Source organism: Chenopodium quinoa, unplaced genomic scaffold (genome assembly GCF_001683475.1).
Source record: "Chenopodium quinoa cultivar QQ74 unplaced genomic scaffold, ASM168347v1, whole genome shotgun sequence".
Classification (NCBI taxonomy): Eukaryota; Viridiplantae; Streptophyta; class Magnoliopsida; order Caryophyllales; family Amaranthaceae; genus Chenopodium; species Chenopodium quinoa.
This window is the reverse complement of record NW_018744111.1, coordinates 1727518-1799606: the sequence shown is the minus strand read 5'-3', so window position 1 is coordinate 1799606 and position 72089 is coordinate 1727518. Positions and strand designations below refer to the sequence as shown.

The 72089-nt window shown below is 41.0% G+C and overlaps 2 protein-coding genes across 2 annotated transcripts; both read right to left on the bottom strand.

The window, feature by feature from the left end:
• Positions 1-23533: 23533 nt before the first annotated feature.
• LOC110692399 lies at positions 23534-29667 on the bottom strand. Its single transcript, XM_021869397.1, has 3 exons — positions 25675-29667; positions 25310-25470; positions 23534-24952 (listed from the first exon to the last, which is right to left on the bottom strand). Exons 1-3 carry the CDS (start codon positions 29195-29197, stop codon positions 23534-23536), a joined length of 5103 nt encoding a protein of 1700 aa, XP_021725089.1. The 5' UTR covers positions 29198-29667.
• A 16205-nt stretch (positions 29668-45872) lies between these two features.
• On the bottom strand, positions 45873-46832 carry LOC110692398. The gene has a single exon (XM_021869396.1). The coding sequence runs from the start codon at positions 46830-46832 to the stop codon at positions 45873-45875; it is 960 nt and encodes a 319-aa protein (XP_021725088.1).
• Positions 46833-72089: the final 25257 nt, after the last annotated feature.

Genomic DNA, 72089 nt, shown 5'->3' with positions numbered 1-72089 from the left:
AACCGTCGGTTCTCTTACTCTTAATTTTCTCTTTACTTTATTCTTTTTTGAAATGGCACCACGGAAGCACACGACACGACCTAGGTTAGTGATCAGCCGGTCACCGGGGACGGCTGAATCTAGGACTAGGAGTGTCGCCTGCCCTTTTCTGGACCCATCTTTGCCCTTTATACAAAGTCCGAATATATCTGTGTCTATGTAGAGCATGATGGCAAGGACAAAAAAGACTGCCAGGATCTCAAACTCAGACGGCTCCTCCCATAGGGTGCCGATTAGTGAAACATCTGACCAGGCGCCAGATGTGGAGGTGAAACAAAGCGGCTTGAAAGCCGGCAGTTTTGAGGGAGGAGTCAAAGTGACCCCTTCCCATTCTACAGTTGACAATTCTTCATTCTCTCCTGCTCCTTTTAAAGGAGAGGAGGCGGGCCCCTCCGGGAGAGGGGAAGAGTCGTCCTCTACGGACTCGTCAGAGGACGATTCCGAGTCTAGCTCTTCTGGCCATGCTTCTCTGGACACAGAAGAGAAAAACAGTCGCCTGCAAGAGGCGAGGCTTTCTCACGCAGTTGAGAAGGGGGACGATTGGGCGGAGCCATCCGCCTCTCACCGAGAGCAAAATACCCCCTACTACTGCACGGTACCTCGGGGCCGGATCACAGCCATGCAAGAGAAATTGGAGAGCTTTATCGCAAACCACACAATGGGCCCTGGCTTTTTAGTGTTTGTGCCGGATCCAGAAGACACAGTCGTCTGGCCGGCTGGTACCAGTTATGATAGCGCCTGCTTTGGCTGCTACGAGGCGGCCATCAAGGCTGGGCTGCGCTTCCCACTACATCCAGCTGTTCAGCGGATCTTGGATGGGTATGAGTTGGGGTTATGACAGTTAGCCCCGAACTCCTGGGTCAATGTACTCGGCTATGAGGCCGGGTGCGAACTGCACGGGGTGGAGCCGAGCTTCGAGGCTTTCGCCCACATGAACTACCTCAGCCGGACCCCTAAGGCAGGCGGTACCAGCTGGTATCAATTGACGAGCCACAGGGGCTACCTCATGACGAGAGGTAAAGCGAACAAATGGAAGGACTGGCGGAGCACCTTCCTCATCATTGAGAGTTCAGACACAGAGCTGAACAAGCGCTTCAACAGGTGGAACAGGAATCCGCCCCTTCTTGCAGGCGGCCGCAGCATGCCGCCTGTTCCCCCCAAGGCTAAGAAAGAGATCCTAGATAAAGGACTCTTTAAAGTAGAGTCGAAGGTGAACTCTACTTCAGGGGTACGAGAGCAAGTACCCCTGCACTGCGTCCCGAGCTTCAAATGGCTCTACGACGAGTACTTTTTGGCCGCCTGTGGCCTCAGCAGTCGGTGCTCAAGAGGTAGCCGGCCTGTCGAATACTCTGTTGTTCCATGCATTTCTTGTTATGACTTTTATTAACTTTGCTATTTGTTTTTGCAATGGACGCCATGAGCAAAATTACCGCCTCCAAGACAGCGGCGGCCATGTTGCGGGCCTCCATCATGCAACAGTCTTCAACCGACTCCCCCAACAAGGGGGCACCCTTGGTGGGCTTCGAACCTTTCACCCTCTTTTTGGAGTTGTGTTTATGCATATACTGACTTTTTTCTTTTTATTTTTTTTTTTTAGACGGGCGCTCCAAGAGCTTCTTCTTCCCAACACCCGGACCCCAAGGCCCGGAGGACGACTGTTGCGAGCTCTCCTGGTTCTGCCAGGAAACATGCGGCGGCTGAGAAACAGCCGGTCACTTCTTCTAAAACTCCAGCTGGGCCAGCTAGAAGTATAAAATTGTCCTTGTAAATTTTTGACTTGCTCCCTTCTTTACTAGGTCTAATCCGTTTGTTTATGCTTGATGCAGCCGGCCCTCAGGAGCCTGACTTGGTCGAGGTGGCCAAGTCTATGATCAAGGCCGTTCCTCCAGCTGCAAGGGAGGCGGTCAGGGGTGTCGGCACCCTTGACCTAGACGGGATTGCAGGGGTCCTTGCTGAGGTATACTTAGCATATTTTTGAGTATTTGATTTCCAGGACGCCTGTTTTCTTTTTGTTTGGAAACTGACGCTTGTTCCCCTTTTTACTTAGGCCCTGCTCCGAGTGAACGGCCTTCGCAAGCCGCTTGACCGGAAGAACAAAGAGGTAAAGGCTGCAAAAGCTATGGCCGCCTCTGACTGTGATAAGGCAATGTTTTAAATTGCCCAAAATGAAGTTCTGACCATTGATATTCTTTATTATCAGGCGCAGGCTACCGCCGCTATCCGGGCTCAGTTAAGAGGCGGCCCAGAAGAGGAATAGCGAGCTGGAGGCGACCATCAACAACCTCAAGGCCGAGCTGAAACCTCTTCGCCAAAGATGTCCTCATACGAAACCTTGGAGAAATCCTTGGCGAGCGTAAAGGTACGCCTGGTGACCCAGGAGAAGAGTCTTACTCAGGAGCTCTCGGAAAAGGCCGAGCAAGAAAAGAAAGAGCTGGTCCGGGAGATGATGGAAGACTCTGCTCAAATCCAGCGCATGACTTGGGGCCGCCTCTTCCCCAATGCCGACTTTGCCTCATGGGAAAAACGTACCGCCAGTGTTCTGATATATATAATCAAGAGATCCTGGCAACTGCTGAGGAAGAGGCGTTGGAGGAGGCGTTGGAGGAGGAGCAGGCGGTAGTGGCGCTTGTGCCGCTTGGGGGTAATGCATCAAAGAAGGATGCAGCGGAAGCCGAGTCCAACAAGAAGAGTGCTGACCAGGCGGCAGCTGCTGATATTGAAGATCTGCCCCCTTCTTAAGCTTTATGTCTTCTTTCCACGGCCTGCGTGCCGTTTGTTTTGTATTTACCCGGCCAGGGGGCCGGGGCTCTGAATATTTTGCCGGTCTTTAATGACCGGCTTCTTTTTAATGAATATTTTTGTTTTGCCTCAAATTTGTTCAAGTATTGAATATTCTGATATCCAATTGTACACTATACCGACTGTTTTACATGGCCAATAGTTGTAGACAGGTACGGATAGTTAGTCACGCAGCCTATGCCCCTAGACGACTGGTTGTCAGTTTCCAGGCTAGACGATCAGTCGGCCATTTATCCAATCGGTATTCGAACCATTTTAAAGACTGGATCCCCTTTAGGCAGGCGGTCCTGTCATTTGTAAAATTAACCAAGTAGGAAAGTGGTTTGACCAAGTAAACATGATTGTTACCTAGTCTCTAAGTAACTGAGTAGTAGAGGTATCAAGCGCTGGGTACCGGTTGTTCCCCTTTATTCGCCAATGTTTGTTGGCTTTTAACTCATAGGTTGTTAACTTAGCAGGAGTAGTGGTTGAGAGCCCCTGTTTGCTAAAAACGGGCGGACGACTCATACCTTTTAGGCTCCATACTAAATTTGAGAGAGTGACTATGAGTTAACTTTGGTGTTACTCAGTCGCCGTCATTCCTGCTTGAGTAGTAAAGGTACCAGGCGGCGGAGGCCGGCTGAACCTTTTTATTCGCCAATGTTTGTTGGCTATTAACTCAAGAGGTACCCCCTGCATTTATCCCAAGTAATACAGGCGGTCATCTGACTCAGATGTCAACTGCTACCACTGGTTTGGTTAGTGATAGAGTTATCCTTGTCTTAAAAACGGTTACGTGGTTGCCCTTGGGGACAGTCGTATAGGTGCCGTGTAATTAGTTTATAGAGCAATGTTCCACCCAAAAGGGAGCTGCTCTCTGCGACGAATTTCATCCGGAGGGATGCCGCCGGACGCCTGCTATGATGTTGGGACAGGTCGTATTAGTTTTGAAGATTTGATCAGTTGGCTTGGCGCCTAGTCTGATCATTCGACCTGTGGCCTTGGTTAGTTCTTGGTGAACGTAGGTGCTAAGTAAAAGGAGGGTAGCCGCCTGTTAGGCACAGGGTCGGCCAGTCCCTGATCATTTTTAGTTAAGTATAAGGGAGGTGGCCCCTATGGTGAGAGTAAAATATTCAATGGAGAGTAGCCGACTGTAAAGGTACAGACGGCATGCCCATATGAAGATAGAGTAAAATACTCAATGGAGAGTATCCGACTGTAAAGGTACAGACGGCATGCCCCTCTGAAGATAGAGTAAAATACTCAATGGAGAGTAGCCGACTGTAAAGGTACAGACGGCATGCCCCTCTGAAGATAGAGTAAAATACTCAATGGAGAGTAGCCGACTGTAAAGGTACAGACGTCATGCCCCTCTGAAGATAGAGTAAAATACTCAATGGAGAGTAGCCGACTGTAAAGGTTCAGACGGCATGCCCCTCTGAAGATAGAGTAAAATACTCAATGGAGAGTAGCCGACTGTAAATGTATAGGCGGCCTTCCCCTCTTAAGTAAGAATAAAAATTAAACATGGAGAGTAGCCGACTGTTTATCAGCAGGCATGCCCCTCAGTACAAAATTGAATATTAAGTATGCAAACTTTTATTAAGTAGCCCTTGACTATTTACATCATTCAAAAGAAATATTTCTTAAGATTATCTACATTCCAAGTTCGAGGCAACGGTTGTCCGCCTAGTGTTCCCAGACGGTAGGTACCGTCCCTGACCTCTTCACAGATTCGGTAGGGTCCTTCCCAGTTGGGAGTTAGTTTTCCAGACTCATTAGCCCTACCAACTGCTTCCATTTTTCTAAGTACAAAGTCCCCCACTTTGAGTGGACGCCTGTGTACTTTTTTGTTGTATGATCTAGTCATTCTCAGGCGGTAAATTTCATGGCGCAAGACAACATTGCCCCTCCTTTCAGGAAGTGAGTCTAATGCCAGGCGCATGGCTTCCCAGTTTGCTTCTTCGTCATATAGCATTACTCGAAGAGTCGGCTCGTAGTGTTCTATTGGAAGAACAGCTTCCGCACCATAAGTTAGGAGGAATGGAGTTTCTCCAGTCGCCCCTTTTTCAGTCGTCCTAATGGCCCAGAGAACATGTGGTAATTCATCCGCCCATAGGCCGCCTGCACGTTCAATCTTTTTCTTGAGACCGTCTGAGATGATTTTTTTAAAGGCTTCTACCTGGCCGTTTGCTTGTGGACGGCCGACAGATGCAAAGTAGTGTGCAATTCCTTGGTCACCCAACCAGCTTTTGAGAACAGGCGTCTCAAATTGGGGACCATTATCAAAAACCATAGACATGGGAACCCCGAACCGAGTGATGACATTTTTCCAAATGAATGAAATTACATCCTTCGTCTTGATTCCCTTTACAGCCTCCGCCTCTACCCATTTAGTGAAGTAGTCGACGACAACAAGTATGTACCTCCTTCCGCCTGTAGCAGGCGTATATGGACCCAGAATATCCATGCCCCACTTAGAAAAACGGTAGTGGGCTATGAATGGTAGTGAGGTCAGTAGCCAGACGGTGAATTAGTTTGCCAAACCTTTGGCACTTGTCACATTTTTTCACCATCACCATCGCATCTGCTTCTAAAGTAGGCCAAAAGTAGCCCTGCCGCCTTGCCCGTTGAGCAAACGTCCTACCGCCTATATGGGAAGCACAGTAACCAGAGTGAAGATCGTCTAGTATCTCTCGTCCCTTTTCTGGAGTAACACACTTTAAGAAGGGTTGAAGGTACCCCCTTTTGTGAAGTTCTCCCTTTATTATTTCAAAACTGGTTGCTCGTTTTTTCAGTGCTGCCGCCTGTTGATGATCATCCGGCAGGGTACCGTTTGTCAGATATGCCCTGATTGGATCCATCCAGGTTGAGCTTCTGTCTAGGATTCCAATAGGGTCTTCCTCGATGCTTCTCTTCTCCATTACTTCCCAAAAAACAGTTCGAGGAGTATCACAGGAGGCGGATGATGCTAATTTTGACAGTGCATCCGCCTGGTTGTTTTCTGATCTCGGCACTTGGGTCAGATGGAAATCCTCAAGGGAGCCGACTGCTTGTCGGACCGCCTGTAAATACTTGATCATGGCCGGATGGGTTGCTTCGTATTCGCCATTGTACTGACTCACTATCAATTGTGAATCGGAACAGGCGTCTATTTTTCTTGCCCTTGCCGCCTTGCACATGCGGATTCCGGCTAGTAAAGCTTCATATTCTGCCTCATTGTTTGAGGCCTGAAAACTGAAGCGTAGAGCATACTCGTACCTGTCGCCCTCTGGCGACTGACATATGACGCCTGCTCCACAACCATTTGAAGTAGAGCTTCCGTCCACATATACCTTCCAGACTTGGTCTGTAACATGAGAGTCCGGAGGACGAGTCATCTCAACAATAAAGTCAGCAAGGGCTTGCCCCTTCACTGCTTTTCTAGCCTCGAAAGTAACTTCGAGGCTCTGAATTTCTATGGCCCATTTGATCATTCGGCCTGACGACTCCATGATGGTCAGTGGCCGCTTGATAGGTTGGTCTGTTTACACGACGACTGCATGTGCCAAAAATTAGGGCTTCAATTTTTTAACAGCCGTGAAGAGTGCAAGACCAAATTTCTCCACTAAGGGATACCTCAACTCGACATTTTTCAGTACGTGACTGACAAAGTAGACCGGGAGCTGACAGCCGTCTCTTTCAGCAAGGAGAACAGCGCTTAACGCATGATCAGAGACGTCCAGGTACATGTAGAGTACTTCTTTGGGCAAAGGGCTGACCAGCCTCGGCAAGGAATGCAAGTGAACTTTCAATTTCTGGAAGGCGGCCTCAGCATCCGGCCCCCATTCAAACCTTGCCTTTTTCTTAATTGCCTGAAAAAAGTATAGGCATTTGTCGCCTGATCGGCTTAGAAATCTTCCCAAGGCCGCCAGACAACCTGTTAACTTCTGAACCTCTCGGATGGTACGAGGCGACTGCATGTCAATGACCGTCTGCACCTTCTCAGGGTTCACCTCTATTCCTCTCTGATTGATAAGGAATCCGAGAAATTTCCCAGACTCAACTCCAAAGACACATTTCTTGGGATTGAGCATGACATGGTGCCGCCTGAGTGTGGCGAAAGTTTCTCGGAGGTCCGACAGATGATCTTTCTGAAGTTTAGACTTGACAATCATATCATCAATATATGCCTCGACATTTCTCCCAATTTGATCAAAGAACACAGTGTTTATCATTCGCTGGAAAGTGGCCGGGGCATTCTTAAGACCAAACGACATGACCGTGTAACAGTATAACCCCTGATCAGTGACGAAGGCCGTCTTCTCCTGATCTTTCTTCCATAAAGGAATTTGATAGAAACTAGAGTAGGCGTCCATAAAGCTCATCAAAGCATGGCCGGCTGTTGAGTCGACCAGGTTATCAATTTTAGGCAGAGGGTAACTGTCTTTGGGGCACGCCTTGTTTAAGTCTGTGTAGTCTACACACATTCGCCAGGTGCCATTCGGCTTTTTAACAAGCACCACATTTGCAACCTAGTCTGGGAAGTAACATTGCCGAATGAACCCTGCATCAAGTAATTTTTTAACTTCGGCGGCTGCCGCCTGACTTCTTTCTTCGCCATGGTTCCGCTTCTTCTGCCGTACCGGCTTCTTTTTCGGATCCACGGCCAGTTTATGTACCGCCAGATCAGGACTAATGCCTGGCATTTCATGGACTTCGAATGCAAAGATGTCCTTGTATTCTTTCAATAGTGTGTGAAAGTCGTCACCCAGGACTCTCAGAGCAGTCGTCCCAACTTTTACTGTTCGGTCAGGACGCGAGTCGTCTAAGATCAGGTCCGTATGCTCACCAGCCGGCTGAGGGCGGAATTCATCCGACCGCTCCTCTGCCAATGATTGCTATTTTTTGTCTTTTCTTGCGGCCCCTGTCTGGGATGCCTTTCTCTTCTTGCCGCCTGCTTCTTGAACAGGCGCACTCTCCTTGACATTGTCAAGGTCTAGTTTTCAACCACTCGACCCAGTTGCCATAACAGTGGGCTTGACATCCGAGAGATAGCACTCACGGGCCATCCTCTGATCTCCCCTTAGGGACCCGACTGTTCCATTATCCCTCTCAAACTTGAGCAACATAAGAGATGGGATTATAACAGCCTTGGAATTATTCAGGGTTGGTCGTCCCAGAATCATGTTGTAGGCCGAGAGTTCTTTTACTACCAGGAACCGGACTACCATGTGTCGTCCTTCCCCTTTTTCGCCCAGGCGGATGGGTAAATCCACTCGTCCCAATGGGTGGACGACTCCTCCTCCAAACCCTACTAAAGGGTGGGATGCCGGATGTATGCAATCAGTCTGATATTTTAGTTTCGACAGACATTTGCTACTGATGAGATCTGAGGAGCTTCCGGTATCTATGAGGATTCGGACAACTCTCTGGTTGGCCACTTTACATTCAATAACGATAGGGTCGTCATGCGGCCCTCTTACCCCTCCTAGATCTTCTTCAGTGATGACAATCTCAGGAAATGAATATTTGGAGGGCCGTTCTTGGTGAACGGAATTTACATCTAACCGCCTGATATTGTCTTTGTTGCCCCTAATAGTGGGGCCGCCTCCTGAGAAGCCGCCTGCAATGGTGTAGACGACTGCATCATCTGTATCGGAGCTGTCGGCCTGTTGATTCTTTTTGGTCGACTGCTTTTTTGAGGAAGTGTTCCTCGTAGATTTCTTGACATAAGTGTCAAGATCACCTTGCTCAGCCAGGCGGTCCAGATACCGCATGAGACTGATGCATTCATTGGTGTGATGACCAACATCTTCATGATAAGCACATAATTTTTCTTGGTTCCGGTTGTTTGCAGAACCCTTCATGGGGACCGGCTTCTCAATTGAGATCCGTCCCTTGATTTCCTTTAGGATAAATTGGCTATCCTTGTTAAACGCATCCGTCTTCTTCTCGGACACTCTTCTTCTGCTTTAGCAGTAGCCGAGCGTCTGTGTATGTTTTCCTCGACCCGTCCACCTGAATATGACGAACAGGTTTCCTATTTCCTGGAGTAGGAAAACGGTATTTTGTGAAATCAAGGGCAGGTGGCTCCCACTTCCTAGATTTAGGATGAGGGGTCGCCTCTCGCCCTTGAACTGGTTTCCTCTTCAGTGAAGTGGAGGGTTTCTTAGCCGACTGCTCCTTGTCCAGAGCAGGCGGCTTCTTGTTGATCAACTCTTGAATTTCTCCCTTGAAGTCCCTCATGAAGGTCATGAGTTCGTTCCTTGTGATGGGAGCAGACCCATCAGTCGGCTGCTGCCGAACAGGCGGTGCGCCTGCTGGCTCACTTCCTGTTTGAAGATGTTCCCGTTCCCTCCTTTCGGTATGACGGGTACGTCGGGCCCTTAGGGTCCCGTATGAAGCTGTGTGAGCTTCAACTTCAAATTCATCCTCAGTATCATGGTCCGACTGAACTTGAGGGTCGTCTAGGGGACGCCTCTCTTCAGGAGTCGGTACAGACGTGGATGCCATCTCAGAAGTACCCTCCCCACAGACGGCGCCAAATGTTTCGGGGTTTTCTGATGTCCTGCGGGAGAGTTACAATTCCGAGACTGGAACCGGACGCCTGTACCTGCAAAACAACGGAGACTCCTGGTGGTGGGAGCTCCGCCCCCAACGGTCAAGTTAGTACTTGATTAAGGAGTAATTAATGCGGAAATTATAGTGATTGGGTCTCTCTAGGTGAGAGTGTTTAATGTGTGTAATCTGCGTAGTTCGCGTGATCTTCATGTAATCCCCCTTAATGAGGATTAAGGGAGGTATTTATAACCTCGGGAAACGTGCCAATCTAGGTTTAGGTTGACCTTGGGCTGATTGGGCTTCGCTCGGAAGTTGGGCCTAGGTGACCGGTTATCCCAGGTGTCATGGGAAGGACACGTGTCGTGTCGTAATTGGTCCAAGGTGGACGGATCATTGCTTGACACGTGGCAGGCTCCTATTGGCCCATGTGGCGGACACATGGCGGAACCTGATTGGTCCACTTGTCAGATGGTGATTGGTGGGAGCAAAATCCCCTAATCACTAGGTACAAGATTACTCTTTTGAATAGTGTGCTGCCAATTATATCCTTTAAAATGTACATTTATATGTTTACCCTCATTAATATGTACAAGTTTTTATCTTTCAATCATTAAAGTTAGTTGTCCTTTTTTTTTTTTTCCTTTAGTAGTGTTAATTGATTTTTTTAACTATTTTAAATAGTATGAGGACATTTATACCCCGAAATATATATGTTTACATATTTCCCCTTAATTACTAAAGGTCTTTCGTTATATTATGTTTAACTAATAAACTTATAATTTTAACTAGTTATTTCAATCATTAACTTATTAAATAAATGCAGTGGTTTTAGGCTCTGTTATGCTTTGTATAAATTTGACAAGTAGCTTTAAAACTTTAACTAATAGAATAGAATCTTAAATAAATTGCCTTAATACCTTTAGCTAGCTGAATATAGTAGTTTTAGTTGCTTTTATAGAGTGGTTTTTGATTCTGTTATACTTGAAATTTACCTATAACTTTACTAATACTTTGAATCTTTTAACTAGTTCAGCATAATTTTTAACTTATTAGACTGATACCTTTAACTTATCGAATGCGTGTTTGATCTGTTATTGGCGTTTGATATTGCATATTCTCATGCTAGTATCATGGTATATTACTAATTTATGAATTATGATGATACTCATAAATATGGAGTGGTCGTTATTGTTGTTATGTATTGGTCTTTGTTTCTATTATATTTAACTAGTTAACTTATAATTTTAACTAATAATTTTAAAAATCGTGCGTGGCAAGGGACTTAATTTAGCATTCTCTTTCTTGTCAAAAAAAAAATAGTCTGCTCCATTAACTTAAAAAAAGTACCGAGTATATTATTATAAACACCTAAAAATGTCCCCCAAAACCAAACCCGATGATGAACAACCTTTCACCGCCTTTATTGGTAGGGTTGAGTATTAGATATTTGGATTGCTTATATCCATATTCAATCTAATACATTTCATAAATCAACTCAATTCTGAGCCCATTTCCTCAAACCATAACTTATTTTCCTCTTTTCGTGTCCACATCACGAAATCGAGCTAAATTGATTTTGTGGCCCTATAATTTTGATCCAAATATTACTTAATTGGATAGGAATTGAAATAATCTTTCCAATGGTTTATCATAAGCCCAATTTTGATTTAGAACGAAGAAGATATGGGCAAAACACTAAAACTCGGCCTAAAACTGACACCCTTTCACAAAACGACTTTATCGTAAAATATACACAAGGTTTTTACCTAATTATAATTAGGTTGGAAAGGGTAAACTTGGAAGATCTTTCCAGTGATATATTATATTATTCTATGTTACGGATCAAACGTTATCAAAGTTTTAAAAACGCGTAAAAACTGAAAAGTACCGTGCCATGGTAAAAATACTGTGAACGGCATACATTGTCGTGCCACGAAAATTTGTTTAATAAGGTTTTATCTCTTCACGAGTTTTGACCTTCACAAATGATAAAATTAGAAGATATACCATACCACGTCAAAAATGATGTGGCACGGTAATGTATTCTTTTGCGGCGCCTCATGTCTAGGGTTCCAGACCTTACCCCTCACATTTCCTCTATAAATACGAAGCTTATTTCACAGTTTTGGGGAACCAACACATTCTCATCTCTTTTTCTCACATTCTAAGCCTTAAACTATTCTCCTTATTACACCATTCCTCCGTTAAGCACTCCAAAGAGTCCATACAACACCCAAAGTTTTGTTCTTAAACGAAGGCGTGAAAGGTAGAACTGATTGAAGGTTTGCACTAAATCAACTCTAATTTTTTTTAATTTAATTTCAATTTGATTTAGTATTCCTTGAACTTACTAACGCTTTATTCATGATGTTGGAATTCAAAGAAGCGCGGAATGTGAGTAATTTATTTACTTAATCACTCTTGTTTTTATTTTATTGCTAGTATCATAATTAGGGTTATTATGTTTTGATTTACTAACGATATTATGGTTAAATTGTTTCCAATCGTAATGCTTATTCTATTATTTTGTTGATCACCATATTACATGTTTAAAGGGTATATGTAATTGAAAATAATGACTAATAAGATAATTTTGACGACCAGTTTAGGATCCTTTTTAATCTTTTTGTTTAATAAAGTGAGCACAAATATTTTAGAATTATGTGTGCATATATTCAACCAATATAACCTAATATTAGTTTGAAGAAAATTGAATATTTGTTTGTATGCCTTTGAGATTATTAGAGATACTTTTCGCAATAAGAATCGAATAGAGGCCAATACGGGCGAATGTGACTCCATGACTCACTTCGTACCATCAACCCCGATCCTCCTTTCGTGTTTCCGAACCAATAGGAGTTAGTAATCTCATGAATGGAATGTAACCTTCACGGGTCAATATAATCGTTGTTGCCTACCGTTGTCCCTTTATCGTGGTTGCCTCAAATGATCCGTGAACGGTTTACAAGTTCCTTAAAAACTTGTTGTCGGCTCCCTACCTTATTTGTCCCTAATAGTTGTTCCTAATTGTATACATCAATTCCCACATCCTATGAGTTCCAAGCATATTCACAACATGCTTAAGTAGGCGTGCTTTGAACGATGCCTACAATTTGGCGACTCCACTGGGGGAGGATTCTTTGTTATTTATCAATTTGAGTGATCGATATTCAATTGAGATGAGTGGATGAGGCTTGAAAGATTCTTGAATTGTATTCCTGCGATTTAAATGGCATTGTCACATATGATATGCATTTTAGCTTACCTATTTTGCAACAATAGTACGTGTTCTATGTATGTGGCTAGTCCGGGGCATTTAAGCTCTATCGACCCAAAAACGCTCATGTCAATAAGGTTCATCCGAGTTTTTAAATCCACCCAAACCATGGAGTCGAGTTCAATTTCATCATGAACATGCGGAGCCACCCGTTAGCATACACCCTCAAGGGAGGCAGCCTTGCTAAGGCATCCAAACTCTTAACCTTGGTACCTTTTTGACACCCAAATAAGCTTGACCATAGTCGAACATAGAAACAAGGCTTAAGGGTGTAAACTCCATTGCATCATGTGTGACAATGTGTTTATATATGCATTTTATTTGATATTTTTAATTTTTTTTTATTTAACCCTCTTTTCTTTATTAGAGTCGAATCATAGTTCTTTTTTATTTTTTATTTTTATTTTGAGTCAACCTGGATTTTTATTCCCGTATCCTACACAAGCGTCAACTTGTTTTGTTCATAGCCGGAGTTATAGAAAGAGTTATGTGTTGTGCCACCTATGGATCTGTAGCCTATAGTTTTATATTTCATGTGGCGTTGGTTTTGTCCCAATCAGAGTCACGGATCAAAAGTTATAATTGAAATACTACAACCTGTCCATTTTAGGAGTTCTTTTTTACATCCAACCTTTTTTGTTTATTTCTTTTCATGTCAAGCTAGTCTTAGGCAATATTCTACTTCTCTTAGTCCTCTAATTTGTGTCAACTCGTATAACATAGGATTGTAGATTTTATTTTTTGTTTATTTATTCCCATGAGTCCTAACTCTTCTAGAATTCCAGTCCTCTTCCTAGTTTCGAATTTGATTGTTGTAGATCTTATTTATGATTAACGATTGCGAATTGACCGTTTTCACCTAATAAATAGCATAAACAGTAATATTGGACAATGTCTTTTGGACAATAACAGTAACATTGATAGTAATTTGGTTGTGTTCATAATTACCCTTTTTTTATTCGGCTAAATGTTAAATGTGGATTTTTTTAGATTAATAGTATTTGCATATGGAGTACAATAGATGTTATTAGGTTTATTATGTTTTTTATTGGTCTCAATGTCTACTTTAATAATAATTTTTTTGTAAATATTTAGTAATCAAAGATATTGATGGTGAAAGTTGTATATCGACAAATGTACGAACTCAAGTAATAAATAAAAAAGTTAAAAAAAAATAGTGGAGTGTTATAAAATGACAAAATAAACAAAATATGCTACAAATTCCCTACAGACTATTAACAAATTGGATCAAGGATATGGCATTCTCATATTGAGGCGTGTAATCATTATTGATATTGAGAATTGCTAACAATTATATAAACAATTGTCCAATTGTTATCTCTTGCTGATGTAGTTTACATACTTCATTATATTGTGTTTTATGATTGAAAGTGTTTGGAGTTTCCTCTTATTTGATTTTTTTTTATTAGACATTTTAAAATGAAAAGACCAGATAACAAGCGTTCAAGCAAGCATTTCAAAATGAAAAGATTGAATAACAAGAGAAGAAGGAAGAAAGATAAAGTTGAGAATATAAATGATAATGGAGCTAAAAGAAAAATGTAAATATTTTCATTCAATATACATTAAAGAATAAAAGGGAGAAAAGTTGTGAAAAAAGAATTGAAGAAGCAAGGGGAAATGGAGATATTAAAAGGTAAATATATCAACGAATTAGTTTACCATATCAATGAATTAACTATATTCTAGTTAGTTTTACCTATCGATACATTATTAAACATAATAGTACATGAGTTAGTTTGATATATCAATACATTAGTTAAACATATCAGATAATTTTGTTATGTATGTCTATATAAGTTTTTTTATTTTGTTTTGTAGTAGTTTAACATTAAATTTTAGACCCTAAGCTCTACTTAAAGTTATGGAAAAGATTAAAGAAGATGAAAACAAGGTTGAAGCTATTAAAGAAATTGGACTTGATGGATTGCTATCTATAAAGCTGAATGAATTGAAGTTGATAAGGATTTGGCTTTATAGCTTATACATAGATTTAATGGATTTAGTTACATGTTAGATATTCGTGGAGGAATTCAGCATGAAGATTATTATTTACATGATGTATTTGGACTTCCTTTGGTTTTCAATCATAAAGTGGAATTTATTACATACAAAAAATCTAAAGAGGATTCTCTGATTATGGACAAGTGGAAACTTGAACTTATTGCATACAAAAAATAAAAAAGGGATTCTCTGATTGTGGACAAGGGGAACGTTGAACATCCACCAAATATTACTCAACAAGATCTGTTTGTTTCGAGTTTACAGAAATTTTTTGTATAAGAACCTAATTGTGGCGATAAGTTCATGCATGTATGTAAATCATCAGGTTTTGGGAATTCACTGTTGGATTAAAGGACTTATCCATTAAGTAAGTCTTCTTTTGTGTCTTTTAGTGAACAACAAGTTAGCTTTGCTTTAAAACGTGACAGTTAAACTGAAGGAAATTTTGGTGAGAAGAGTGAAACACAATTTATCCAATTTCATCTTCAAGGTGATATGTAAATTGGTGCACAGATTCATGCATCTTTCTCTGATGTAAGTTAGACTTTTATGCATGTTATTAATAATGATTTAATTAAATATTATTAATATTTTGTATGCTTAACTTTTGAAGGATTTGCAACGGGCTATAAGGATTTGTGGTAGGGACTTGTTTATTGTTTTATGTTATCACAAAGATAAAAATAAGAAAATTAAAATGATTTAATGAGTACTACTGATAGACCTATCTAAAATGATCCAATATTCATCGAAAATATTGATTCAATTATTACATTTGTTAATGAGTTGAAGAAAGATAATGATAGTGGTGTTGGTTGTTGCAATATATCTCTTGAGAATAAAACAGATTCAGGTTGGAAAAAAATGCGGATTGAGTACTTTTAAAAAAAATAATAAGTTTTTTTTTATATAATAATAAAAAATTCAATCCCACGTCCTTGTCAATAACTACTCACAAAGATAGAGGAATATGTTTGTCTTCTTTGTTAATGCAATGGCGGAAGATCCTTTCTTGAAAAGACAATTTTCTCCTATTTACCTTATTCCCCATTTTCTTTCTTCTATAAAATAGAGTAGTTCTTATCCCTTACTAACTAGAAGTTCTTACTCCCTATTTTGACTTTTGAATGCTTATTAAATTAAAAAAAAAAAACAAAAATTGGTGAAACGTTTATTTTCTTTTCCCATATAGGGTACAATTAAAAACTTACACTAAGGGGTTTTCCCGTTATGGTTTCAGGTGCAATAATGATTGGGTAATGGGTAGTTTTCTTTCCGTAACATGATGTTCACAAAATATGTGTAATCAGGGGGTTCTCTTTAGTGGTATCCAATTCTATTATGTTTCCCTACCTTATAACATTTACTTGGTACAACATTACTCTTATGAATAGTGCGTTGTCAATTATACACTTCAAAATGTGCATTTACATGTTTACCCTCATTAATATGGACAAGTTTTTATTTCTTATTCAATAAAGTAAATTGTGTTTTTTTTGTGCCTTTATTACTGTTCATTGGATTTTGTTTAAATATTCAAAATAGTGTGTGAACATTTATATCCCGAAATATATTTGTTTACATATTTTCCCAAAATTTAAATAAACAATTTAAAGGACATAATTGCCAATCCAAAATGCTATTCATAAGAGTTATCTAAAATTTTAATTAAGTTAAGGATTATTTGAAAAACTTCTAGTTAGTAAACAAAAAATAACAATTAGTTATGAAGTAATTTACTTTTCCCCCAAAGTGTACACACTTTCTAAACAAAACGAATTACATTTCACTATGTCTACTTTCAAACCTTAGAAACCTAGTAGCCGTCATCCCCTCCAAGACAACGACCACCATTGTTGTAGTAAACGATATCCGACTGCCGGCAATCCAAGTTAATTCTACTATCTTTTCTCTCACTCAATATATCTAGTTAGTTATTATTTGAAGTCAATTAGTTACGAAGTAAATTACTTTCACCCAAATTATACCATCTTTCTAAACAAAAAGAACTACCCTTCACTTTCTTAATTTTAAACCATAGAAACCTAATAATTGTTATCCCTTCTGAGACAACGGCCACCATTGTTGCCGGAACGATATCTGAATTCCGATTATCCAAGTTAAGTCTACTCTCTTTTTTCGTACTCAATAATTTATTCGTTTTACTTATAAATATTTTCAACTTCCTCCCACCACCACCATCGTCTATTTAACGACATAACACGTCTGTAGCACCAATGAGCCACAAATCACATGTCATTAGTATTGGCGAATCACCACCCACACAATACCACCATATTAACTATGCTTTTTTTTAAAAAAAAAATTATTAATGTTGAAAATATGTTGTTAAATTAATTGAAGAATAATGTTAAAAGTATGCTGGTATATACTTATATTAATTACTGATGTTGAAAGTATGCTGATAGTAATTTTGTTTGTGTTCATAATTATCCTTTTTAGATTCATCTCAATGTTAAATGTGAATTTTTTAGATTAATGGTATTTACATACGGTATACATTAGATGTTATTATATAATATATTTTTTGATTTGTCTCAATGCCTACTTGTGTAAATTTTTTTATTTTTAATTTTACTAATAGTTAATTAAGTACTTTGATAATCAGAATTGTATATCGTCAAATGAACAAGCTCAAGTATTAATATTGAAAGTATTTTGTTAAATTAATTAAGGAATATTGTTAGAAGTATGTTGTTATATAATTATATTACTTAATGACGTTGAAATTTTTTATTACAATTCAAAAAGGCAATCATTTTATTTTTAGTTATTAAAAAATACACAAAGTAAAGGCGAAATATTACTAGTTACTACTCTGCATTCATTGAATGTAGCTACTCCGATTTTTGTTTTTAAATACAAAGTGACATATACAAAGATTACGAAATGTTCTAGTAATTTTAACTTTATTATGCTTATTAAATTAAAATACTAGAAAGTTGGTGCAAAGTACATTTTAATAAATAATACAAAAAAAAAAGAAAAAAAAACCCAAAAAAAAAAAGGGTGCATCATTCATTTTGTTTTCCAATAGAGGATACCCTTACAAACTTACACTAGGGGATTTTTCCCTGTATGATTTCAAGTGCAAAAATGATTGAGTAATGGGTAACTACTTTTGTAATATGATGTTCTCAAAATATGTATGATCAGGGGTTTTCTTTAGTGGTCTTTAATTCTATTATGTTTCCCTACCTAATAAAAAGTGCTGAGTTCTAGATTAATTTTATGAATAATGTGATGTCATTTATACACTTCAAAATGTGCATTTACATGTTTTTCTTCATTAATATGTACAATTTTTTATTTTTCATTTAATAAAGTTAATTGTCTTTTTTTTCCCTTTATTAGTGTTAATTTGCTTTTTTTAACAATTTAAAATAGTGTGCGAACATTTATAACCCGAAATATATTTGTTTACATTTTTTTCCTGAATTTAATATACAATTTAGAAGACTTAACCGCCCAAAACACTATTTATAAGAGTTATCTCAAATATTAAATAAGTTAAGGATTATTTGAAAAACTTCTAGTTAGTAAGGATCAGAAACAATTAGTTATGAGGTTAATTACTTTTTCCCCTAAGTGTACCAACTTTCTAAGCAAAAAGAATTACACTTCACTGTCTCTACTTTCAAACCTTACAAACCTAGTAATTGTCACCCCCTTCGAGACAAGAACCACCATTGTTGTCGGAAACGATATCCGACCGCCAGCAATCCAAGTTAAGTATATTCTCTTTTCTCTAAATCAATACATATCTAGTTAGTTAATATTTAAATTTAATTAGTTACGAAATAATTCACTCTCCCTTAAAGTATACCATCTTTCTAAAGAAAAAGAATTACCCTTCGCTTTCTCTACTTTTAAACCGTAGAAACCATTGTTGCCGAAGCCGTTGTTAAATTATGTGGAATAATATGAATATGTAAACTGAGGTTGAGGTTTAAGGATCAAACATCATGGGACTTGTATATCTCTTGCTGATGTAGTTTAGGTACTTCATTATATTTTTTTTTTATGATTGAAGTGTTTGGAGTTTCATCTTGTATGATTTTTTAAAAAAAAAAAATAAACGTTTTAAAAGGAAAAGACCGGATAACAAGCATTCAAGAAATCAAGCAAGCAAACATTTCAAAATGAAAAAACCGAATAACAAGAGAATAAGGAAGAAAGATAAAGTTGAGAATATAAATGATGATGGAGCTAGGACTATAGTTAAAAGAAAAAATGCAAATATTTTCATTGACTACGCATTAAAGAAAAAAGGGATAAAAGTTGTGAAAGAAGAATTTAAGAAGCAAGGGGAAATAGAGATGTTAAAAGGTAAACATTTTAATGAATTAGTTTACCATATCAATGAACTAACTATATTCTAGTTAATATTACCAATTGATACATTTTTAAACATATTAGTACATGAGTTAGTTTTATATATCAAAACATTAGTTAAGCATATCAGTTAATTTAGTTATGTATGTCTATAAAACTTTATTTTTTTTTGTTTTGTAGTAGTTTAGCTTTAAATTGTAGACCCGATGCTCTAATTAAAGTAATGGAGAAGATTAAAGAAGATGAAAATAAGGTTGAAACTATTAAAGAAATTGAGTTTGATGGATTGCTATCTATAAAGCTGAATGAAGTTGATAAGTATTTGGCATTATGTCTTATACATAGATTTACTGGATTTAGTTACCTGTTGGGTATTCGTGTAGGAATTCAGCATGAAGATTACGATGTATATTATGTATTTGGACTTCCTTCAGGTTTTAATCATAAAGTGGAACTTATTGCAAATAAAAAAATCTAAAGAGGATTCTTTGATTGTGGACAAGTGTAAAGTGGAATTTATTGCATAAAAACACTCAATAGAGGATTATCTGATTCTGGATAGGTAGAAAGTTAAACATCCACCAAAAATTAGTCAACAAGCTCCGTTTGTTTCGAGTTTACAAAATTTTTTGGTATAAAACTTAATTGAGGTGATAAGTTCATGCGTGTATTTGTAGTTCAATTTTTAGTTGTGTTCTTAGCACCTATTTCAAATAGAATTGTGGATATGAAAGTATTGAAGGTAGTTGAGGAAGTTTCAAACATAAATTATTTGAATTGGTGTGCATGTGTTTTAACTCAATTAGGAGATGCTGCAGGGAGGTAGAAAGACTCATAAAACACAAATTGTGAAGGTTGTTTTTGTGTCTTCCTTTGTGTCTTTTAGTGAACAACAAGTTAGCTTTGTTTAAAAACATGATAGTAAAACTGAACGAAATGTTGTTGAGTAGAATGAAACACAATAAATTTTGTCTAGAACTACCCTAAAGATGGGGTAATTTGTGAACAACTACTCGTTTTTTTTTTGTTTAGAACTACCCGCAAGTTATGAAACATTTGGGTAGCGCTACCCAATAACATTTTCCGTCCAATTAAGACGTTATTGGGGCGCACTTTTTCACTTTTCCCACCTAATTAACTCCCCAATTACCTTATATCCTCCTTTTTCCTCTCTAATTAATTTTCCCTCCATTCTCACTCAAAAATTCCGAGATCAAGAAAATAATCAAGCAATTGAACGCAAATTATCAGTAATTCAGGTAATGTTTCACACTTTTCTTTTCATTCATTGTTTGTTGTATCTGTTTACAAGTTTTAATTTAATGCAATTAACATAATTATGGTTTAAATTAGTGCTTCAGATTAGGGTTTATAGGTTCAAATAAATTTGGGGGTTTTAATTTCTAGGGTTTGGGGTTTAATTGAGTTCTGGGTTTTGGTTATTTTGGCTTTGAAATCGATTAAATTCAATCAAATTAGTGATTCAGATTAGTATTTATGGTTTCAAATTAATTTGGGGTTTTTGAGTTCAAGGTGAAATGAGGAAGGTGAAAGAAGAGAGTGAGAATGGAGGAAAATTAATTACGGAGGAGAGAAGATAGTTAGGGGAGTTAATTAAGTGGAAAAAGTGAAAAGTGGGCCCTATGTACGTCTTAATTGGACGGAAAACATTATTGGGTAGTGCTACCAAAACGTTTCATAAGTTGTGGGTAGTTCTAAAAAAAAAAAATAGGGTTCACAAATGACCTTATCTTTAGGGTACTTCTAGACAAAATTACCTGAAACACATTTATCCAATTTCATCTTCATGATGATATGGAAACTGATGATAGATTCATACATCTTTCTCTGATGTATGTCACACTTTTATAAATGTCATTAATAATGATTTAGTTAGATATTACCAATATTTTTTATGCGTATTTTTTAAAGGATTTGCAATGGGCCATGAGGATTTGTGGTAAGGACTTTTTTTTTTTTGTTTTATGTTATCACAAAGAAAATATTAAGAAAATCAAGTATGATTTAATGAGTACTACTGATACTCCTATGTACAATGATCCTATTGTTGGGTTTCGTAGCGTCCAATGCTATGCGGAAGAGAAATGGTGTGCCTCAGTCGTATGCAACCAAAAATATCACAACTAAGCTAACTGCAAATAAACGTAGTTAGGGAAGTCGAGTTCGAATCCACAGGGAAAAAGGGACTAATAACTGGAAACCTAAGTGGAAATACTCTAGGACGGTAGTAACCTAAGTAACGAGGGGGGTTTTCACGAGCAATGATGATAAATGAACTAAGTAAGAACAACGAACGTAATGAATAGGTAATCAATGAGAAGAACGGTCTTGGTTATGCGAAATCCACTAATGAACATACAAATTGATCATAGAAGTCTCCTCAATCAAGCTCTATTGAACACCTTGTTGTAGAATTCCTAGATTCTAAATTCTCATAAATAGTTAGAAATAGCAAAGCGCTCCTTTCTAACCCTTTCCAATGCACAATTCAAGACAAGCGCTCTAAATTATCCACAAGAAGAAAATAAACGGAGAAATCAACAAGGATTGAATAAATTAACACAAGCGGTCTAATTTCTTCAATAATATTATTCCCTCTTCAAGTTATCAACCAAAAGCATGCATCAATAACCTAAAGTTGCTACTTTGGAAAGATTAATTAGATGCAAGCGAATCCAATAATTCTAACCTAGCAATTGATTAAAGCAAATCATGAAATTAATTCAAGGAACAATATATATTCAATAGATATTAAGAGAAGAAAGATCTCACAATTCGTAGCTAAAAGCTTCAATCTTTAACCAAGAATCCGGAAGATTAAGCTTCCATGGATTCTAATTCCAAAACAAAGAATTCTGAAAATTCCAAGAAAACCCTAGAAAGCTTTTTTTTCTCAAAACCTTCATTCTCCTCTCCTCCCCCTAAACTTAATTAAAACTAAGCTATTTATATGTTTCTATATTTTAATAACATAACACAATAATAATAATAAAATAATATCCAAACACGTGCTAAAACAAAGCCAAAATTGCTGAAAAAGAAGCCAAAAATTGCGCAAAAACTGAGATTGCCGCTGCCAGCTGCTCTGGACCCGCTGGCAGCGGCTCTGGCAGCCTTGGAAGCCTTCGTATGCTGGAATAGCAGCTGCCAGCGGCTCTGGCCAGCTGCCAGCTGCCCTGGCAGCAATTCACTACTGTTTTTTCCTTCTTCCTTGCTTTGAACCTTCTTCTAGCTTCTTCAAACTTGCTTTCTTGCCTCCTTGTGAATCAACAAGCCATGCTTCATACACTCTCAAATCATCATCCAAGGTCCGCCTACTCATAGTACTCTTCACTTCATTCCCGAGCTCAACTCACTCACTTTCACTCATAATTTCCCTCTTTTGCACATAAATGGGACGATGAGTCAAAACTCACAAAAGCTAACAAAAGTACATATAAAGCATCAAAACACACCCTAAAATGCTTCTCTCAACCCATGATAAGAAGGCTTATCAAATTCCCCCATGCTTGAACCTTTACTCGCCCTCGAGTAAACTTAGAGAATAAAAAACATCCTCCTCACTAAGGTTCAAAACAGAAGATGGTGGAATCAAACTAGCTCTACGCACTCAAACTCAACAAAACATCCTAGTACTTATCAACCAATCACAATCACACTCCCCCATACTTCACACTTTGAATCTCCCTTTTTTCTTATTTATCAATTCATCCCCAAAATCAACTTGGAACGATAAACGCATAGCCATGAGTATGAATATTCTCAACCTCCTAAAGAAATGAAATTTTTGATAAAATTGGGCAAACAAAAACTCAACTTAACCAAAAATCTCATAAAAACACTTCCACATTCAAGAGTGAAAACAAACAACTCATGCTCTCAAATTCCTAAGATGATCAACAAATTCCCCCAAAATCTCAACTATCTCCCAAAATCACCAAGATGAAACCTACCCCAACACCTCCTTATATCTCCTCCCCTTATGACACCGACTCCGGCAAATAGATGCGAAATTTCCTTGAAGAATCAAATTCATGAACATTTCTCTCTTTTTTCTCTCATTTTGCCTAGGAGCCCTTTCGGGTTTTCATCCTAGCCTCTCATCTTTTTCCAAATCTCACTTTCTCACCCACTCATTAGCCACTTTTTTGCTTAGGTCGCCCTTTCGGGTTTTCAACCTAACCGGGCCCCCATTTTTGCCTAAGCCGCCTTTTCAGGTTTTCGACTTAGCGGGTTTCTTTTTCTTTTTTTTCCTTCTTTTTTTTTTTTTTTTTTTTCTTTTCATTTTTCTGTTTTTTTTTTTTTTCAAGCTTGCTTCATTGAACCACAATTAAGATAGTTATACAAAACATGAAATCAAAATAACTATACAAAATTCAAAGAATATATGCAAGAATTTCTTCCCCCCCCTACTTGAATGAAGCATTGTCCTCGATGCAAGAACAACTACAATGAAACCAAAAATAAGGGAAAAGGAAGAGAATCGTTACCATCTCAATGAGAGGGACCTCCAGAGCCAGAAGAGCCGGCATCGCCCCGAGAAGCACGCCTCTCGGAACGACGCAAAGCACGGGATGCCAAATGATCCATGAACGCCTCAGTTGGAGGCTCATACTGCGGATACTGAGTGGTGTAAAACCGACTCATGCTTCTTTGATATGCAAGCAGCTCCTGCATCCCATCGCACACCTCCTCTAGTCTATCATCCACATCAGCCCTCCATCGAGGCCAATCATCGTGCTGCACTCCAGCAGCATCCTCACCCCCTTCCTCATCAACAAACTCTCCGCCCATATGAACATCGGGATTCTCCTCTCCCATGTTCTCAACTATGATTTCAGCATCTCCCAAATAAGGAGCAACATCCGGGTCGGGCGGAAGGAAAAAGTCTGCAGCAGTAGGGCCAAAAGGTAATGCTCGTCCCTCGGGACGAGGAAGTCTCAAATAGTTCAAACCCTGCGGTCCATATCGCCAGAAATAACTACCGGCGACGGGGGAACGCGATAATAAACCGATCTTGACCAGAGTCATGATGTTATATGTCAAGTATGTCGAGTCTACTGGCACAAGATCCTCAGGGGGTGGAACATTCAAATAACAGGCTAGCAAAGAGACCATGCCACCCATACTAATATGGCCACTGGAGTTGGACTTCACCTTTACACAACTATCAACAAAAATCTCCACCCAATTGGGCGTACCGACACCTTCCGGGGTCATCGCCCACAAATACGACAATGTGACTTTGGGGACCTTAGTGGCCTCCCCTTGGCATAGAATAGTGGACGATATAAACCTATGCACCAGTCTAAGGCATGGGTGGGTGATTTTGAAGCTATGATCACCATGAGGGTCAACTTCACAACCAGTTATAGCCCTCCAAAATGTTCGGGACGAGTACGTGCTATAATCACCCCAACGGCTCACCAATGGGGGTGCATCCCAACCAAATGCCATACGCAAATCATCATAAGACATCACATAATTCCTATTGTTCAAATTAAAGGATATTTGTTCACGTCCTTTAGTAAGCGTTGAAAGGAATTCATATGTATACCAGACATAGGTGGGAGCGCATTTGGTCATGAAATTCTCGAGACCCACGTTCCTTAGCAAGAGCCGCACTCCTTCCTCCATCTCTAGCTCTTGTAGAGCTTCTAAGTCAAAGAACTTGGTGCATTGCACCGTTCGTCGGGGTTGTTGAAGCTTAGTCCATACGCCCTTCTCCTTGGAATGCAACCGAACACCCATGAAACCATCCCCTTGAGGCAATGGAGGTGCCTCCCCTTGACTTGAAGAAGCCCCTTGCCTCTTGCCCCTTGAGGGTCTTGATGGAGATGATTCTTTAGACCTCTTGTTGTCTCTACCCATGGCTATAAAAAGGAATATGTTCACTTGCACCTTCACCTTCACCTTAGGTGAAATTGTGATGGGAATTGAGAATTTGATGAAAGATGAAGATTTGGGAAAGGGAAATTGGTAGGAATTTGGTATAATTGGAGTAGGGGAATGAATGAGTAGAGAGAAGGAGAAGAAAAGGAGTAAGGGTTTATGTGAATTGGGGGATAATGAAGTTGGAGTTTGGAAAAGGGGAAATAAGGGGAAAAAAAAATCGGGGAGAGCTGTAGGAGCCGCTGGTAGCGGCTTGAGGCCCGCTGCCAGCGGCTCTGGCAGATTTTGGTGATTTTTTTTTTTTTTTTTTTTTTTTTTTTTTTTTTTTTTTTTTTTACGTAGAGGGGGGCCCGCTGGCAGCGGCTCAGGAGCAGCTACCAGCGGCTGGGACAGAAACAAAGGGGTTGGGCTGCAAGAAGACCCGCTGGTAGCGGCTGCAGAGCAGCTGCCAGCGGCTTCTGCAGGGAAGGCCCCTTTGTTTCTGTTTTGCTCTGTTTTTGCTGCGTTTCGCGCATAAAAATTGCTCCCAAGGCCTCCACCTACACAAAAACAATAAAAACACTCTTCACATCACACGAAAAAAATAAAACTAAACTACGAAAAGTAATGGGGAAGAGTTTTCGATCGGGTTGCCTCCCGATTAGCGCCTTTGTTTTACGTCGTTGGCTCGACGCGGCTCATCCCACTTCGCTACTCCATTGATGGCTCGTAGAGATCGATGCTCTCCACGTTCTCGGTTTTGAAACCCTCGAAGTAGGGTTTGAGCCTTTGTCCATTGACTTTGAAAACCTTATCGGTCTCGGGGCTTTGAATTTCAACTGCTCCATGCGGATATACATTCACCACTTGAAAAGGGCCCTCCCAACGGGACCGAAGTTTTCCCGGAAATAATCTAAGTCGGGATTGATATAGGAGTACTTTGTCACCGACTTTAAACTCCTTCCGCGTGATCATTCGATCATGCCATAGCTTGGTCTTTGCTTTATAAATATCTGCATTCTCATAGGACTCAAGCCGGATCTCCTCTAGTTCTTGGAGTTGCAATTTCCGATGTTCACCTGCTTCATCCATTTGCATGTTGAATGACTTAACCGCCCAATATGCTTTATGCTCAAGCTCAACCGGTAGATGGCACGGTTTTCCGAAGACAAGGCAGTAAGGGGACATCCCGATAGGTGTTTTGTATGCGGTGCGGTACGCCCATAGAGCATCCTCCAACCTCAAACTCCAATCCTTCCTATCCGGATTCACCGTTTTCTGCAGAATTGACTTCACCTCTCTATTGGACACCTCGGCTTGCCCATTGGTTTGTGGGTGATAAGCCGTGGAGATTTTGTGGTGAACAGAGTACTTCCTCAACAAAGCACTCACTGTACGGTTGCAAAAGTGTGTTCCACGGTCACTTATCAACGCCCTTGGGATTCCAAACCTAGAAAATATGTAAGCTTTGATAAAACCTGAAATCACTTTAGAGTCATCAGTCCTAGTGGGTATTGCTTCCACCCACTTCGACACATAATCACAAGCAAGAAGTATATAAGTAAAACCGTAAGAAATAGGGAATGGTCCCATGAAATCTATACCCCAAACATCGAATATTTCACAATATAGAAGAGAGGATTGGGGCATTTCACTTTTCTGGGAAATGTTACCTACTCTCTGGCAATTATCACAGGATTTACAAAATCCATAGGAATCTCGAAACAAACTTGGCCAGTAAAAACCACAGTCGAGAACCTTCCTTGCTGTGCGTTTGGCTCCAAAGTGTCCTCCACAAGCATGAGAATGACAGAAGGTGAGAATGGGGATCACCTCATTTTCGGGAATGCATCTGCGAATGATTTGATCGGAGCAGAACTTCCATAAGTATGGATCATCCCATGCATAGTACTTCGCATCAGTTCGAAGCTTGTCCTTTTGAGACTTTGTGAAACCTGGAGGAAACTGTTGAGAAACCAGAAAATTCACAATGTTAGCAAACCAAGGGCGCAAAACCTTAAGAGCAAATAGAGATTCATCCGGAAATTCTCCTAGGATTTGATATTGGAATGATGGTTGATCAACAATATGGGTCAAACGACTCAAATGATCAGCAACTAGATTTTCCGCGCCTATCTTGTCCTTGATTTCTAACTCAAACTCACATAAGAGCAGAATCCATCTTATTAGTCTTGGTTTGGCCTCTTTCTTCGTCATCAAGTGGCAAAGAGCTGCATGATCAGTGAAAACAATTACTTTAGTACCAAGCAAATAAGATCGAAACTTTTCTAGAGCAAATACTACAGCTAACAACTCTTTTTCTGTGGTAGTGTAGTTTCGTTGGGCTGAATTGAGGGTCATTGAGGCATAATAGATCACATGAGATGCCCTCCCTACTTTCTGGCCTAAAACGGCTCCAACTGCATAATCACTCGCATCACACATTATCTCAAATGGTCGAGACCAATCTGGGGCTTGAATGATAGGGGCAGAAATGAGCTTAGCCTTCAATTCGTCGAAAGCCTTCTTGCAATCATCATCAAAGTGGAATTTCACATCTTTCTGCAGCAATTTGCACATAGCATTTGCAAGCTTTGAGAATCCCTCAATGAACCTACGATAGAAACCTGCATGGCCAAGAAAAGAACGCACTTCACGCACATTAGTAGGATAAGGGAGAGACTGAATAGTGTCAATCTTAGCCTTATCAACCTCAATACCTCTAGAAGAAACTACATGACCTAACACAATGCCCTGTTGGACCATAAAATGACATTTCTCAGAATTCAAGACAAGGTTAGAGTCAATACATCTTTTGAGGACCATAGATAAGTGATGCAAGCATTTATCAAAAGAATCACCATACACAGTGAAATCATCCATAAATACCTCCATGAAATGCTCAACAAACTCAGAAAAGATGCTCATCATGCATCTCTGAAAGGTTGCAGGTGCATTACATAGGCCAAAAGGCATACGGCGATAAGCAAATGTGCCAAAAGGACATGTAAAAGTTGTCTTTTCCTGATCTTCAGGTGCAATGGGCACTTGAAAGTACCCAGAATACCCATCAAGGAAACAGTAATAAGATTTCCCTGCAAGTCTTTCAATCATTTGGTCAATAAAAGGTAAAGGGAAATGGTCTTTCCTAGTTACTGCATTCAACCTACGATAATCAATGCAAACTCGCCAACCATTTTGAACTCTAGTAGGAACCATTTCACCCTGTTGATTTTCTACCACAGTCACACCACTTTTCTTAGGAACCACCTGCGTAGGACTGACCCATTTACTATCAGATATAGGAAATATCATTCCTACTTGCAATAATTTTATGATCTCCTTCTTTACCACGTCCATCATGGGGGGATTTAGGCGACGCTGAGGTTGCCTCACAGGTTTGGCATCATCTTCTAACAGAATACGATGCATGCAAGTGGATGGACTTATTCCCTTAATGTCTGCAATGGTCCATCCAATAGCTAACTTGTGCTCTTTCAGCACTGTCACCAACTTGTCCTCTTGCTCCTTGGTCAATTTGCTTGAAATTATAACAGGTAAAGTATCGTTCTGACCAAGGAACACATATTTCAAATGATCAGGCAGTGGTTTTAGCTCCACCTGGGGTGCCTGCAAAACAGAAGGTAAGAGTTTATCAGTAGGCACTGTCAATGGGGTAGGTGTCGAACCTGGTGGTCTAAGTGGAAGCTTGGAATGACCATTCAACTCTGCTACCATCATCTGCACACTATTAGGCAAAGGAATATCCAAACAATCAGCAGATAAATCATTAGAAATGGAAGTGAGGAGCGCATCCTCGCCCTCAACATTGAAGACATCCTGCACTATAGGATCAATGATATCAATGGAACACAAAGAATGAGTGTCAACAGGGTATTTCATGGAATCATAGATGTTATACACAATTTCTTGTCCATCAAACTCCATAGTCAAAGAACCAGTAAAAACATCAATTTTAGTCCTAGCAGTTTTCAAGAAAGGTCTTCCTAACAAGATGGGTACTGCTTGTCTATCATGTTCCATATCAAGCACATAAAAATCAGCAGGAAAAATTAGTTCATCAACTTTCACAAGCACATCTTCCACTACTCCCTTAGGATAAACATTTGATCTATCAGCTAATTGAATCACTACCCCGGTGTCATGTAAGGGTCCAAGTTCCAAAGATTTGAACAGTGAATATGGAATAACATTAATTGATGCACCCAAATCCAACATTGCTCTATGAAAAGTGGTGTCCCCTATTGTAACTGGAACAGTAAACATACCAGGGTCACTGCATTTTTCAGGATGTTTCTTTTGGAAAACTGCAGAAACATGAGCACTGACTTTCACTTTTTCCTTCCCTCCTAACCTGTGCTTCCTCTTAATAGTACAAAGTTCTTTCAAAAATTTAGCGAATCGAGGAACACTCTTTATTAAATTCAAAAGGGGAATGTTTACCTCACACTTGCTGAATGTTTCATAGATATCTTTGTCCTTCTCATACCTCTTCGTTTCTTTCAAAGCTTCAGGAAAAGGTGGTGTGGGTTCATAAGATGGAAAAGTGGGAGGATTTGCTACAGCTTCATGTTCCACTTCCTTCTCCTCAGCTCCAATCAACTCTTCAGCCCTCTTAGTTGCAATTTCAGTCTCTTTCAGCTCCTTGCCATTTCTCAATGTAATAGCGTTGGCTTGTTGCTTAGGATTCAACTCCGTTTGAGATGGAAGTTTTCCCGAATCCTTAGCTTCAAGTCTGCTCACGGCACTTGAAATTTGACTCACTTGACTTTCCAAATTCTGAATACTGGATTTGGTCTCTTGCTGGAATTGCACCATGTTTTGCTGCATAGTAGAAACATTAGAAGTTAGTGATCTAATCATTTCATCAGTTGACATATTACTCGAATTTGAGCTTTGGCCCTGAGGTTTGGCTAATGGTGCCCTATATTGCTGATATTGCTGCTGGCCTTGAGCATTTTGCTGTTGTTGTTGGTTCCCCTGGGAATTCCCATATCTCAAATTTGGATGATCCCTCCATCCTGGATTGTATGTATTCGAATATGGATCATATCTTCTCTGAGGACCTTGCCCTTGGAAACCCATTGCATTGGCCTGCTCATTCTGTTCCTCTTGTAATTGAGGACATGCATCAGTGGGATGTCCTGTGGAGGTGCATAAACCACAAGCATTCAGTTGCTGTGGATTCCTTGAGTTCACCATGAACTCACGCATCATAGAAGTCAAATCAGCTACTTGACTCTCTAACTCAGTTGTATTTGAATTTGCTGCATTCACCCGGCGCGTGGGAGTTCTCTGACTGAACTGCCTAGAATTCTCTGCTAGCTCTGCAATCAGCCTAGTTGCATCTCCTGGAGTCTTATTCACTAGCCCTCCACCACTTGCTGCATTCACCATCCTCAAATCATCATCTGTTAGACCTCCATAGAAGTATAGGATGAGGTCTTGATCGGAATACCCATGGTACGGACAACTAGCACACAATCTCTTGAATCTCTCCCAATACTCATACAAGGACTCATCTTCCTTCTGATCCACATTGCTGATAGCTTTCTTAAGGCTTGCAGAAATAGTGGCTGGGTAATACTTCTCTAAGAAACACTTCTTCAAACCTGCCCAATTTGTTATGCTCCCTGGGGGAAGATAGTAAAACCAATCCTTCGCTGCATCTTTGAGAGAAAAAGGAAATGCTCTCAACTGAATTTGCTCATCAGTCATCCCAATCGGTTTCATGCTAGTACATACCACATGAAATTCTGCCAGATGTTTATTTGGATCTTCACCCTTCATGCCATGGAATGCCGGCAATAGATGAATTAGACCAGATTTGATCTCAACATTAGCACCTTCCTCCAACTGCTGATATGCGATGCACAACGGCTGTTGGTTCAAGTTAGGAGCTGTTAGCTCTCTCAGTGTTCGATTTTCTGCCATCACTTCCTCTTCTTGAATGTTGAAGATGTATGTTGATTCACTGGGGTTTGTTCTTGCCTCTCTTCGCGACCTGGAAATATTTCTTTCAATTTCTGGATCAAACTGCAAAACTTCTTTGTTAGCAGAACGGGTACTTATCATACCCTAGCGAACAAACAAAGAAAAAATATCTAAGAACAATCCTAAAATAAATTCTACTAAGATAAACAATTAAACGGTAACGCCTAAGTCCCCGGCAACGGCGCCAAAATTTGGTGTGCCTCAGTCGTATGCAACCAAAAATATCACAACTAAGCTAACTGCAAATAAACGTAGTTAGGGAAGTCGAGTTCGAATCCACAGGGAAAAAGGGACTAATAACTGGAAACCTAAGTGGAAATACTCTAGGACGGTAGTAACCTAAGTAACGAGGGGGGTTTTCACGAGCAATGATGATAAATGAACTAAGTAAGAACAACGAACGTAATGAATAGGTAATCAATGAGAAGAACGGTCTTGGTTATGCGAAATCCACTAATGAACATACAAATTGATCATAGAAGTCTCCTCAATCAAGCTCTATTGAACACCTTGTTGTAGAATTCCTAGATTCTAAATTCTCATAAATAGTTAGAAATAGCAAAGCGCTCCTTTCTAACCCTTTCCAATGCACAATTCAAGACAAGCGCTCTAAATTATCCACAAGAAGAAAATAAACGGAGAAATCAACAAGGATTGAATAAATTAACACAAGCGGTCTAATTTCTTCAATAATATTATTCCCTCTTCAAGTTATCAACCAAAAGCATGCATCAATAACCTAAAGTTGCTACTTTGGAAAGATTAATTAGATGCAAGCGAATCCAATAATTCTAACCTAGCAATTGATTAAAGCAAATCATGAAATTAATTCAAGGAACAATATATATTCAATAGATATTAAGAGAAGAAAGATCTCACAATTCGTAGCTAAAAGCTTCAATCTTTAACCAAGAATCCGGAAGATTAAGCTTCCATGGATTCTAATTCCAAAACAAAGAATTCTGAAAATTCCAAGAAAACCCTAGAAAGCTTTTTTTTCTCAAAACCTTCATTCTCCTCTCCTCCCCCTAAACTTAATTAAAACTAAGCTATTTATATGTTTCTATATTTTAATAACATAACACAATAATAATAATAAAATAATATCCAAACACGTGCCAAAACAAAGCCAAAATTGCTGAAAAAGAAGCCAAAAATTGCGCAAAAACTGAGATTGCCGCTGCCAGCTGCTCTGGACCCGCTGGCAGCGGCTCTGGCAGCCTTGGAAGCCTTCGTATGCTGGAATAGCAGCTGCCAGCGGCTCTGGCCAGCTGCCAGCTGCCCTGGCAGCAATTCACTACTGTTTTTTCCTTCTTCCTTGCTTTGAACCTTCTTCTAGCTTCTTCAAACTTGCTTTCTTGCCTCCTTGTGAATCAACAAGCCATGCTTCATACACTCTCAAATCATCATCCAAGGTCCGCCTACTCATAGTACTCTTCACTTCATTCCCGAGCTCAACTCACTCACTTTCACTCATAATTTCCCTCTTTTGCACATAAATGGGACGATGAGTCAAAACTCACAAAAGCTAACAAAAGTACATATAAAGCATCAAAACACACCCTAAAATGCTTCTCTCAACCCATGATAAGAAGGCTTATCAAGAAACCCGCCCAAGATCTGCTCACTAATTAAGGAAACTAAACACGCAATCACATAATTAACAACATAAGAGAGAGAAAGAGAAAAAAACATACTTACCCTTGACGCGTGCTTCGCTCGATACACGAGCTCTTACTTCAAAAGCTCCAGCCACGCAAGTGCGACGGCCTCCTACGGCTCGCACCCTCGACTCGACCCGAACGTCTTAATCTCGAAGGTTAGTCGGGACTTGACCAAACAAAACTAAAGTATTACGAACTTAAAGGTTTTCTCACTTTTCAACGAGATGCCTTTTTGAGTTCAACTCAAGTGATTTTTCCCAAACCCAAAACTTGGGTATTTTAAGGAAATGGAGATTTGCATCAATGTGGGAGATTTGCATTTTCCACTATTTTATTTTAATCAAAAACAAAATAAAATTCAAGGCAATCAACAAGCTCAAAGTGTCACACAGAGAGAGAGAGTAGGTGAGGACCACTAAAGGGGGGACCAACTCACCTTGCTCCCCAAGCCAAACACCAACCCCTTTGGTCCCCTCCCTTGACTGGCTGACCAAGCCACATGGCTTGCTGGAAACTTGCCTTGGCTGCCAAGTTTGGCAGCTAGCACCTAACACCAAGGCTAGGCAGCCCAGCCAGCCAGCACGCATCATACGCGCAACCAGCTATGCATTACAATGTTTACAAACATATATGACAGGAGAAATAGTGTAGCAATCATAGCATCATTCATTGAAACCAAGTGTACTTACAGGACTAAATCATTTAGCTTCTTTGTCATCAAGCTTCATTTTTTCTTGTAAGGCTTTCATTTTTTTTTGCTTTTTCGTCTGAGAAATTCTTCAATGTTTCCTGAAAGATAACATGAAATTAGTATAGATTAGATTAAAAAACAGTGACCTTGACACCAAACTGGGCACTCACAGCAGCTTCACTTGCGGGAGTTGAGTTACAAAAGAATATTGTTGTCACTTCCATTGCCTGCTCAGGTAAGTCCATGCGCAACTTGAGTCCCATTTCTAAAAATGCAGACAAAAGGGCCACATGATCCCCATGTTGTTGAAACAAATATTTTGTAAGACGGTAAATATTATCAAATAGAAGTTCTAAGATGTATATTATCTTTGAGAACTCTGTAAAGCGCATCAAGGAAAAAAGAATTTAAACTAATAAAAAACGGATTATAAAATCAGATTAAATGAAACAGCAGCTACACTAGAAACTAAATGTAACATAGATATTAAGGTTGCAGGCAATTAGGAAGAACAGTGTGATTACAGGATCTGTTGAACTGCAAATCATTTCCCTAATAACAACCTTCCATTAAATCGAATTCCCAAACTATTTTCCAAAACAAATTTAATGGATATTAGACGGACACTGAATTAAACAAAACATATAATCTTGTTATTTCTTCCAAAGTAAAATGATTAAAAAAATGTTAGAAAATATAATATGAAGAAAATAATACAAAACCGCTACACGACAACTATGAAACAAATTAAGAGATGACTTATTCTGATAACTAACATCTTGTTTGGTTTTTAAAGATGCTAAAAAATGGAAATTAAGGAAAAAGAGAGGTCATGGTTTATAGTTTGTTTTAATCGGTTAGACTAGAAATGGTTCTTTAGTTTGGTTAACTAATGATGAACTGCTATAGACTTTCAAAAAAAACAAAGAGTAATTTAGGAGATTCACAATTTTTTTCACGTTTAAACCAATATTTGCTGTTTTGGAAAAAAAAGAAAAGTAAGAATTTTATATAGACAGATGTTTGTCATCACTTCCTTTCCTAATCTACTCAACCATATTCCCAAGCTTTTGCTTAACACACGTGGCCTCTATGCCCATTGCTCAAATTTATAAGAACTGTGAGCTATTTTTCTATTTTGTAAATAAAAGCACACACTGATAGACAACCAAATATATTACCACAAAAGCAAAAACTTAATCTAGAACTAATAGTAACTGTTACTTGATGAGGAGCGAAATGTCGTCGTCAATGCACCTTCCTATCAAATTAATCCTAGATTACCTAAATGAGTATAGAGGCGAGCAAGGGTCGAGATCCACGGAGAAACGGGAGATTGCAACGCTAAGTGCTAACAATAGAGTTTTAAAAGGGGTGTATATGAATAAGAGTGGTGGAAAACAAGACAATAAATAAACTAAGGCTACCAAAATTACTCTAACAATTACCAAAGACTAACAAGTATTGGAAACTATGAGATTAAAAACGCTAGGGGGATCGGGGAACATAAAACTTGGAGATTATGAGTTAAACACATAGATAATCAAGGATTCGCAACCAAGGGAGCAAGGATCCTACTTAACACAATTCATTCCCATGCAATTGATTAAGCAATGTATAAACTACGATCTATCCTAACATGATCACTCCTACGCATCAATTAGGACATGTAATAATATAGTCAATGGTGCACAACATCAACCATATAACAATAAGCACAAGTTCATACAACAAGGGTTTAAATCCCCAAAAATCAAGTATTTAATCAAATAGCAACCAAGTCGTCCATTCCCCTTCCCCTAGCTAAAAATCTAGCCTAGGAGAGAGAAACTACTCATATCAACAATACCCAAAATATTGGCCATAATCAAAATCATCAACATAACAATCAAAAATACTTGAAATATGTAAATAAACCAAAATAAAAGGGATTAAGATAGAAAGAGCTCAAAAAGCTTCAACCTTGTATTGAAATAAGAAAATGGGTCTTTGAACCTTCAATGGTGAACCATCAAAAATCCAATAGAATGCTCCAATATTGATTACAAGGATGATTAAAGCACAAATCTAGATTAAAGATTAAAGTTTGGGTGATAAAAGACTAAGAATCTGAATTTTCTCTCTTTAAAAACTTATAGAAGCATCAATGGAGACTATTCTCTCTCTAGAAATGTTCTAGCATATAACCCTAAATGGAATAGCTGCCTTCCTTCCCTTTTCAAATCATCTTTTAAGTAGGGAAATAAAAACGGGCTGGGCTGACGGCGTGCGCGCCCGCTACAGCTCTTTGCGCGCCCGCGCAGGATGATGTGCGCGCCCTCTACTAAAGGTTGCGCGCCCGCGAACTTTCGTGTGCGCGCCCTCTACTAACATCTGCGCGCCCTCTACTAAGCGCGCTTGGCATCTACAGAAAGTTGCCTTCTATCTTCAAGAGTTCAAGCTAATCTGCGCGCCCGCTCCGGGAATCATCGCGCCCGCGCAGGATGAGTAGCGCGCCCTCTCCAGGGCGCGAGGCATCTACGAGGTTTACATCCTGATTTGTCCTTAAATGCGCGCCCTCTCCCTTGGGTTGCGCGCCCGCGCAGAGCGGGAGAGAGGGCTCTCCTGGGCGCGCAGCCTGATTAAAGCTCCTCACTCGATTTGCTATTGAAACCGGCTCTCAAAACTATCCCGAACTCTCTTCTACTTCACGTATCGATTGGTTTACCTGCAAAACATAGGAAAACACCCAAAAACAGCACAAAAAGGTAAAGTAGAGGGGAAGTACGAGGGAAATAGTATTGTTGTGAAATATATGGAGAAGCGCGGAAAAATAGGGCTAAACAAGCGATAAATGGAGGGAAATGGTAGGAAAAAGGATCCCGAATAGTGGCATAAATGCCACTTATCAAATTCCCCCACACTTACCTCTTGCTTGTCCTCAAGCAAGATCATCACCCAAATTAGAAATAAAGGCAGACAACCAAAATTAAAAATAAAAGAAAGACATAAGAATATACACTAACTCACTTTCGTAGGAATTACGGCTGTTTTTAGTGCAAACAACAAGCCATTTAAACCTCAAAGTCGCCTATGAGGACGAGTATGCTCTCGTGAAGGTTTCCAAAGAGATTAACACACAACTCTTGGCAAAAACCGAGGAGAAGAAGACAAATCAAACACTACAAAGATAAACATAATTCAGCATGGCTAAAAAAACACAACATCAAATTTCAAGATGGACAATTGCTTTATTCGGGCTCAACCATGATAAACAACATCAAAGAATATTAGTCATTCTCAACTAAATGGTGCACGCACTTCTCAAGATGCTAAAGATTGCGAGAATCAAGCCTAAGCCAAGCATAGAGAACTAATGAGTCATCTTCCTCCCTAGTCCCCTCTAAAATGGTCCGCGTTCCCCTCACTAGCTTCAAATCATCCCCCTAGGTGGCTCCTCATGGTTCCACGAAGGAACCGGAAAAAAGAATTACTTTGCGGAGGTAAAAGATCATCCCGACATCTCATCTATACATGCTCTTTCCATAGGGTTGAAAACCATCTCCCTCCACCGGTTAATGACCATGTACTTCTAAGGTCTAAGGGGCTTTACATGGGTTGTAATGACACGGCTTAAGGTAGAGGTTGGAAGAACAATTTGAAATAGTGGTGGTAATCCCTAAGTGAAGCAAGAGGAAGGGCAACCCTCAAGGTCAAAATTCAAGCCATAACCACAACTCAAACGAACATCCAAACATTTTGATTTCATTCGCATCACTAACTTTATTCAACGATATACAAGATAGATCAATTTCTCATATCACTTTTTTTTTTCTCATCAAAGCATTACACTTCCCAAGTTTTCTTTCATGCTCAAATTTAGACTTTCATCTCAAGAATTTGCTCCAAACCAATTTCATCAAAGGTTCATGCTCATATTCACTACACTCTTCATACTAGCCTTACAAGCCCAGTGCTTCACTAACTAAAAGGGTTGGTAAAACATAGGTCGTTAAGCTTGTAATGGGGTTGAGACAAGAATGGGAAACATTAAGCTCAAATTATTTGGCAAGGAGGTTGATGCAAAAGAGAAAATCAAATTTGTAACTAAATAAAAGAGAATATAAATGAAAATGAGAAATGATGCCCTTTTCCTCCCCCAAAAGTCCAAGGTCATGATCTTGGGAGCTAATAATCAACACAAGGATTCAAACGTGCATAGCTGAGGATCCTAAAAACGCCGCTCAACAAATTGATGAAGGCTTGAACAAATTGAACCTCACTAGGGATGAGAAGAGTAAGCAACAACCAACTAGGGGGCGTCAAATCCACTATGAGGAGCAACTCCATCTTACCACAAACCGTGAACTAAGGGTTCAAATGCCATCACTAGTTCTTGCCTTCGCTACCTTGACTAAGACTCGACTAATTCAATCAACAACGATCTCGAAATGTGCATCTCATCACAAAGTTAAGAACGAAGAAACTAACATTCTAAGGTGCATCATCACAGAAATAGAGTGCGAATGTAGTAAGCAAGTTCCAAAATACCACTATATCATCATGCCATAATTAAGCTTATCACAAATAAAAATAATAAGGAAATGAAACAAAAGAAAGGAGTAAAGAGGGTTCACATATTAGGCATAAAGATTCAAATAAATCCCAATCGACATACAAGTGATCGTTCGGTATCAATACCAACGATCCTAGGTTCCTTGGAACCGCATGCAAACATCCTCGAACCATTCAACTCCTTCCTAGGCTAAGAAGAAAAAAAACTAAACACACCAAAAAGAAAAAAAAGGGGTATCACCGAATGCCGCTTGAATTTGGAATGCACAGTCATACCATACTCACCATCGGGTTTGCAATTTGAAGTGCGGGTGAGTTGTTTTTGAAGTTCCTTCTTCAATCTGCATCAATGAGACAAGGAAAACACACCAAAATGAAAGCAAGAAAAGGAGCATAAACTATATACAAAGGATTAGATCTTCGCATCATAAACAGCAAAAACAACAGGATATCAAATAAAAGCAGCGGAAATAGACAACAAGCTAAGATTTCCCCCCACACTATAGTGATGCAAGCCCCTTATATACAAAAGAATCGACCCCTAACGCTTATACCCCCCCCACACTTAGAAGGAGTAACGACCTCGTTGCTCCAAGACAAAACAAAGGAAGGGAAGGACAGGGGGAATAACCGAGAAAAAGAGGGGGCTAGTGCCCACTAGGGCCAGCATCACCGGAGTCCGGCCCCATATCCCCGTAGGAGAAGCCGTCAGATGGGCCGTGGGGATCCCAACCTCCAGTGTAGCCTGGAGGCCTACCATAATGACCTCGGAAGAGGTCTTGTTGCCAAGTAGGCAACGGGTCGAATTAGGGGGGCATGGTTAGGGGTTGGGGGTGGGTGGGGTCAACAAAGGGGTAATTTGGATCACCCCTATAATCACTACCACCCGACAAACTATAATCATAGGACCCGGATGCGTCAGGGAAATCATGGCGCACCCTATTTAGCTCGGAAGGTCCTTGCCAATAGGGGTAGGTAGGGGCGTTATCACCCCCCACGATGGCACTGGGCCATGCTGGGGAGTCCAATATGGATAATTGACCAGAGGCGTGACATCGCCTCTATCTACATGCATATCATAAATAGACTGATGTTGGAGAAACATACCTTGCTGGGTTTCAAATAGGCTTTGAACACCCAACTGGAGGCTCCCCATTTGCTGCTCAAGGCTTTCCAAGCCTTGGCTTTGGAAGAACTGTTGCTGTTGTTGCTGTTGGTGTTGATGTTGTTGATGTTGTTGTTGATCCACCATCTCCTCATCATCCTGCTCAAATACAAGGCCCTCTCCTCGATCGGCTCTAGGAAGGACACCATTGTCCCTCCTAACCCAGTAGATGTTTCTGGACTCCCTTTGGAAGGAGGTAAGATCCGGGTTTGGGAGAAAGCAACGGTGTGCATGAGACACCAACCAATCATAAACTCCCTCTCTAGGGGTGAAGGCAATGAATCCTAACCTTTTAAATTGCTTAAGATTGAGAAAGATGTCACTGCTATTTCCAATCATAGTGCCAGAGGGGAGGAGGTCCCCATGCCAAAGGTTCAGGGATAACCTTGTTACCATACTCCCATAGGCAATTTCGCCGGTCTTCTTCCCCTTGGCGATTGATAAGCAATTTTTGATGAAGAAGTAGCCCAGGTTCACTCGTCGGCCTAAGGTCGGCTGAGTAGCGAACCACAGAGTGAGAATATCCTCCCTAGACATCTTCCCTAAATCCTGCTTGTTGAAAATAGCGTATCCAAGTATACGGTGCATGATTCTTAGGGCCGGGTGAGCGATCTCACTGGCTAAGGAGTAGCGGGTGTTGAACTCTTCTTTTCCCGTGATCCCCCTCCACCAATGTCTTTCATTATAACCTTCGAAGGAGGAGTTCTCGGGAGCAACAAGGTTAGCATCTGGATTAAAGTCCAGGGCAATGTTGAGCTCTTTCAAGGATAGTGAATGAGATTTGTTTAAAAGCTGGAAGGTTACTCTAAAGTCGTCAACCCCCACAGCTACACTGGAGAAAGTGGAAAAGAATTCAAGGGTTGGCTCAAGGTAGGTGTTGAATGACGAGCTCACAAATGTACCCAAATTGAGGTTCTCAAAGAGTACCCAAATTTCTTCGTCGACACTCAAGCTTGTGGTGCTAGGACGGTGATAGTGCTTGGAGGGTCTAAGCTTCCTCTCTTTCATTTTTTTTTAGTTGGCTTCGTGGTTGTTATTTTGGAAGGTAAGAGGGGGTAAAGTTGGTTGATTTTGTTGGGATTGGGAAGGTTGGGAGGGTTGTGGTTCCGTCCCAGTCTTTGATCGTTTTCTACTGAATTTCAACATCTTCGCCCCAACCATTTCTCAAAAGTTTATACCACAAAGAATTTCACACCAAAACACCGAAAATATCAACCCAAACCACAATTCGAAGAGTACCAACCCAAAAATTCAATCGCACTATCAAGCGAAATCCTACAAAAAAGCAATTAGCACAACAAATACAACAACAACGTAACAAAGTTAGTCAATAGGCAAGGAGCTCATGAGATGTATACATCACCCAAACAATTCTCAGAATTCCCAGACTACTCACACTCGTCATGAAATTCATGGCCAACAATTTACACATCATAAACCCACAAACACCTATATCTAACAATTAACAATTCCCTAACTATTTCAAGAAAATCCCAAAAATTGAAAATCATTAACAAGTATTCATTAGAATCACATATTTGCAAGAATAATCATATACATGTCAATATAATCATACGAAATGCAAAAATATCACATGTATTTCAATTGAGTCAAAATTTCTCCCACAGACATCACAAATTCAAGAAGTCTATCATGAATTCTATCAAAATATAGCAGAAATTAGGCTTAGGGAGTTTGATATACCTTCTTGAAGATGAAAATTCGAACGAAAACTTCACCGAGGGGGCTAGCTTCGTGCAATGGGAGATTGGGGTTTTTGGGGTTTTCTTGAAATTTCTTGGGTGAGATTCAAGGGTTTTTGATGAGCAAAAGTGTGCAAAGTGAGGTTTTGGTGAGTGTTTGATGAATTTTGAGGGAGATTTGGGGAGGAAAAGTGAAGGTTTTGAGGTATGATGGAGGTTAGTAATGGAGGTTAGTAATGGAGGTTAGGGCTTAGGAGAGAGAGAGAAGTGAGAGCATGAAAGTGAAAATGAAGATGAAAGAAGCATACCTGCGCTTTCTGAACTGGAGTCGTGCGCGCCCGCGCACACTACCTGCGCGCCCGCGAACACATCCTGCGCGCCCGCGCAAACCTGTGAGAGCCCTCTCACGGGCGCGAACGCTATCTACAGAAGCATTGGCCCTTTTTTTTTCCAGAAAGTGTGCACCCACGCTAAGGACTCTCCGCGCCCGCGCAAACCTCATGAGCGCCCTGTAGAGCCCTCTCAAGGCATCTACAGAATACACCCAAACTTCTTCGATTTTAAAAGTTCTCTAACTCTACTAAAAATCCCTAACACATAAAACTAAAATATTTATCAAATATTACTACCCAATCTAAAGCATACAAAAGTTCAAGTTCAAAACGACAATATTCCTATATTACGGAATCGGCTTTAAGAGCTCCCATCCCGAGATCATCAAAAGCGCGTGAATGTCGTTAATTCTCTTCATTGTGCTCCTTCCTCGGGTCTACTTGACTTACAATAAAAACAACTATGGATTAGATCCAATCATAAAATCTAGGTACAAAAATTAAAAATTCAAAGAATAGAAGGGAGAAAGGGGCTCGGGTTGCCTCCCGAGAAGCGCTTCTTTTTAAGGTCATTAGCTTGACCATTGTTTCGATTCATTAAGGCTCAACAAGAGAAGGCTCGTAATCCATAGGATCAAGCCTAAGGCACTCAATACGACCAACTTCGTTCCCTGAATGATAGAGTTTGACGGGTGTCCATTAACCCAAAACTTGTGATCGCCCGCATCTAGCTCAAAGGACCCATAAGGAGTGACATTAGAAATCCTGAAAGGACCGGACCATTTGGATTTCAGTTTTCCGGGGAAAAGACGAAGTTTAGAGTTGAAAAGTAGAACTTCATCTCCAACCTTGAATTCCTTGAACCTTATCCTTTGATCGTGCCACTTCTTTGTTTGCTCCTTTTAAAGCCTTGAATTCTCGTATGCATCGAAATGAAGCTCCTCTAGTCCATTCAATTTCATCAACCTTTTCTTTCCGGCTTCCCCAAGGTCCATATTAAGCTCCTTGATGGCCCACCAAGCCTTATGTTCTAACTCTACCGGGAGATGGCAAGCCTTGCCATAGACCAACCGGTATGGAGTAGTTCCTATCGAGGCTTTGTAGGCCGTTATAAGGGCCCATAGAGTATCATCAAGTTTGAGGGACCAATCCTTTCGAGTCCGGTTCACCATCTTCTCAAGTAGGTTCTTGATCTCTCGGTTCGATACCTCAACTTGGCCTTGGGTTTGGGGATGATATGGGAGCCCTACTTTATTGTGGACACCATATTTCTTGAGGAAGGCTTCAAGCTTCTTCTTGGCAAAGTGCGATCCACCATCACTAATTAGAGTCCGGGGCACCCCAAATCTTGGAAAGATGATCTTCCTTAGAAGCTTGAGGACTACTTTGTGATCGTTGGTTGGCGATGGTATAGCCTCTATCCACTTGGTCACGTAGTCAACCGCAACCAATATATAAGCATTTCCACATGAGGACACGAATGGACCCATGAAATCAACCCCCCAAACATCAAACGGTTCAACTTCAAGGATACCCAATTGAGGCATTTCATCCCGTTTTGTGATGCCTCCCGCTCTTTGGCACCTATCACACCTAGATATGTATCGTTGGGCATCACGATGCATGGTAGGCCACCATAGAAGGGATTGAGAGATTTTAGCCACAGTTTTAGTCACACCACCATGTCCTTCACACGGTAGTGAATGGCAATGTTCGAGCACACCCTCAATTTCATGGTCCGGGACACATCTCCGGAATATACCATCCCCACATTGTTTTAATAATACTGGGTCGTCCCAAAAATACCGTCTTACTTCTTTGAAAAACCTCTTCTTTTGCTGAGATGAGTATTGGTATGGGACAATTCCACTAGCTAGGTAATTTGCGAAATCCATAAACCATGGACTAGGAGAAGAAGCGATAGCCATAAGGGTCTCAACACCTATCTCCTCATTTATCGGAACACTTTCAACATCATTATGAGGTAATCTAGACAAGTGATCGGCAACATGGTTTTCGGCCCCCCTCTTATCCCTCATTTCAATATCAAAATCTTGAAGACGGAAGACCCATCGTATTAACCTAGGCTTTGCATCCTTCTTGTTCATTAAGTTTCGAACCGCAGCATGGTCCGTGTACACTATCACTTTGGAGCAAACAAGATAGGGCTGAAACTTGTCCATAGCAAACACAATTGCAAGCATCTCCTTTTCTGTAGTAGTATATTTCTTTTGGGCATCATCCAAGGTTCTACTAGCATAGGAAATTACGTGCAGCTAGCCTCCTTCTCTTTGACCTAATGCGGCTCCCACTGCGAAGTCACTAGCATCACACATTAGTTCAAATGGCAAGCTCCAATCTGGAGCTTGCACTGCAAGAGAAGATGTGAGAGCTTCCTTGTGCTTATTGAAGGCTCGAAGGCAACTATCATCAAAACAAAAATCTTTATCCTTTTGAAGCAATCCGGTTAAAGGTTTAGATATAGTGGAGAAATCTTTGATAAACCTCCGGTAAAAACCCGCGTGCCCCAAGAAAGCCCTTACTCCCGTAATGGAAGTAGGCGGGGGTAGCTTGGTTATTACCGACACCTTAGCCGGATCAACTTCAATCCCTCTTTTTGACACCTTATGGCTGAGAAAAATCCCCTCCTCAACCCTAAAATGGCATTTTTCCCAATTTAAAACAAGGCTCGTCTCTTGACATCGCTTCAAGACTTTTTCGAGGTTTAATAAGCACATTTCAAAAGAGGAGCCGCCTACACTGAAATCATCCATGAATACTTCAATTTCATTCTCCAACATTTCAGAGAAAATGGAGGTCATGCATCGTTGGAAGGTCGATGGGGCGTTGCATAGGCCGAAAGGCATCCTTCGGTATGCGAATGTCCTATAAGGACAAGTGAAAGTGGTCTTCTCTTGATCCTTAGGGTGGATTAGGATTTGGAAAAATCCCGAGTATCCATCTAAGAAGCAATAGAAGGCATGCTTTGATAACCTTTCCAACATTTGGTCAATTAAAGGGAGAGGGAAGTGATCTTTCTTTGTATTTTTATTCAACTTCCTATAATCAATGCACATTCTCCACCCAGTCACCGTTCGGGTGGAGATGTCCTCTCCCTTCTCATTCTTGATTATGGTCATGCCACCTTTCTTAGGAACTACGTGAGCCGGTCTTACCCATTTGCTATCGGAGATAGCATAGATAATCCCCGCTTCACATAGTTTCAAAATCTCCTTTTTTACTACCTCTTTAAGGTTAGGATTTAACCTTCTTTGAGGCTCAATGGAGGTGGCATCATCATTCTCAAAATTGATTCGATGCATGCACAACGAAGGGCTAATACCCTTGATATCATCAATGTTATACCCTATCACACTTCTATATTTTCTCAAAACGTCAAGCAATTTATCCAAATCATGCCCATCAAGGATAGCATTGACAATAACTGGGTATTCCCCTTCATTTCCAAGGTAAGCATATTTCAAAGAGGGGGGAAGGGGTTTGAGTTCTACCTTAGGAGGAGGCTTAGAACTCTCCTCCAATTTCTCCTCTTCTTGTGCTAGCTCTTCATGCTTAGGATCATTCTCTTCCTCTCTTTTGGCTTCTTCAATAGTCATGACAAACTCCTTTGCCTCGTGAGAGTAGTACTCTTCCTCGCATGTAAGAGCCTCAACCATTGGATCTTGAGGGCTCATCATAACCCTTCCCAAACAATCCAACTCCTCACCTACCACATCAACCCTATAACACTTCTCAACCATGGGGGTCTTGAGTAGCTTAGAGAATTCAAAAACAATCTTTTCATCGGCTACTTCACAAGTAATGGTATTGTTTTTGCAACTAATGACGGCCCCCAATGTCTTCAATGTTTCCCTTCCAAGAATCAAAGGAGTTTTCTCATCCTCCTCCATATCCATTACAAAAAAATTACAAGGTACATAGATGTGTCCCACTTGAATAGGGACATCTTCAATTTCTCCACAAGGCAACTTAACCGATCGATCGGCTAGTTGAATGGTCTTCCTTCTTGGTATCATCTCGATATTCAATTGTTGAGCAATGGACAACGACATTAGGCTAACACTAGCCCCAAGTTCGGCTAGAGCTCCTATGGGCCCCAAGTTGCTAATCTTGACCGGTAATGTGAAACTTTCGGGGTCTCTTTGCTTCTTTGGCATCTTATGTTGAACAAGCGCACTTACTTGATGTGGAAGTGTAATAAATTCATCCTTGAGCTTCCTTTTGTTCGATAGGATATATTTGAGGAACTTCACATAAGATGACATTTGTGTCACCACTTCAAGGAAAGGTAGGTTGATGTGTAACCCTTTCATCACATCAAGAAACTTTGCAAATTTGTCACTCAACCTTCGCTCCGCAACCCTCCCGGGATAAGGTACCGGATTATCATACTTGCTAGTGTCAATGGGGTCCTTACCCTTGGACTTCTTGTCTCTAACTTCTTTCTCAATATTTACCTCCTCATCTCCCTTCTTATCTTCCCCTTATTTCTCTACCTCCTCATTCCCTTTTGGGCCTTCATAAGAAGCACCCGATCTCAAGGTGATCGCCTTGCATGTGTCGGGTTGTTTAAGGTTGTGAGATGGGTTTGTGTTCGGTTGTCCGGGTAGTTTAGAGGAAGAGTTTAAGGAAGAATTTTCAGCCACTTGAGCTAATTGAGAATCAACCATCTTGTTGTGTTCCTTAAGCTCTTGGATTTGTTGATTCATGGCTTGGAGTTGTTGGAGAATTTGGGTTTGAGTAGAATCGGGTTGAGACACTTGCTCTTGACTCCTTTGAGTTGCTTGATTTTGATTTTGGTATTGGTGTTGGCTATTTTATTGGTGGTTCCTTGGGTAGTTTCCCTTTGGGTTTTGGCTTTGGTATTGGTTTTGGTATGTAGAAGGGTTTTGGTTTTGGTATTGTGGGTTGGAATTGAACGGTTGTTGAGCTTGTTGGTTCCATTGTTGGGGTTGGTTTGCAAATCCGGGTGGTGGTTGTCTCCAAGCTACTCCTGCACCAATTCCCCTATATCCCTCTTGCCTTGTGTTGTAAGCCGCGACATGCTCCGGGCTCAAACCTCCACAATAAGATGTATCGTGGTTTGTACCACCACAATTTTGACAAGAGAAAGAGTTAACTTGGGAGGAGCTTGCACCACTATTGATATTTGTATTCAATTTTGCAAGCCCTTTTGTCAACGTCTCAATTTGATGTTGTAATTGATCAACCTTCTCCAACTCATACTTTCCACCCTTTCTAGGTACATTCCTCCTTCTACTTCCCCAAGAATAGTTCTTCACCACCTCTTCAATTGTTGCTTCAACTTGGTTTTGAGGGACTTTAATCAATTGTCCACTCGCCCCCGCGTCCAAGTTGGCTCTAGACATTGGCTCCAATCCATCGTAGAAGAACCTCATGAGTAAGCTTTTATTGTATTCATGGTGAGGACATGCTTGCACCAACTCTTTAAACCTCTCCCAAGCTTCACTAAGGCTTTCCTCCGCCTCTTGTTCAAAAGATGCAATCTTCCTCCTCATGTCGGCGGTTTTCTCTTCGGAGATGAACCTTTTCAAGAATGCTTGGACAATTTCCCTCCATGTTGTGAGAGAATTAGGCTTGACTTGCTTGAGCCACTTCTTTGCCCTCCCCGCAAGAGACTGTTGGAATAGGTGCATCCGAATGTATTCTTGAGAAACTTGGTTGGTTTGTATCATGGCACAAAGCTCAAGAAATCTATCAAGATGCTCAATGGGGTCTTCACTTGGAGAACCCGAAAATTGCTCCGCTTGTACCATTCTTGTATATTGAGGATGGATGGTGAATTTAGTTTCCGTGGCACCCGAAAATTGCTCATAATCCTCCGGATTACCGAACTCACGAAATAAAACGTCCGCTTGTTGCCCGGCCATTTCTTCGCCTTGAGAGTGTGAAGAGCAAGAATCACTCTCACTATCAAAAATAGCTCCAAAACCTCTTCCTTCTTCTTGATAAAGTCTACGACTTGTCTCAAGGTACGGTCTATTTCGTGATCAATGTAGTGAGAAGGTGGTCCTTGAGATCTCCTTTGCATCCACCAAAGCTAAGCAAACGATTAGAAATGACTAGCACAATCAAATGGACAAAAAAAAAAGAAAAAAAAACTCTAAAATAACACAAAAGCAAAACAAAATTGACCGTCTCCCCAGCAACGACGCCAAAATTTGATGAGGAGCGAAATGTCGTCGTCAATACACCTTCCTATCAAATTAATCCTAGATTACCTAAATGAGTATAGAGGCAAGCAAGGGTCGAGATCCACGGAGAAATGGGAGATTGCAACGCTAAGTGCAAACAATAGAGTTTTAAAAGGGGTGTATATGAATAAGAGTGGTGGAAAACAAGACAATAAATAAACTAAGGCTACCAAAATTACTGTAACAATTAACAAAGACTAATAAGTATTGGAAACTATGAGATTAAACACGCTAGGGGGATCGGGGAACATCAAACTTGGAGATTAAGAGATAAACACATAGATAATCAAGGATTCGCAACCAAGGGAGAAAGGATCCTACTTAACACTATTCATTCCCATGCAATTGATTAAGCAATGTATAAACTACGATCAATCCTAACATGATCACTCCCGCGCATCAATTAGGACATGTAATAATATAGTCAATGGTGCACAACATCAACCATATAACAATAAGCACAAGTTCATACAACAAGGGTTTAAATCCTCAAAAATAAAGTATTTAATCAAATAGCAACCAAGTAGTCCATTCCCCTTCCCCTAGCTAAAAATCTAGCCTAGGAGAGAGAAACTACTCATATCAACAATACCCAAAATATTGGCCATAATCAAAATCATCAACATAACAATAAAAAATACTTGAAATATGTAAATAAACCAAAATAAAAGGGATTAAGATAGAAAGAGCTCACAAAGCTTCAACCTTGTATTGAAATAAGAAAATGGGTCTTTGAACCTTCAATGGTGAACCATCAAATTTTTTTTCATAGAATTCTCCAATATTGATTACAAGGATGATTAAAGCACTAATCTAGATTAAAGATTAAAGTTTAGGTGATAAAAGACTAAGAATCTGAATTTTCCCTCTCTTAAAACTTATACAAGCATCAATGGAGACTATTCTCTCTCTAGAAATGTTCTAAGCATATTACCCTAAATGGAATAGCTTCCTTCCTTCCCTTTTCAAATCATCTTTTAAGTAGGGAAATAAAAACGGGCTAGGCTGACGGCGTGCGCGCCCGTTACAGCTCTTTGCGCGTCCGCGCAGGATGATGTGCGCGCCCTTTCGCCCGCGAACTTCCGTGTGCGCGCCCTCTACTAACATCTGCGCGCCCGCGAAGTATACTGCGCGTCCTCTACTAAGCGCGCTTGGCATCTACAGAAAGTTGCCTTCTATCTTCAAGAGTTCAAGCTAATCTGCGCGCCCTCTCCAGGAATCATCGCGCCCGCGCAGGATGAGTAGCGCACCCTCTCCAGGGCCCGAGGCATCTACGAGGTTTACATCCTGATTGGCCTTGAAAGCGCACCCTCTCCCTTGGGTTGCGCGCCCGCGCAGAGCGGGAGAGAGGGCTCTCCTGGGCACGCAGCTTGATTAAAGCTCCTCACTTGATTTGCTATTGAAACCGGCTGTCGAAACTATCCCGAACTTTCTTCTACTTCACGTATCGATTGGTTTACTTGCAAAACACAGGAAAACACCCAAAAACAGCACAAAAAGGTAAAGTAGAGGGGAAGTATTAGGGAAATAGCATTGTTGTGCAATATATGGAGAAGCGCGGAAAAATAGGGCTAAACAAGCGATAAATGGAGGGAAATGGTAGGAAAAAGGATCCCGAATAGTGGCATAAATGCCACTTATCATTACCGCAGAAAGATCTTTAGCAGTTAAGTTTGCTTTCTCAAGTGCAGATTGTGTTACCTACAAATGGGAAAGAAAGAAAATAATAAGAACAAAAAGGTCATTTATACTTCGTATTGCTTGCTTCTAGCATTCTAGTTAAACCAATTACTCCGTAACACCATTGAGCTATCAAATAGAATGTAAACCTCACCTAATCAACTAATAGGTCATATAATAGATGGCACTCCAGCAAACATACATACTAAGCCATAAAAACCTATCTTACTGCTTTAAATAGGCAAACATATAAATTAGGGCAAGCAACCAAGACAATGTTACTTAGTTCACTTGACATGTCAAGTTAGTTAGAAATGTTGCTAGAAGTTGAGGGATTGCCAGTCACAACCCACAAGTATCTGATACAGTGAACTAAACAAACAGAGAGCTTCAGCGTTATAAGAGTGATGCTGAGCATTATGGGCAAGGTGATATTATCTTCCAAAAGTTTAGTCAACCCATGAACTTGTGAAGCCAATATATATCTACTTGAAGGTTCTCTAATTTGGTAAGATAACCCAACTGTGCTCTTTTTGAACTAATAAACTACTCAACATGAATGTTGCGATTTAGAAAATAGGAGCAACTCAACTTAACTTAACTACTAATCAAAATCAATAACCAAGCATAATTAGCAACCCTAAAAATAGCATATTCCAGTTAATCAACCACACTCAATTTCACTCAATTATATCGACTCAATTATAAAAAATTTCCAATCAAATCTATAACAAAGCACATCAATCAAAGTCCAGATCAACTAAAAAGCTCAATCATGACAAAGATCTGAGCAGATCCGATAAAACAACCAAACATACAAACAACACTAACATCACTAGGGTTTTCAACTGAAATAACTCAGATAACAAAAAACACCAAAAAAACTCAAAATGAATAATAGGATTAAAAGACCAAAATATAATGCAAAGCTAAATAACCAAGAAACCCTAACCTCAAATATTTGATTTTTGGTTCGAAATTGATTCGAATTTGTTGTTGTTGAAGACGCACGCACATTAATTTGATTCAAAATAGACGAACCCAGAAACCTTAACCTCGAATATTGTAGAAAGAGAGAAGGAGAAGGAGATCGAAAAAGAGAAGAAAGGAAAGGGAAAGTGGCGGTTATGGAGAAGGAGAGAAAAGGAGTTTGAGGAAAGTCCTTAGAGAAAGCTTAAAAGCCCCTTCAATAGAGAAATTCTAGTACGCTTCAATGGAGGGAGAGAGAGCCATATCAGATGAGATAGGTGGAAAGATTGTGGAAATGAAAGCAAGAGAAAGAAAAGAGTATATCCGGTGTTTTTGTGTTTTTTTTTCAATAGATTTAGCACCAGTTCGAACCGAACTGGTGCCAAATCCCTTTCTCCCCTTTTTTTTTTTTTAAAAAAATATCTTTTTTATTTAGCACCGGTTTAAACCGATGCCTAAAAGATAATTTGCCACCGGTTTAGCTTGAACTGGTGCCAAAAGCTTGTTTTCCAATCTCGCCCGTTTTTTTTAACCACTGGTTTCCAAAAACCGATGCCAAAGGTGGGGTGCCTTTGTCATTTTTTCTACTAGTGATCAATGTGGGAGATTTGCAATTTTTCCATTTTATTTTTATCAAAACAAAAGTAAAATTGCAATTCAATCACCAAGTTACAATTGGCAATAGGAGGAGAGGGAGAAGGTGAGGACAACCAAGGGAGGGGACCAACTCACCTTGCTCCCCAAGGCAATGACCAAGCAATGGTCCCCACTTAGCAATATTTGACCACCGTGCAAAGTGGCTTACTAGCAGCCTGCCTTGGCTGCCAAGGCTGCTAGTTGGCGCCAAGCATCAAGGCTGAAAAGCCTGGCCAGCCAGCCAGCACACACGCACATCCAGCTGCAAGCATACGCAAAAAGCCAGTGCATGCGTGTTGCTAGCGAGCCACGCATGCTAGGTGCTGCTACTAGGCGAGGCATAGCGTGTTGCTGCTTGCTAGCACACACGAACAACCGAGCATTCCTAGCACGCTCCTGGAAGGTGCGTGTTACATGCGATGTGCGAGGCGCTGGGCTGCTGCCATGCGAGGCCCAGCACTCATAGCGTGCAGTGATGCCTGGCCTAGCTAGCACGCACATGTAGGGTTTCGTAGTGACCCGACACTACGCGGAAGGAAACCCACCAAGACCTGCCCCTTAATTAAAACAATTAAAGAGCATATTAAACTTAATCAAACAATATTAAGAACAAGAATTATACCTTTGACGCGTGCTTCGCTCCCAAAGAGCTCTTACTTCAAATTCTTGTAAACACGAGATCTCCGACGGATCGTACCCTCGACCCGACCCAAGCGCCCTAAGACTTGAAGGTTAGTCAAGACCTGGACAAAATAACTATGAGTTTTACAAATCAAAGGTTAACTCTTATTTAGAGTTATCTTTTTAATTCCACTCAAGGTTGTTCATTCTCAATACCCAAGCTTGGTATCTATAGGGAAATGAACGCTTGAACTTCATACCCTAACCAATGTGGGAGAATGAGTAATTTAGCTAATTAATTTATTTCTAAAATAAATTAATAAATAAATACAATCACAATGCAACAAGTGTCAAGGGGAGAGAGAGAGTTAGGTAAGGACCATGTACCTTGGGAGAGACCATTGCCTTGCACCCCAAGGCATGGCTCTAAGCCTTGGTCCCCACTCTCCTCACAAAACCGCCTCAAGCATGCTACTAGGCTGGCAGCCAGCTAGCACTGCCAGCATGCCCAGCCTAGCAAGCACATGCCCACCAGCAGCCTTCGCATCCCAGCCAGGCAGTGTTGCTTGGTGTTGGGCGATGCTTGGCGCTGGTGCGTGCCAGTGTTAGGCGCTGGTGCGTGCTGGCGCTAGCGCTGATCCTGGAATCCCATGCACTACATGCATCCACGCTTCACCCTTCGCACATGCTCGCACACCCAGCATGCGCGCTGCTAGCGAGCCACGCATGCTGACCCCCTTTGCCTCGCACACACCTCCGCAGCATCTCTCGCACACACACTAGCCACGCACAACGTGCATGGGCCTCGAACCACATGCATGCCCACGCATCACACAACATGCGAAGGTGCGATGCTTGGTGCTGCTATGCGAAGGTTAGCACACAAGCCAGCACACATGTTGCGCCAATGTTAGGCAGGCACCCATGCTAGCACTTGGTGCCAGCGATAGTGCTGCCATGCCAGCCACGCATGCACGTAGCACCCAGTGCCTGCAATTGTGCGCCTGGTGCCTGCGATGGGCAGCAATGGTGCCCAGCCTCATACTAGGGTTACGATAGTTGCGATGGGTTGCTAGGTGCGCCTGGTGCGCCTATTGCTTACGATAGGCTGCCAAGCCTCGCCTAGGCTGCGATAGTGCCTAGCACACCATGGTGCGCCTAGCACACACATGGCGCGCCTAGGCTTGCGATGAGCTAGCCTAGCCTAGCTATGGCTACGCTCATACTTGTTGCTTGTGATTTTGCGACGCTCGGTCTCGACGCCCTAGGCTCGATTTCTGACGTTTGTATTCGTAAAACTCTGCTAGCTTATTAAATCCTTTCGGATTAATTCGTCGTCTCGGATCGGTGGTTCGATTGGGTTCGACCCAAAGGGTTCAATTAAGATTAAGTTGTAACATCAATTGTACATTGATATTACTGATCGGAAGCGGCCTCCACCTAGGCATTCCGATTACTTGACCTTACTGAAGAATTAGCTCCGTAATAATTCTTAACCCTCTATCGGAAGGATACACTTGTTGGAAGGACGCCATTCCTTTTAATCTCCCACTTGTCCTTCCGGACAAGTGTGCATATAGTGTATATCCCATTTCCTATGTCACTTAATGTTTCTTCGTGAACTATAATGTAAGATTCTTTGTCATCCATCGGAGCACGCCCTTGCATTTTCACAGTCTCGCTCTTCGAGCGGCCTTGTAAACAACAAAACATTTTCCCTATTGTTAGTAGGGGGACAATCCCAGTCTTGTATTGTAAGTTCTTCTTACTAAGAGGACATAGTCTCCTGAGTGTTCCCGTTATAATCCCTAGTTACGACAGACGTTTGGAAACATAAAAGAGTCTAGTACTCAAACAAGAAAACTTCACAGTACTCATAGTCAGAGGAAACAAGTTCCGATAGTCATAATGAGAAGTGTACTTGTGACAAAAATTAAATTTTCTTAAAGTACTCTCATAGGTCTTATCCAGTACAGTTTCAAACTGTGCCTGTGCAAATGATTTATGACCGTCACGTCCTTGCAGCACAAGAAACGGTGCTGTAAATCATACTACATACTAATCTATAGCGGTCATCAATCGTCCATCTGTTAGATGACCTCGATTAGGGATAATTTTCGATTTAATATTCAATGTTCACTTAACAGGTGTTTCTTTATCCAAGACATGGTCTTGATACCCTGTTTTGAATATTTTTGTCAATCGAATGGACTCATTATTTAATTCTAAACCACAATAAAATAGTAATGGAGTGAATGATAATTTTGCACAAAAATTAATTACTCCATTAATGAATGGTTTTAATAAAGTGTCTTACATTAAATATCCTATTTAATTAAAACACATGTACAGGGAATTCAAAGCCAGCCTCCAACATGCTTGATTCCCATCGCCTCAATGTGCTTGTTGTGTTTCACTTGAGGTAGCGGTTTAGTCAAAGGATCGGCTACATTATCATCCGTGCCAATCTTACAAATTCTGATTTCACCTTCGGATTTCCATTCCCTTATCATGTGAAATCGCCTTTGCATGTGTTTGACTTTCTGGTGCTCTCTCGGCTCCCTGGCCTGAGCGATAGATCCATTGTTATCATAATATAGGTCTAACGGCCCCTTGATTGAGGGTACAACACTAAGTTCGTTAATGAACTTGCGAATCCAAACAGCTTCCTTGGCAGCTTCTGAAGCGGCCAAGTACTCGGCTTCAGTTGTAGAGTCTGTAGTGGTGCTCTACTTGGCACTCTTCCAACTAAACGCTCCTCCATTCAGACAGAATATGTACCCCGACTGTGATTTGAAGTCGTCTCTGTAAGTCTGGAAGCTAGCATCGGTGTAACCTTCAACAACCAGTTCTTTGTGGCCTCCATACACCAGGAATTTATCCTTGTTCCTTTTCAGGTACTTAAGGATGTTCTTGGCCGCAGTCCAATGCGCCTCTCCTCGGTTCGATTGGTATCGACTCGTTGCACTCAGGGCATACGATACATTTGGCCTTGTACATATCATGGAATACATGATCGATCCGATTAGCGAAGCATATGGGATCTGATTCATTCTTTCTCGCTCAACAGGTGTCTGTGGACACTGTTTCTTGCTGAGAGTTACGCCATGGGACATGGGTAAATGCCCTCTTTTGGCATTCTCCATGTTGAATCGAGCCAGTACCTTATCAATGTAAGTACTCTGGCTTAATCCAATCATCCTCTTAGATCTTGATGCCCAATATATACTGTGCCTCTCCTAAGTCCTTCATTGAAAAGCACTTTTCCAACCAGCCCTTTACGGACTCCAACAATTTTGTGTTGTTTCCAATGAGAAGTATGTCATCGACATATAGGACTAGGAATGCAATATCACTCCCACTGACCTTCTTGTATACACAAGATTCATCTGGATTTTTGATAAAACCAAACTTGCTAATGGCTTCATCCAATCGCAGATTCCAACTTCTGCTAGCTTGCTTTAGTCTATAAATGGACTTCTTCAGCTTGCAAACCTTTCTAGCGTTGCCTGGATCGACAAAACCTTTTGGTTCTGTCATATACACAGTTTCTTCCAAAATTCCATTAAGGAAGGAGGTTTTGACATCCATTTGCCATATTTCGTAATCGTAATATGCAGCAATCGCTAGGATGATCCGGACGGATTTTAGCATTGCAACTGGTGAAAAAGTTTCGTCATAGTCAATTTGGTGGACTTGTCTATAACCTTTTGCCACCATTCTAGCTTTGTATATTGATACATTTCCATCCTTTTCTGTCTTCACTTTGAAGATCCATTTGCAACCAATGGGTGTATAACCCTCGGGCAAATTCACCAAGTCCCAGACTTAATTTTCAGACATAGAGTCCATCTCGGATTTCATGGCCTCTTACCATTTTTGTAGAGTCGGGGCTCGTCATAGCTTGCTTGTATGTCGCCGGCTCATCACCATCCATTCCTAGGATGTCCTGATCATCGGTTAAGGCGATACCGAGGTATCGGTCTGGTTGAGATCTTTGTCGTTGCGACCTACGAAGGGAAATTGGTTGAGCATTTACATTGTCTGTTTGATTCTGACAAATTTTCTTAGATGCTTCCAAAATATCTAGATTGTCAGGTTGACATTGTTGCTCGTCCTCTCGAACTTCGTCGAGTTCGATTTTTCTCATACTTGTCATTTTGGAAAGGTGATCCTTCTCCAAAAAGACACCATCACGAGCAACAAATACTTTGTTCTCGGATTTATTGTAGAAGTAATACCCTTTGGTTTCTTTTGGATATCCCGCAAAGAAACACTTATCCGATTTGGGGTGAAGTTTGTCCGAAATTAATCGCTTTACATATGCTTCGCATCCCCAAATCTTGAGAAAAGACAACCTAGGAGGTTTCTTAGTCCATAATTCATATGGAGTCTTTTCAACAGCTTTTGACGGAGCTCTATTCAGTGTTAGTGCTGCAGTTTGTAGCGCATGTCCCCATAAAGAGATAGGGAGTTCACTAAGACCCATCATTGATCGAACCATGTCTAACAAGGTCCGATTTCTCCGTTCGGACACTCTGTTTTCGCAATTCCAGGAGGAATTCCGGGAGGTGTCAACTCTGAAAGAATTCCATTTTCTTTCAAGTGATCGTCGAATTCATGGCTCAAATATTCGCCACCTCGATCCGATCGAAGTGCTTTAATTATCTTGCTAAGTTGATTTTCAACCTCTTTCTGAAATTCTTTGAATTTTTCAAAGGATTCAAATTTATTTGACATTAAGTAGACATAGCCATATCTACTATAATCGTCGGAGAAAGTGATGAAATATCGGTAACCTGGTCTTGCAGGTATGCTCATTGGTCCACATACATCCTTGTGTATTAGACCTAATAAGTCACTTGCCCTTTCTCCTAACTTGGAGAATGGTTGTTTTATCATCTTGCCTAATAAGCATCCTTCGCAATTTTCAAACGACTCTAAGTCGAATGAGTCAAGAACACATTCTTGAAGATGTTTCTTGATGCGTTTGATGTTAATATGGCCAAGACGACAATGCCACATGTAGGTTTGATTCGACTCGATGGTCTTAGCTAGTGGTATCAACTTTTGTCTAATCATATGTAAAAGCATGCAATTTAATTGAACATAAATTTGTAAGACAAACTTGAAACAACTATTGTCAAAGTCTTACACTCAAAATTCCTAGGTGTCCAACACCGTGGATCATAGTATGTTCAAAAGCATGATGAAAAACTAGAATTAGTTTAATTACATGTCATAGACAAAATAGTGCATGCAAGCACGACCGAAAAACCATCTTCGTCGTCTTCTTGCTCTAGCACCAACACTTGATAAGCTTCTCACTTGGTCCCTAAAAAGGCAACATAGAGTGAGTCATACTTGTTATCCAATACCTTATGATAAGCTTAATTCACAAGTGTTTAGGAAGATACCTGAGGCGGATGCTCCATTCCTCTCCTCCTCTTCCCGAAAGAGCTTGCATTCTCTCTTGAAGTGGCCTTGCCCGCCACAGTAGAAGCAACGCATCTTAGCCTTACCCTTGAAATCCCTCCTTCTTGATGGTCTTTTGGTTGCCCAAAATGAGTTGGCTCAGTGAAGTAGCTCCACTACATTCTTCAAGGAATGTGTCTCCTTCGATTCAGAAATATATGCCTTTAGTACATCATATCCTGAGTGGAGTGAAGTGAGCATAATATGACCAGCCATTCCATCTTCTAATGGAATTCCGAGGAGTTCCATGTGCTTGAAGAGCTTAGTCATTCTTGCCACATGGGGTCGGAGGGGCATACCCAGTCTCAACTTGGTGTTGCAGACTGTAGACCAAAGACGGTACCTCTCTTTCGCAAGACAACCTTTATCCAATGGCTTTACATTCATGTCTGTAAGTGACCTATTAACTTCAAACAAGAGTCCATCATTGTTGTCGTTGAAACTCTTAGATAATCTCACACCGACATCATCCCTTAGTCCTCCAAGGAACAAGTCCGGAAAAGAGAATGGAAGTTTTTCGTTCCATTCTTCTAAGATGGAGTTTGCCATGAGTTGTGACACTAATTCGCAATCTTTTGACCATGCACAATAACTTTCGTCATTCAAGAGTTTCTTGGAACAGAGGGTTGAAAGGGAAGTATCCAGAACATATTCTTGGAACAACTCCGGAGAGTTCTCCTGAGTTCTTCTTTCCATTCTTCAAGGTTTGTTAAGTTAAGCTTGATAGCTAACTTTTTGGGGAGTGTCGGGCACATACGGTCGTTGTTTGAGTTATTAGCAGACATGATTCTACAAATGAAAGAATTTGAATTGAAAAACCATTCATACATCAATAAGTTGAAATTTAAAACGTTCATGCATATATTCAAACTTATTGAGCATTTTATCCACGCATTTAAAATTGTCCCTTATGGGCGAGAATAAAATTATTCCGAGATCCCAAAGATCAAGAAATGGTTAAGCATGCTTTAGCTTGTCTTAATCATTAAATATCTTAAGGTAAGCAATCCAATTGCTAATAGCTCCAAGCTACTCTCGGTTTGATAAAATGTCGCATCTAATGCATCCTTGACATTTTATCTCTTTTTCCACGACATCTAAGGACTCCTTACTGATATCGTTGAGTTTAACCAAGACAACTTGAATACCTAGTATACCTTACGTTCCTAGGGAAGTAGTAATGTCTCGCTTTGGCGTAATCCATCACGTACGCGCATTAGTTCGGTAAGTGTTGTTCTTGGAACGGCAAATTTTAGCTCAATATTATTAAGGGACCTAGGGTTTCTATGTTGGTTGATTTAAGTGAACTTAACTAATCGTCGCAACATAATAGAAATCCTAGACATGCATCAAGCAATCATATATAACAAAAATATATAAGGCATAAAAATATATGCATTTGGCAACTAGCATGACCCCTTGAAATCTTCAATTTCCATGGGTCTTCATCTTGGCTCGTCTTCGTCGAAACGCCGTCTTGAGACATCTTGGCCAAAATGAAATAAAAGAAGCTAGCTAGAACGTCTAAGATTAATCTATCAGTACAAAAATACTTAATGGTTCGCAGACCGTATTTTAGATTTACAAAAATACATAACGGAACGCAGTCCGTATTATCTATCCTAGTCGGGCCCAACTAGTTGCCATTTTCAAAGAACCTGTTTTGAAAACAATCTTCCTAACACCCATTCAATATTTGTGAATGGCCCATGCAATTTTACGAAATACATATTTAAACACGCAAAACTAGTAACTAACTTAGGTGGTTAATCCAATTAACGCGCCTAATTAAAACTAGTCAAAGTGGTTTAATCCATTATTTCTAAACTCAAAATGCTAACGCACTGAATTAAGCTCCCACTAAATTCCGCATCCGAAATTAATTAATCCGATTAATTAAGTCGGCATAACCCACAATTTGTCAAAATTTTGCAAAATCAAAAATCGAGGTTTTTAGCCTCGTTAAAATAATTATCTAAAATTATTAAAACGACAAAATTTTCGCAAAAACGCATAGCTCAAAATCAAGCAAAATACCCCACACAAGGATTAGGTGGATGCGCACCATGGCTGCTAGGCAGCTCATGTGCTACGCTTGCTGTGCTATGTGCCAGCATCCACGCCCAACATGGCATGCTGCGCCAGCCAACACTAGCAGCTCGCTACGCATGCTGCGCATGCTAGCTTGCTGGCTAGTGCCTGGCAGCGTCTGGGGCTTGCTGCCTCGCTGCCCAGCAGCATGCACAAGCAATTCCAGCAGCCCTTGCCATGCACCTAGCACGATGGCAGCACACCATAGGCAGCCACATGTGGGCTGCTAGGCAGCCCGGCTAGCCTTGGTGATGCTTGCGGTTTTGCATCGATTTGCGTGCATTTCCTCGAATTTTTAATTCCGATTTGTGTGTGACAATAATTAATTCCAAATTACATTTTAGAATTAATTTGAAGGAAAATAAAATAAAATAAGTCTAACTTAAATAAAAAATTTATTTTATTGGTGCACAAGCCTAAATTATCCAAAATTTCAATTTTGAACAAAATTAGGTCTAATTTTATGCTTAAAATAAACTGAGCTATGTCCAAAATTAATCTTGCCAATATGCAAATTAATAATGGATTTGACAAATGGGAGTTGGAAAAATAAATTAACCATCCAATGATAAAAAATTTCCAACTTGCATACTTGTTAAAACACCAAGATTGCATCTTCCAATATGAAGATTAATCAAATTTTACTCACAAGTAATTTGAACTTGATGGATTTTAATCAACCAAAGATGAAAAAATCCAAACTTTTGTTCAACATGGAATTTAGGGTTAGGGTTCCAATCATTTAAACTTTTAAAGATTAGAACTTTAACATTATTTGGGAACTTAAAATACAAAATCACAACAAGTTTTCACACTTTATTGCAATTCTTTTGCAAAATTTGTGAAAAACAAGTTTATGTGAAAAATTGGTATATCAGCATCCACGCCCAGCATGGCTTGATGCGCCAGCCTGCACTAGCAGCTCGCTATGCATGCTGCACATGCTAGCTTGCTGGCTGGTGCCTGGCAGCGTCTGGGGCTTGCTGCCTCGCTGCCCAGCAGCATGCACAAGCAATTCCAGCAGCCCTTTCCATGCACCTAGCACGATGGCAGCACACCACTCCCACTGCCACACAGTAGCCACGCATATTGGTGCAATAGCCTTGCGTACACCATAGGCAGCCACATGTGGGCTGCTAGGCAGCCCGGCTAGCCTTGGTGATGCTTGCGGTTTTGCATCGATTTGCGTGCATTTCCTCGAATTTTTAATTCCGATTTGTGTGTGACAATAATTAATTCCAAATTACATTTTAGAATTAATTTGAGGGAAAATAAAATAAAATAAGTCTAACTTAAATAAAAAAATTATTTTATTGGTGCACAAGCCTAAATTATCCAAAATTTTAATTTTGAACAAAATTAGGTCTAATTTTATGCTTAAAATAAACTGAGCTATGTCCAAAATTAATCTTGCCAATATGCAAATTAATAATTGATTTGACAAATGGGAGTTTGAAAAATAAATTAACCATCCAATGATAAAAATTTTCCAACTTCCATACTTGTGTAAAACACCAAGATTACATCTTCCAATATGAAGATTAATCAAATTTTACTCACAAGTAATTTGAACTTGATGGATTTTAATCAACCAAAGATGAAAAAATCCAAACTTTTGTTCAACATGGAATCCAAACAAGTTTATGTGAAAAATTGATATATCAAATTAAGCACTAATAAAAACTCCATTATTATGCTTAAGGATATTTTAAAACCAGTAGATTAGTGATGCAAATGTGCATTTAATCTAACCTTGTAATGCTTGCATTAATCAAGGCTTAAAAAGAATTAAAATTTTTTGTTAAAAAACGAAAAGCCCCAGAAAAATTGGGTTTTTGATTCGAATTTGGCTTCTGGACATGTCCTAAAAGGGTTGATTCGAAAAATAGTCCTAAAAGGGTTGAATTTGTTCCAAAATGTCAATTCCACCAAAAACTCACTATTTTTGAACCAAAATATGGGTTCGACAGCCAAATCGATAATAAAAACGAGTTTTAAAATTAATTAAAACGAGCATATAATGTAATTAGAAGAACATGAACCAGAAAATTAAATTCTTTTAAAACACTTTAATTAAAAAATAATTGCAAAAATTAAAAGGAGCGTGGCTCCGATACCGCTGTAGGGTTTCGTAGTGACCCAACACTACGCAGAAGGAAACCCACAAAGACCTGCCCCTTAATTAAAACAATTAACAAGCATATTAAACTTAATCAAACAAGATTAAGAACAAGAATTATACTTTTGACGCGTGCTTCGCTCCCAAAGAGCTCTTACTTCAAAATCCCGAAAACACGAGATCTCCGACGGATCGTACCCTCGACCCGACCCGAGCGTCCTAAATCTTGAAGGTTAGTCAAGACCCGGACAAAATAACTATGAGTTTTACGAATCAAAGGTTTACTCTTTCTTAGAGTTGCCTTTTTAATTCCACTTAAGGTTGTTCATTCCCAATACCCTAACCAATGTGGGAGAATGAGTAATTTAGCTAATTAATTTATTTCTTAAATAGATTAATAAATAAATACAATCACAATGCAACAAGTGTCAAGGGGAGAGAGAGAGAGTTAAGTAAGGACCATGTACCTTGGGGGAGACCATTGCCTTGCACCCCAAGGCATGGCTCTAAGCCTTGGTCACCACTCTCCTCAAAAAACCGCCTCAAGCATGCTGCTGGGCTGACAACCAGCTGGCACTACCAGCATGCCCAGCCTAGCAAGCACCAGCCCACCAGCAGCCTTGGCATCCAAGCCAGGCAGTGCTACTTGGTGTAGGGCGATGCTTGGTGCTGGTGCGGGCCAGTGCTAGGCGCTGGTGCGTGCTGGCGCTGGTGCTGCCCCTGGAATCCCACGCACCACACGCATCCACGCTTCACCCTTCGCACATGCTCGCACACCCAGCATGCGTGCTGCTAGCGAGCCACGCAAGCTGGCCCCCTTTGCCTCGCACACCACGCACACACCTCCGCAGCATCTCTCGCACACGCACTAGCCACACACAGCGTGCATTGGCCTCGAACCACACGCACGCCCACGCATCACACAGCAGCCTTGGTGCGTGGTGATGCTGGACTGCTATGCGTGGCCTAGCACTATGTTGGCGCCCAGGCCCTCGCATATGCATGGTGCGATGCTTGGTTGTGCCATGCGAAGGCTAGCACACAAGCCAGCACACATGTTGCGCCAATGCTAGGCAGACACCCATGCTAGCAATTGGTGCCAACGATGGTGTTGCCATGCCAGGCACGCACGCACGTAGCACCTAGTGCCTGCGATTGTGCGCCTGGTGCCTGGGATGGGCAACAATGGTGCCCAGCCTCATGCTGGGGTTGCGATAGCTGCGATGGGTTGCTAGGTGCGCCTGGTGCGCCTATTGCTTGCGATAGGCTTCTAGGCCTTGCCTAGGCTGCGATAGTGCCTAGCACACCATGGTGCGTCTAGGCTTGCGATGAGCTAGCCTAGCCTAGCTACGGCTACGCTCATACTTGTTGTTTGTGATTTTGCGACGTTCAGTCTCGACGCCCTAGGCTCGATTTTCGACGTCTGTATTCGTCAAACTCTGCTTACTTATTAAATCCTTTCGGATTAATTCGTCGTCTCGGAGCGGTGGTTCGATTGGGTTCGACGCGAAGGGTTCAGTTAAGATTAAGCTGTAACATCAATTGTACATTGATATTACTGATCGGAAGCGGCCTCCACCTAGGAATTCCGGTCACTTAACCTTACCGAAGAATTAGCTCCGTAATAATTCTGAACCCTCTATCGGAAGAATACACTTGTTGGAAGGACACCATTCCTTTCAGCACAACCTCGCACACACGCATTGCTTGCGATGTTGTGTGTTGCGCTGTGCGAGTCTCAAGCTTGGTGCGTGGCTGCGATGACTAGGCTCCCATCATTCTAGCAAGCACGCATGGCTGCAATGCTTGCGAGCAGTGCTAGGCTATGCCTAGCGACGTGCGATGGCTAGCTAGCACGCATGGCCGTAGTACGCTTATCATGCTAAGCTTGCAGCTAGCATTGCGAGGGTCCTTGCCTAGCCTAGCACTAACATGGCTAGGCCAATGCGAGGCTATGGCTAGGCTATAACTTGTAACTTGATTGTTTTCACGTCTCGTCGAATTCTAACTTCGACTCGACTTGCGATGCTCGGTCTCGACGCTATAAACTCGATATCCGACGTCTTTGTTTCTAAAACTCTGACGACTCATCAAATCCTTCGGATTGATTCGTTGTCTCGGATCAGTTTTTCAATTACGTATGCTTAGACAAATTAATGATACCGCCAAAAGAGCTCAGACCATTGAGTCGAATCAAACCTACTTGTGGCATTGTCGTCTTGGCCACATTAACATCAAACGCATCAAGAAACTTCTTCAAGAAGGTGTTGTTGACTCATTCGACTTGGAATCGTTTGAAAATTGCAAAGGATGTCTGTTAGGCAAGATGATAAAGCAACCATTCTCCAAGTTAGGAGAAAGGGCAAGTGACTTATTGGGTCTAATACATACGGATGTATGTGGACCAATGAGTACATCTGCAAGGCATGGTTATCGATATTTCATTACCTTCACCGATGAGAATAGTAGATATGGTTATGTTTACCTTATGTCGAACAAATCTGAATCTTTTGAGAAATTCAAAGAGTTTCAAAGTGAAGTTGAAAATCAACATGGCAAGAAAATCAAAGCACTTCGATCGGATCGAGGTGGCGAGTATTTGAGCCATGAATTCGACGATCACTTGAAAGAAAATGGTATTCTTTAAGAGTTGACGCCTCCCAGAACTCCTCAATAAAACAGAGGAATCGAACCTTGTTAGACATGGTTCGAACAACGATGGGTCTTAGTGAACTTCCTATCTCTTTCTGGGGACACACGCTTCTAACTACGGCACTAACACTGAACCGTGCTCCGTCAAAAGATGTTGAAAAGACTCTATATGAATTATGAACGAAGAAACCTCCATGGATGTCTTTTCTTAAGATTTGGGGTTGCGAAGCATATGTGAAGATATTAATTTCTGATAAACTTTAACCAAAATCTGACAAGTGTTTCTTTGTGGGCTACCCAAAAGAAACCAAAGGGTATTACTTCTACAACAAATCCGGGAACAAAGTGTTAGTTTCTCGTGATGGTGTCTTTTTGGAGAAGGAACACCTTTCTAAAATGACAAGTAGGAGGAAAATCAAACTCGACGAAGTTCGAGAGGTCGAGCAACAAAGTCAACCTGAAAAAAACTTACAATCAAATTTCTTTAGCAGCAGGTAATGACATTGGTTAGAGTAAAATTGACAATGCAAATGCTCAACCTATTACCCTGTGTAGGTCGGAACGACCAAGATATCAACCACACAGATACCTTGGTATTGTCTTAATTGAAGATAAAGACATCCTAGTTATGGATGGAGATGAGCCAGCGACATACAAACAAGTTATGACGAGCCCCGACTCTACAAAATGGAAAGAGGCCATGAAATCCGAGATGGACTGCATGTCTGAAAATCAAGTCTGGGACTTGGTTAATTTGCCTAAAGGTTATACACCTATTGGTTGCAAATGGATTTTTAAGCTGAAAAAAGACAAAGTTGGAAATGTATCTATATACAATGCTAGACTGGTGGCAAAAGGTTACAAGCAAATTCATAAAGTTGATTATGATGAAACCTTTTCGTCAGTCGCAATGCTTAAGTCCGTCCGGATTATCCTAGTGATTGCTACATATTACGATTATGAAATATGGAAATTTGATGTCAAAACCGCCTTCCTTAATGGGATTTTGGAAGAAACTGTGTATATGACACAGCCGGAAGGTTTTGTTCATCTAAGCAATGCTGGGAAAGTATGCGAGCTTAAGAAGACCATTTATGGACTAAAGCAGGCAAGCAGAAGTTGAAATATGCGATTAGATGAAGCTGTTAGTAAGTTTGGTTTTATCAAGAATGCATGTGAGTCTTGTGTTTACAAGAAGGTCAATAGGAGTGACATCGCATTCCTAGTCTTATATGTCAATGACATATTACTCATTGGAAACAGCACTAAACTGTTAGAGTCCGTAAAGGGCTAGCTTGGTAAGTGCTTTTCAATGAAAAACTTAGGAGAGGCTCAGTACATATTGGGCATCAAGATCTATAGGGATAAATCTAAGAGGATGATTGGATTGAGCCAAAGTACTTATATTGATATGGTACTGGCACAATTCAACATGGAAGGGGCTAAGAGAGGGCACCTACCTCTGTCCCATGGCATAACTCTCAACAAGAAGTAGTGTCAAAAGACACCTGATGAGCGAGAGAGGATGAGTCAGATTCCATATGCCTTGAGTGCTACAAGGCGAAACCAATCGGACCCATGAAAGGCGCATTGGACTGCGACCAAGAGTATCCTAAAGTACCTGAAAAGGAACGAGGATAAGTTCCTAGTCTATGGTGGCTGTAATGATTTTTTTATTGAAGGTTATACTGACACGAGCTTCTAGACTGACAAAGACGACTCCAAGTCGCAGTCAGGGTACATATTCTGCCTAAATGGAGGAGCTTTTAGTTGGAAGAGTGCTAAGCAAAGCACCACTACAGATTCTACAACTGAAGTCGAATACTTTGCAGCTTCGAAATGAGCTAAGGAGGTAGTTTGTATTCGTAAGTTCACTAGTGAACTTGGTGTTGTACCCCCCCCCCCCCCCCTTATGGGTACAATAGACCTATATTGTTATAACAATGAAGCTATAGCTCAGGCCAGGGAGCCAAGGGAACATCATAAGGTCAAACATGTCAAGCGGCGATTTCGCTAGATAAGGGAATGAAAATCCAAGGGTAAAATCAGAATTTATAAGATTGGAGAGGACGACAATGTAGCCGATCCACTGACTAATCCTTTGTCTCAAGTGAAGCACAACAAGCACGTTGAGGCAATGGGAGTCAAGCATAATGGAGATTGGCTTTGATTTACCTGCATAGGTGTTTTAATTAAAATTGGCGTCTTAATGTAAAACACTATGTTGAACCATTCAATTTTGGAGCAAATAAATTTTCTGCAAAATTATGATTACTCCATATCTTTTTAATTGTGGTTTAGAATTATATAATGAGTCCATTCGATTTCTGAGAATATTCAAAACAGGATATCAAGACTATGTCTCGGATAAATAAACATCTTTTAATCGATAATTATCCCTAATCAAGGTCATTTAAACGATGAACAATTAATGACCACTTGAGATTAGTGTGTAGTAGGATTAATAGCACCGTTTCTTGTGCTACATGGACATGATAGTCATAAATCATTTTCATAGGTGCTAGTTTGGAACTATACTGGATTGACCTATGAGAATACTTTAAGAGATAATAAATCGTCTAAGTATATTTCTCATTGTAGCTATTGAAACCTTTTTCCTCGACCATGAGTATTGCAAGTTCTCTTGTTTGAGTACTTGTAGTTTTGATGTTATCAAACGTCTGCCGTAAATGAGGATTATAACGGCAACACTAAAGCAACTAGGTCCTCTTAGTAAAGGAATCTTACAGTACAAGACTAGGAAAGTCACCTATTAGCAATAGGGAATATGTCTTTGTTATTTACAAGGCCTCTCGAAGAGAGAGACTGTGAAAATGCATGGTCGTGCTCAGATGGATTTTAGAAATCTTCTTTTTATTGACAGTCAAGTTCAAGAATCGAGAAACACTTTGGACGCCATAAGGATGACGAAGAATCTTACCTTATAGTTCATGAAGAGACATTAATCGACATAGGAAAAGGGCTATACACTAATTGCACACTTGTCGGGAAGGACAAGTGGGAGATTGAAAGGAATGGTGTCCTTCCAACAAGTGTATTATTCTGATAGAGGGTTCAAAATTATTAGAGAGCTAATTCTTCAGTGAGGTGAAGTGATTGGGATGCCTAGGTGGAGGTCGCTTTTGATCAGTAATATTAATGTACATTTAATATTACAGCTTAATCTTGACTGAACCCTTCGGGTCGAACCAAATCGAACAACCGATTCGAGACGACAAATCAATTCGAAGGATTAGATGAGTCATCGGAATATTACAAACAAAGACGTCGGATATCGAGCTTAGAGCATTGAAAGCTAGCGTGGCAAGTCAAGTCGAATTTAGAATTCGACGAGACGTGAAATCAAACAAGCACCAAGACCTTTGCTAGCTAGCAAGCATCGTAAGGCCAGCAGCATGCAAGGCTTGCAGGGTCTTACTATTGCAAGCAACGCAGGCATGTTGCCTTACGTGCATGCTACAGTGCTAGGGCCTGGTTCCTGGTGCCTAGCTCGTCGCAGCCACACATATCGCACAACACCATGCACCAGCTAGCAGCGTCTTGGGCATGCTGGGTTGTGCGTGTGTGCTAGTAAGCAGCACCCTCGCACAGCAGCGCCTAGCAGCACGCACCAAGAAGCAGCGATACATACGTGTTGGCTGGCTGTGTGCTGGCTGGATGCGCATGTGTTTCGGGCTGTCTGGCGATGTGCTAGCTGGATGGCTGGCCTGCCTAGCCTTGGTGCTAGGCGCCAGCTAGCAGCCTTGGTAGCCAAGGCAGGCTGCCAGCCAGCCTTGTGGAGGAGTGGTCCGATTTTTGTGCGGGGACCAATGGTTGGTGTTTTGCCTTGGGGAGCAAGGTGGGTTGGTCCCCTATCTTGGTGGTCTTCACCTTCTCCCTCTCCTCCGATTGCCACTTTTAGCTTGTTGATTGATTTAGAATTTTATTTTGTTTTTGATTAAAATAAAATAAGGGAAATTACAAATCTCCCACATTGATTGAGAATGGGAAATCATGGTTCATTTCCCTATAAATACCCAAGTTTTGGGATTTGGGAAGAACACTTGAGTGGAACTAAAAAGGCGTCTCCTTAGTAAACTGAGAAAACCTTAAGTTCGTAATACTCTAGTTTTTATTGGTCAAGTCCCGACTAACCTTCAGGACTAAGACAGTTCGGGTCGGGTTTGTGGGTACAAGTCGTTGTAGACTGTCACGCTTGCGCGGTTTAGCTTTTCAAGTAAGAGCTCAGGTTGAAGTGAAACATGCGTCAAGGGTAAGAATGTCTTTTCTCTTTCTGTCTTTTATGTTGTTAATTATGTGGTTAAATATTTAGTTGCTTTAATTAGTGAGTGAGTCTTGGGCGGGTTTCTCTTCCGCATAAAGTCGGACTCTACGAAACCCAATTGTCCAACCTTTCGACTGGTAGCTCCGTCTGCTAAAACTTTTTGAACAACAATCTGCGTTCTACAAGGAAATAACCAAGGCGCCACAACCGGCCAAGGTACCACCAACCCTGAAGATCACCTCATGGCTTGCACCAACCTCATGTACCTGTAGGGGTTGGTTGACGCCGCCTGGTGTCGATGCTTCCCGACTACATTGAAGGGCATTGCCTAACAATGGTTTGGCAATTTGCCAGCCGGCTGCATCAACAGCTTCAAGACGCTAGCATTCTTGTTTCCTTCAAACTTCTCTATGAATATCCCTGCCAAGAAAACAAGTCTTGACTTGGGTGCGGTACAACGAAGGGATAGAGAAGGGCTCCGATCATACGTCAGGTGATTCAATCTGGTGAGAATCCAGATTCAAGGGCCGTCTGACGAGGTGGTTTATACAGACTTCTTTAACGGTCTGAAGAACAGGTCAATTTTTAAGTTTGTCATCGTTAGAAAGAGGGTTGCTACCATCCATGAAGCGCTGATGGAGGCAGAAGCCTATATAGGCGACCGAGATCTGCTCCATCAGCAAGTAGTAGGACTTCTACTCCATTTGCAAGCAGTAGGACTACAAGAAGTCTGATAAAAAAGAGAGTCGGCAAGCTCAGCTGGGTAAAAAAGCTGAAGAGAACAAGAAGAGAATAGAGATTTGGGCGGTTGATGATTTTAATCAGCCGTCCCATAAGAAAATGAAAGAGTTTCAATCATATGTCCCAAAGTATGAGTTTAACAAAGACTGCTACAACATCCTTGTGGAGATTAAAGACCGGGTGACCATAGAGAAGCCGACTGCTATGAAAGGTTCCGTAAAAAACCGGAACAAAAACAAGTACTACCATTTCCATGAGGACATTGTCCATGGCACCAATGACTACTATAGTCTCAAGCGGCTGTTGGACCGTCTAGATGATAAAGGGGTGCTGAAGTCTTATATTCTCAGGTCAAAGGTGACCCTAAGGACAACCCCTGGGCAGTCATTTTAAAAGGCTGCTCAACCTACTAAAAGTTCGGACACTAATCAAGAGCCCATCTACACAATAGCAGGCGGCTTTACTTGAGGGGGCCTAACCATCCGGGGCACCAAAGACCATGTTAGGTGACTGGACGTCAGTTGAGTTGATAAGGGCCAAGCATCTACTCACACCTTTCCTGAGGTCATCATCATTGAAAATGACAAGGGAAAGGTCAGACAACTGCATGATGACCCCGTTTTCATTGAGTGCAAAGTGGCTAACCTGAAGGTCGGCCGAATCCTCATAGACACTGGAAGCTGATCTGATCTCATCAACCACAAGTGCTTGTCAAAACTGAAGTACAAGCTTGACAGCATGCACAAGGTGTCTCACCCCTTGGTTGGTTTTAGGGGTGGAGTTGTTCATCCGGTAGGACGAATTGACCTACCCATCCGACTGGGGGAGAAGGGAGAAGCACGCCACATGGTAGTCCGGTTCTTGGTCGTTGAAGAATTGACCGCCTATAATCTGATATTAGGTCATCCAACTTTAAACGAATCCAAGGCCCTCATTATTCCATCCCTCATGCTATAGAAATTAGAGAAGGATGACAGGTCTGTGGACTCCCTAAATGGGGATTAGAAGACGGCTAGAGAGTGCTACCTCTAAGATGTCAAACCCACTGTGGCCGCAGCCGGCCAGAGTGAGGAGCCAATAGACCTAGATGATGTCAAGTAAGCCGAGTGTTCTCCATTAGCAACTGGAAAGAAGAGAAAGGCCGACCGGTTGGTGGTTATGAAGAAAGAAAAGCAATAGCAATCCCTGACCTGGGAACTGCCAGATGAACTCCGTCCCCAGCTGGCTGGTGAACGCATTGATATTGTTGTAGATGATACACGTCCGGAGCATACAGTTAAGGTTGGGATGGTTGCTTTTGCGAAATTGGGTGCAGACTTGCACAATCTGTGAATGGAATTCAAATACATTTTTACCTTTGAAGTGAAAGAGATGACAGGCATCAGCTCGGGTCTAGCTCTCCACAAGCTCGCTGTGGATCCAAAGAAGAAGTCGATTAGGCAAAAGAAAAGAAGTACGATAAGGAGAGAAGTCAGGCGACAAGCGCCGAAGTGAAAAAGCTATTAGACGCCGAGTTCATTCAGCAATGTTACTTCCCAGATTGGGTTGCGAATGTTGTACTCGTAAAGAAGCCGAATGGTACCTGGCGTATGTGTGTTGATTACACTGACTTAAACAAGGCATGTCCAAAGGATAGTTATCCACTTCTAAAGATCGACAGTTCTGTCGACTCTACAGCCAGACATGCTTCGATGAGCTTTATGGATGCCTGTTCAGGATTTCATCAGACACCCTTGTGGAAAAAAGATCAAGAGAAGACGACATTCATCACTGATTAGGGGTTATTCTTTTATACCGTGATGCTGTTTGGCTTGAAAAATGCGCCTACTACTTTTCAACGAATGATTAATATAGTCTTCATTAATAAAATTAGGAGGAATGTAGAGGCGTACATTGATGACATGATAGTCAAATCCAAACTGCACACGGATCATCTTGTTAACCTCCGAGAAACATTCGCCACACTCAAGGGCACAAGGTCATGCTCAATCCCAAGAAGTGTGGCTTTGCTGTTGAGTCTAGAAAGTTTCTTTGATTTTTGATTGATAAAAGGGGATAGAAGCCAACCAAGAGAAGATATAGGCGGTCATTGACATGAAGTCACCCCGCAATGTCAAAGAAGTTCAGAAGCTAATAAGTTTTCTGGCGACATTAGGGAGATTTCTAAGCCGGTTAGATGACAAGCGCCTCTATTTTTTCCGAGCTATCAAAAAAAGAAGACTATGTTTGAATGGGGGGATGATGCTGAGGCGGCCTTTTAGAAATTGAAAGAACACTTGAACTGATTGCCGACACTTGTTAGCCCTCTGCCCAAGAAGGGACTCCCAAGTCATCCACATGATGGCATCGCGGTCGTCCATCATCTGCTTAACTAGGGCCTCCTTCTCCTCCTCATCTCTTGAGGTATACTTCTTTGCGAGTTAGACTTCCTGGTTTTGCAACTTTTTCTTGAGGTTCTCCACCCGGGTGCGGAGCCCGTCTGCTTCAGCGTCTGCCTCCAAGAGGGGCTCGAGCTTGGTCTTGAGGTGCTTAACCTTCTTCTCCAGCACATAGATTCGCTTCTTCGCCGCATCCAGATCGGCATTGACCTGCTGATTGGCTGCTTCCTTAGAATACAATATGTTGGTAATCAGTAGTTCATTTTGAGAAATCTCAAATGCGGCCGTATCTAGAGAAGAGGCGGCCCGAGCGTTTGAAGCTTTTACCTCTCTAGTCTTTTCGTTGAACGGATTTTTAAGGTTGTTCACCCGCAGCATAGCCACATCTGGCAAAGAGGCAAAACATTAATACCAAGCGGCTTGAAGAGTAGCACAAAAGAGAAAAAGTAATACGGTTATTTCATGAAATGCCACTACGTAATTGCAAAATTCACCAAATGTTATCCGACTTTTCAAAATTCACCAAATGCCACGGAGTTTTAACAAAATTCACCAACTGCCCACCTAAAAACCCTAGCCACCACAACCCTTTCCGCCGGGGCTAGCACCAGAAGGCGCGCTGGCCTCTGGCGACCCCTCCCCTTCCCCTCCCTTACCCCGTCACGACCCCCTTACCCGCAAAACCCTAACCCCTTTCCTCCACCACCCCGAAACTCCACCCCACTTCTTTTCCCTCTCCGATTTCCGGCACCCCAAAACCCAACCCCCCCCCCCTTCTTTTCCCTCTCCGATTTCCAGCACCCCAAAACCTATCCCCTTCCCCAACAACTTTGTGATTGGTGCGATATTGGTGGAGGATTTTATGGCTATTGATGCGAATGGTGCGAGATTGGTGGAGGAGATCTCGGCGGCAGTTTTTGGGGTCGAGGTTGGCTTTGTGGGTGGTTTTGGTGGTCGGCGGAGGATTATGTGAGGTGCTAAAGGGCAGGCCGGCCGATTTTTGTTGGTTAGGAAGGTGGTCGGCCGTTTTCGGGCAATATAAGGGGAGGGGCAGGGTTTCGGGGTGGTGGCTGAGGTGATTCAATGGTTTCTGTTTTTTTTTTATAATTTTTTAATTTTTTTTGTTTTTTTTTTATTTTTTTAAATTTTTTTTAAAAAACCGACCAATCAAA

Bases quoted from the DNA above. Each gene is read 5' to 3' on its own strand.
- LOC110692399 (XM_021869397.1), bottom strand. From the start codon at position 29,197: ATGTTTACTGTTCCAGTTACAATAGGGGACACCACTTTTCATAGAGCA. The intron at 25,471-25,674 runs TCAAAACCGAGA...GTTTTTGTGTAG, and splicing joins CAAACCCTACTTCGAGGGTT to GTGGAGGCCTTGGGAGCAAT. The intron at 24,953-25,309 runs GTAGCTGCTCCT...ATTTCACCTAAG, and splicing joins TGTTTCTGTCCCAGCCGCTG to GTGAAGGTGAAGGTGCAAGT.
- LOC110692398 (XM_021869396.1), bottom strand. From the start codon at position 46,832: ATGGTACAAGCGGAGCAATTTTCGGGTTCTCCAAGTGAAGACCCCATT.